The sequence below is a fragment of the Rattus norvegicus genome, chromosome 1 (assembly GCF_036323735.1).
Source record: "Rattus norvegicus strain BN/NHsdMcwi chromosome 1, GRCr8, whole genome shotgun sequence".
NCBI classification, from domain to species: domain Eukaryota; kingdom Metazoa; phylum Chordata; class Mammalia; order Rodentia; family Muridae; genus Rattus; species Rattus norvegicus.
Window position 1 is genome coordinate 248924866 of NC_086019.1, and position 72089 is coordinate 248996954.

Below are 72089 nucleotides of genomic sequence, written 5' to 3' on the forward strand. Positions count from 1 at the left end.
AGCAAACCACTGAACTGAGAATAGGTCCTCTATTGAAGGAATCAGAGAAAGAACTGGAAGAGCTTGAAGGGGCTCGAGACCCCATATGTACAACAATGCCAAGTAACCAGAGCTTCCAGGGACTAAGCCACTACCTAAAGACTATACATGGACTGACCCTGGACTCTGACCCCATAGGTAGCAATGAATATCCTAGTAAGAGCACCAGTGGAAGGGGAAGCCCTGGGTCCTGCTAAGACTGAACCCCCAGTGAACTAGTCCATGGGGGGAGGGCGGCAATGGGGGGAGGGTTGGGAGGGGAACACCCATAAGGAAGGGGAGGGGGGAGGGGGATGTTTGCCCGGAAACCGGGAAAGGGAATAACACTCGAAATGTATATAAGAAATACTCAAGTTAATAAAAAAAAAAAAAAAAAGAACTTCAAGACACTGAAGAAAGAAACTGAAGAAGACCTCAGAAGATGGAAAGATCTCCCATGCTCATGGATTGGCAGGATTAATATAGTAAAAATGGCCATTTTACCAAAAGCGATCTACAGATTCAATGCAATCCCCATCAAAATACCAATCCAATTCTTCAAAGAGTTAGACAGAACAATTTGCAAATTCATCTGGAATAACAAAAAACCCAGGATAGCTAAAACTATCCTCAACAATAAAAGGACTTCAGGGGGAATCACTATCCCTGAACTCAAGCAGTATTACAGAGCAATAGTGATAAAAACTGCATGGTATTGGTACAGAGACAGACAGATAGACCAATGGAATAGAATTGAAGACCCAGAAATGAACCCACACACCTATGGTCACTTGATTTTTGACAAACGAGCCAAAACCATCCAATGGAAAAAAGATAGCATTTTCTGCAAATGGTGCTGGTTCAACTGGAGGTCAACATGTAGAAGAATGCAGATCGATCCATGCTTATCACCCTGTACAAAGCTTAAGTCCAAGTGGATCAAGGACCTCCACATCAAACCAGACACACTCAAACTAATAGAAGAAAAACTAGGGAAACATCTGGAACACATGGGCACTGGAAAAAATTTCCTAAACAAAACACCAATGGCTTATGCTCTAAGATCAAGAATCGACAAATGGGATCTCATAAAACTGCAAAGCTTCTGTAAGGCAAAGGACACTGTGGTTAGGACAAATCGGCAACCAACAGATTGGGAAAAGATCTTTACCAATCCTACAACAGATAGAGGCCTTATATCCAAAATATACAAAGAACTCAAGAAGTTAGACCGCAGGGAGACAAATAACCCTATTAAAAAATGGGGTTCAGAGCTAAATAAAGAATTCACAGCTAAGGAATGCCGAATGGCTGAGAAACACCTAAAGAAATGTTCAACATCTTTAGTCATAAGGGAAATGCAAATCAAAACAACCCTGAGATTTCACCTCACACCAGTGCGATTGGCTAAGATCAAAAACTCAGGTGACAGCAGATGCTGGCGAGGATGTGGAGAAAGAGGAACACTCCTCCATTGCTGGTGGGATTGCAGACTGGTACAACCATTCTGGAAATCAGTCTGGAGGTTCCTCAGAAAATTGGACATTGAACTGCCTGAGGATCCAGCTATACCTCTCTTGGGCATATACCCAAAAGATGCCCCAACATATAAAAGAGACACGTGCTCCACTATGTTCATCGCAGCCTTATTTATAATAGCCAGAAAATGGAAAGAACACAGATGCCCTTCAACAGAGGAATGGATACAGAAAATGTGGTACATCTACACAATGGAATATTACTCAGCTATCAAAAACAACGAGTTTATGAAATTCGTAGGCAAATGGTTGGAACTGGAAAATATCATCCTGAGTGAGCTAACCCAGACACAGAAAGACATACATGGTATGCACTCATTGATAAGTGGCTATTAGCCCAAATGCTTGAATTACCCTAGATCCCTAGAACAAACGAAACTCAAGACGGATGATCAAAATGTGAATGCTTCACTCCTTCTTTAAATGAGGAAAAAGAATACCCTTGGCAGGGAAGGGAGAGGCAAAGATTAAAACAGAGACTGAAGGAACACCCATTCAGAGCCAGCCCCACATGTGGCCCACACATATACAGCCACCCAATTAGACAAGATGGATGAAGCAAAGAAGTGCAGACCGACAGGAGCCGGATGTAGATCGCTCCTGAGAGACACAGCCAGAATACAGCAAATACAGAGGCGAATGCCAGCAGCAAACCACTGAACTGAGAATAGGTCCTCTATTGAAGGAATCAGAGAAAGAACTGGAAGAGCTTGAAGGGGCTCGAGACCCCATATGTACAACAATGCCAAGCAACCAGAGCTTCCAGGGACTAAGCCACTACCTAAAGACTATACATGGACTGACCCTGGACTCTGACCCCATAGGTAGCAATGAATATCCTAGTAAGAGCACCAGTGGAAGGGGAAGCCCTGGGTCCTGCTAAGACTGAACCCCCAGTGAACTAGTCCATGGGGGGAGGGCGGCAATGGGGGGAGGGTTGGGAGGGGAACACCCATAAGGAAGGGGAGGGGGGAGGGGGATGTTTGCCCGGAAACCGGGAAAGGGAATAACACTCGAAATGTATATAAGAAATACTCAAGTTAATAAAAAAAAAAAAAAAGAACTTCAAGACACTGAAGAAAGAAACTGAAGAAGACCTCAGAAGATGGAAAGATCTCCCATGCTCATGGATTGGCAGGATTAATATAGTAAAAATGGCCATTTTACCAAAAGCGATCTACAGATTCAATGCAATCCCCATCAAAATACCAATCCAATTCTTCAAAGAGTTAGACAGAACAATTTGCAAATTCATCTGGAATAACAAAAAACCCAGGATAGCTAAAACTATCCTCAACAATAAAAGGACTTCAGGGGGAATCACTATCCCTGAACTCAAGCAGTATTACAGAGCAATAGTGATAAAAACTGCATGGTATTGGTACAGAGACAGACAGATAGACCAATGGAATAGAATTGAAGACCCAGAAATGAACCCACACACCTATGGTCACTTGATTTTTGACAAACGAGCCAAAACCATCCAATGGAAAAAAGATAGCATTTTCTGCAAATGGTGCTGGTTCAACTGGAGGTCAACATGTAGAAGAATGCAGATCGATCCATGCTTATCACCCTGTACAAAGCTTAAGTCCAAGTGGATCAAGGACCTCCACATCAAACCAGACACACTCAAACTAATAGAAGAAAAACTAGGGAAACATCTGGAACACATGGGCACTGGAAAAAATTTCCTAAACAAAACACCAATGGCTTATGCTCTAAGATCAAGAATCGACAAATGGGATCTCATAAAACTGCAAAGCTTCTGTAAGGCAAAGGACACTGTGGTTAGGACAAATCGGCAACCAACAGATTGGGAAAAGATCTTTACCAATCCTACAACAGATAGAGGCCTTATATCCAAAATATACAAAGAACTCAAGAAGTTAGACCGCAGGGAGACAAATAACCCTATTAAAAAATGGGGTTCAGAGCTAAATAAAGAATTCACAGCTAAGGAATGCCGAATGGCTGAGAAACACCTAAAGAAATGTTCAACATCTTTAGTCATAAGGGAAATGCAAATCAAAACAACCCTGAGATTTCACCTCACACCAGTGCGATTGGCTAAGATCAAAAACTCAGGTGACAACAGATGCTGGCGAGGATGTGGAGAAAGAGGAACACTCCTCCATTGTTGGTGGGATTGCAGACTGGTACAACCATTCTGGAAATCAGTCTGGAGGTTCCTCAGAAAATTGGACATTGAACTGCCTGAGGATCCAGCTATACCTCTCTTGGGCATATACCCAAAAGATGCCCCAACATATAAAAGAGACACGTGCTCCACTATGTTCATCGCAGCCTTATTTATAATAGCCAGAAAATGGAAAGAACACAGATGCCCTTCAACAGAGGAATGGATACAGAAAATGTGGTACATCTACACAATGGAATATTACTCAGCTATCAAAAACAACGAGTTTATGAAATTCGTAGGCAAATGGTTGGAACTGGAAAATATCATCCTGAGTGAGCTAACCCAGACACAGAAAGACATACATGGTATGCACTCATTGATAAGTGGCTATTAGCCCAAATGCTTGAATTACCCTAGATCCCTAGAACAAACGAAACTCAAGACGGATGATCAAAATGTGAATGCTTCACTCCTTCTTTAAATGAGGAAAAAGAATACCCTTGGCAGGGAAGGGAGAGGCAAAGATTAAAACAGAGACTGAAGGAACACCCATTCAGAGCCAGCCCCACATGTGGCCCACACATATACAGCCACCCAATTAGACAAGATGGATGAAGCAAAGAAGTGCAGACCGACAGGAGCCGGATGTAGATCGCTCCTGAGAGACACAGCCAGAATACAGCAAATACAGAGGCGAATGCCAGCAGCAAACCACTGAACTGAGAATAGGTCCTCTATTGAAGGAATCAGAGAAAGAACTGGAAGAGCTTGAAGGGGCTCGAGACCCCATATGTACAACAATGCCAAGCAACCAGAGCTTCCAGGGACTAAGCCACTACCTAAAGACTATACATGGACTGACCCTGGACTCTGACCCCATAGGTAGCAATGAATATCCTAGTAAGAGCACCAGTGGAAGGGGAAGCCCTGGGTCCTGCTAAGACTGAACCCCCAGTGAACTAGTCCATGGGGGGAGGGCGGCAATGGGGGGAGGGTTGGGAGGGGAACACCCATAAGGAAGGGGAGGGGGGAGGGGGATGTTTGCCCGGAAACCGGGAAAGGGAATAACACTCGAAATGTATATAAGAAATACTCAAGTTAATAAAAAAAAAAAAAAAGAACTTCAAGACACTGAAGAAAGAAACTGAAGAAGACCTCAGAAGATGGAAAGATCTCCCATGCTCATGGATTGGCAGGATTAATATAGTAAAAATGGCCATTTTACCAAAAGCGATCTACAGATTCAATGCAATCCCCATCAAAATACCAATCCAATTCTTCAAAGAGTTAGACAGAACAATTTGCAAATTCATCTGGAATAACAAAAAACCCAGGATAGCTAAAACTATCCTCAACAATAAAAGGACTTCAGGGGGAATCACTATCCCTGAACTCAAGCAGTATTACAGAGCAATAGTGATAAAAACTGCATGGTATTGGTACAGAGACAGACAGATAGACCAATGGAATAGAATTGAAGACCCAGAAATGAACCCACACACCTATGGTCACTTGATTTTTGACAAACGAGCCAAAACCATCCAATGGAAAAAAGATAGCATTTTCTGCAAATGGTGCTGGTTCAACTGGAGGTCAACATGTAGAAGAATGCAGATCGATCCATGCTTATCACCCTGTACAAAGCTTAAGTCCAAGTGGATCAAGGACCTCCACATCAAACCAGACACACTCAAACTAATAGAAGAAAAACTAGGGAAACATCTGGAACACATGGGCACTGGAAAAAATTTCCTAAACAAAACACCAATGGCTTATGCTCTAAGATCAAGAATCGACAAATGGGATCTCATAAAACTGCAAAGCTTCTGTAAGGCAAAGGACACTGTGGTTAGGACAAATCGGCAACCAACAGATTGGGAAAAGATCTTTACCAATCCTACAACAGATAGAGGCCTTATATCCAAAATATACAAAGAACTCAAGAAGTTAGACCGCAGGGAGACAAATAACCCTATTAAAAAATGGGGTTCAGAGCTAAATAAAGAATTCACAGCTAAGGAATGCCGAATGGCTGAGAAACACCTAAAGAAATGTTCAACATCTTTAGTCATAAGGGAAATGCAAATCAAAACAACCCTGAGATTTCACCTCACACCAGTGCGATTGGCTAAGATCAAAAACTCAGGTGACAACAGATGCTGGCGAGGATGTGGAGAAAGAGGAACACTCCTCCATTGTTGGTGGGATTGCAGACTGGTACAACCATTCTGGAAATCAGTCTGGAGGTTCCTCAGAAAATTGGACATTGAACTGCCTGAGGATCCAGCTATACCTCTCTTGGGCATATACCCAAAAGATGCCCCAACATATAAAAAAGACACGTGCTCCACTATGTTCATCACAGCCTTATTTATAATAGCCAGAAGCTGGAAAGAACCCAGATGCCCGTCAACAGAGGAATGGATACAGAAAATGTGGTATATCTACACAATGGAATATTACTCAGCTATCAAAAACAACGGCTTTATGAAATTCGTAGGCAAATGGTTGGAACTGGAAAATATCATCCTGAGTGAGCTAACCCAAACACAGAAAGACATACATGGTACGCACTCACTGATAAGTGGCTATTAGCCCAAATGCTTGAATTACCCTAGATGCCTAGAACAAATGAAACTCAAGATGGATGATCAAAATGTGAATGCTTCACTCCTGCTCTAAAAGGGGAACAAGAATACCCTTGGCAGGGAAGGGAGAGGCAAAGATTAAAACAGAGACTGAAGGAACTCCCATTCAGAGCCTGCCCCACATGTGGCCCATACATATACAGCCACCCAATTAGACAAGATGGATGAAGCAAAGAAGTGCAGACCGAAAGGAGCCGGATGTAGATCTCTCCTGAGAGACACAGCCAGAATACAGCAAATACAGAGGCGAATGCCAGCAGCAAACCACTGAACTGAGAATAGGACCCCCGTTGAAGGAATCAGAGAAAGAACTGGAAGAGCTTGAAGGGGCTCGAGACCCCATATGTACAACAATGCCAAGCAACCAGAGCTTCCAGGGACTAAGCCACTACCTAAAGACTATGCATGGACTGACCCTGGACTCTGACCTCATAGGTAGCAATGAATATCCTAGTAAGAGCACTAGTGGAAGGGGAAGCCCTGGGTCCTGCTAAGACTGAACCCCCAGTGAACTAAACTGTTGGGGGGAGGGCGGCAATGGGGGGAGGGTTGGGAGGGGAACACCCATAAGGAAGGGGAGGGGGGAGGGGGATGTTTGCCCAGAAACCAAAGAATCATTATTAGTATTAAATAAATTAAAAAAATCATCTTACTGTATATGTGTATCAAAGCAGTGTTCATATACCTTTACACAGATGAACTGCAGACCTCACATACATCAATGAAACTATTCTTTGCAACAGATAGATACCATTTTAATGAACACTACAATAAATCAAAGGAAAGAATTATAGACTTCAATCTCAATGAAGACTCATGCAATTCCTATACCTAAAGTGCAGTGATCATTGCTGAGGAAGGGACAGAAAGCTTGTAAGGGCCAAAAGAGCAGGGAGTTTTCTGTGAGATCATGCCTACCAGAAATATCAGAAGACACAATAACTTCTAAGACGTTGTAAGTAAAATGCAAGGATGTTAAACTACTACTAAATGATGGGTTGAAAGTTAAGAATATGTGTTGCTTCTTTGAGAGGACATGGGTTCTATTCCCTGTGTGACAGCTCACAATTGTCTATAACTCCAGTTCCAGGGGACCCAATAGTAATAGGCATATATCCAGACAAAACACTTATATACATACTCATTTAAGGGAGAGGGCAATAAAGGGGATGTATAGGAGGAATAGCTGTATGTGGTAGGGGGAGGGGAGGGAATGGAGGCCTGTGGACAGAAATCGGGAAGGGGAATAACCTTTGAAATGTAAGTAAAGAAATATATAATAAAAAATTTAAAAAATAAAAAAAAAGATAATACCATCATGCTTAGAACAAACCAACTCTTTTGCTCAGTTTCACTGTGGTTATTTAATAAAGCTAATCAATTAATTATGTTGAAATAAATGATTATAGAGATCAGAACTTGTAGATAGGTAGATAGATAGATAGATAGATAGATAGATAGATAGATAGATAGACAGATAGATGATAGAAAGCAGTCTAAATATTTGCTTCCCTCAGTTAATATTTTGAAATTCTATTCTCCATGGTAACAATGTTAGGAATTGATTGTTACAATTGCTCTAATGCCACAACCATCATGAATACTGTATTGCCCCAGGAAAGGACACATTTAAGTTCTCCATCTATGAACCAAGAAACATGATCCCACCAAACACCAAACCTATAGACACCATTATGTTGAATTTTCAGCCTCCACAACTATGAGAAATAAACTTATCTAGTTAATAGACCACACATGCAAATACAGATTATTGAAATCACATAAGAGCAATGTTACACAATAGCTTATATGTTTCATTTTTGGAGAATTTGAAATGTGCATGTGAGTGTGTGTGTGTGTGTGTGTGTGTGTGTGTGTGTGAGAGAGAGAGAGAGAGAGAGAGAGAGAGAGAGAGAGAGAGAGAGAGAGAAAATACATCATACAGTTGATGTATCTTAAGCATTCCAAGGGACTTTTGCCTTGGGTTCTGAAGGGAATGATTCTAAGATTGCACATTTATTAAAAATGGTGACTATCTTGAAGATGCTTTACAGAATAAGGCAGATGATACTCCAAGACATGTATTCATTAAAATACAATTTTATAGACATCAAAGAACATGTTATAGAATCTCTGAGTGCCTCTATAAAGAAATGACAGAGTATACACTAGCAGGTTGACAACACAGCTAAAAGCTCTAGAACAAAAGGAACCAAGATTCCACCTCACACCAATCAGAATTACTAAGATCAAAAACTCAGGTGATAACTTTGGTCCTCCCTTTTCCAGAGACTGTTGCATCTTCTCGTGGAGTGCCAGCTTCGTCCCATAGACAAGATGGTGAAGGTCAGTGTGAATGGATTTGGCCGTATTGGGTGACTGGTGACCAGGGCTGCCTTCTCTCCATCTGGCAAAGTGGAGATTGTTGCCATCAATGACCCCTTCATTGACCTCAACTACATGGTCTACACATTCCAGTATGACTCTACTCATGGCAAGTTCAACGGCACAGTCAAGACTGAGAATGGGAAGCTTGTCGTCAATGGGAAGCCCATCACCATCTTCCAGGAACAAGATCCTGCTAACATCAAATGGGGAGATTGTTGGTGTTGAGTATGTCATGGAGTCTACTGGCATCTTTACCACCATGAAGAAGGCTGAGGCTCACTTGAAGGGTGGGGCCAAGAGGGTAATCATCTCCACCCCTTTGGCCAATGTTCCCATGTTTGTGATGGGTTTGAACAATGAGAAATATGACAACTCACTCAAGATTGTCAGCAATGCATCCCACACCACCAACTGCTTAGCTCCCCTGGCCAAGGTCATCCATGACAACTTTGGCATCATGGAAGAGCTCATGACCACAGTCCATGCCATCACTGCTACTCAAAAGACTGTGGATGGCCCCTCTAGAAAGTTGTGACGTGATAGCCATGGGGCAGCTCAGAACATCATCCCTGCATCCACTGGTGCTGCCAAGGCTGTGGGCAAGGTCATCTCAGAGCTGAATGGGAAGCTCACTGGCATGGCCTTTTGTGTTCCTACCCTCAATGTATCCATTGTGGATCTGACATGTCGCCTGGAGAAACCTGCCAAGTGTGATGACATCAAGAAGGCGGTGAAGCAGGTATCTGAGGGCCCACTAAAGGGCATCCTGGGCTACAATGAGGATCAGGTCTTCCTGCAACTTCAACAGCAACTCCCACTCTTCCACCTTTGATGCTGGGGCTGGCATTACTCCCAATGACAACTTTGTAAAGCTCATTTCCTGGTATGACAATGAATATGGCTATAGCAACAGAGTGGTGAACCTCATGGCCTACATGGCCTCCAAGGAGTAAGAAACCCTAGACCACCCACCCCAGCCCAGCAAGGATCTGAGAGCAAGAGAGAGGCCCTCTGTTGCTGAGGAGTCCCCATCCCAACTCAGCCCCCAATACTGAGCATCTCCCTGACAATTCCATCCCAGACCCCCATAATAACAGGAGGGACCTAGAGAGCCCTCCCTACTCTCTTGAATACCATCAATAAAGTTTGCTGCATCCACAAAAAAAAAACCTCAGATGACAACAGATACTGGCGAGGATGTGGAGAGAGAGGAATACTCCACTACTGATGATGGGACTGCAAGCTGGTACAACCACTCTGGAAATCAGTCTGGAGGTTCCTCAAAAAGATGGACATTGTACTACCTGAGGACCCAGCTATACCTTGGGCACATACCCAACATATAACATATGATGCTCCAACATAAAACAAAGACACATGCTCCACTATGTTCATAGCAGCCTTATTTATAATAGCCAGAAGCTAGAAAGAACACAGATGCCCTTCAACAGAGGAATGGATATAGAAAAGGTGGTACATCTACACAATGGAGTACTACTCAGCTATCAAAAACAATGACTTCATGAAATTCATAGGCAAGTGGATGAAACTAGAAAATATCATCTTGAGTGAGGTAACCCAATCACAGAAAAACACACATGGTATGCACTCACTGATAAGTGGATATTAGCCCAAAAGCTCAAATTACCTAAGATACAATCCACAGACCACGTGAAGCTCAACAAGAAGGACAACCAAAGTGCAGATGCTTCAGTCCTTCTTAAAGGGGGAAAAATATTCATAGGAGGAGATATGGAGACAAAGTGTGGAGCAGAGACTGAAGGAATGGCCATTCAGAGCCTGCCCTACCTGGAGAACCAACCAATATATACATACATACATACATACATACATACATACACACACATGCACATATGCATGTGTGTAAATGTATATATTTGCATATGTATGTGTATATGTAAATGTATATTGTATTTGCATATGCATGTGTGTATGTAAATGTGTATGTGTATGTATATATATGCCAAACCTAGACAATATTGATGAAGCCAAGAAGTGCATGCTGACAGGAGCCTGATACAGCTGTCTCCTGAGAGGCTCAGCGGGAGAATGACAAATACAGAGGTGAATGATAGCAGCAAAAGATTGAACTGAGAACGGGGTCCCCATTGAGGAGTTAGAGAAAGGATTGAAGGAGGCATCCTGCCTCAAGCATACTAACAGCTTCTCTTGCGTTCTGACTGAAGATGTTTGGCTATCTTTACTATCTGAAGGGAAAGAAAGAGCAGCAACTCTGCACATGTGAACAGCATGGGCAGGCAAACCGACTACTGGGGGAACCAACCAAGCAAGGGGGCAGGAATTTATCTTCTTCCCATAGCTCATTCACTCAACTGGAAAACCATCAGGATATAAGAAAAACCATAGAATGGTAGAAGTAGAGACGACAAGGAAAGATGAAACTCCTCCTTTATTAGGAGAAGCACATCCTTTTTCTGGAACTAAAAGACTGAAATTGGGAGTATACTGCTTTGTGCAAAGGCATCCCTCATTCTCATGCCTACAGTGCCACCTGCTGGCTGCAAAATGTTTTCTCTCCCTCTCCCTCTCCCTCTCCCTCTCCCTCTCCCTCTCCCTCTCTCTCTCCCTCTCCCTCTCCCTCTCCCTCTCCCTCTCCGTCCTTCCCTCCCTCCCTCTCTCTCTGTTATTTTATTTATTTACTTACATTTCAAATGTTATCCCCCTCCCACTTTTCCCTCCACAAATCCCCACTCTTTCCCCCTCCCCATGCCTCTATGAGGGTGCTCCCCCACTCGCCCACTCACTCCTGCCTCAGCAACCTAGTATTCCCCCTACCCTAGGTCATCAAGCCCCACAAGACCAAGGGCCTCCCCTCCCACTGATTACCAATAAGGTCCATCCTCTGCTACATATGCAGCTGGAGTCAAGGGCCACCCCACCACCACCACCACCACGTGTACTCTTTGGTTGTTGGTTTAGTACCTGGGAGCTTTGGGGGATCTGGTTGGTTGATATTATTCTTGCTATGGGGTTGCAATCCCCTTCGGTTCCTTCAGTCCTTCCCCTAACTCCTCCATTGTCCCTGTGCTCAGTCCAATGATTGGCTGCTTGCCCGTGCTTCTGTATCAGTGTGGTTCTGTCAGAGCTTTTCAGGAGACAGCTATACCAAGCTGCTGTCATCAAGAGCTTCTTGGCATCAGCAGTAGTGTCTGGGGTTGGTGTCTGCAGATGGGATGGGTCCCTAGGTGAGGCAGTCTCTGGATGGCCTTTCCTTCAGTCTCTGCTCAAGTCTTTGTCCCTGCTTTTTCTCTTGACAGGAGCAATTCTGGATTAATATTTCTGGTCTGGATGGGTTTCCCCATCCCTCAAACAGGGGCTGTGCCTAGCCACTGGATATATGCTCTACAAGTTCTACCTCCCCTTTGTTGGATATTTTTGGCTAATGTCCTCCCTCTTGGGCTCTGGGAACCTCTTGGGTCCCTGGCATCTAGAACTTTCTAGTGGCTACCCCCAGTTCTCCTTCCCCACTGCTACACACTTCCTTTCAAATTCCTAACCCTCTGTACTTGCTGTGCCCCATCTCCTCCCATATCTTTTCCCTCCCCATTCTCTCTCCCTGCCAGATCCCTGACTCGTCCTACTTTCCAAGATATTTTCTTCCCTCTTCTGAGTAGGACTGTAGCATCCACACTTTGGAGTGGTCTTCTTTCTTGGATTTCACATAGTCTGTGAGTGCTATCGTGGGTATTGCAAGCTTTGTTATGGCTAATATCTACTTATCAGTGAGTGCATAACGTGTGTTCTTTTGTGACTGGGTCAAGAAGTTATTTTCTAGTTCCATCCATTTGCCTATGAATTTCATGAAGTCATTGTTTTTGATAGCTGAGTAGTACCCCATTGTGTAGATGTACCACCTTTTCTGTATCCATTCCTCTGTTGAAGGACACCTGTGTTCTTTCCATCTCTGGCTATTATAAATAAGGTTTCTATGGACATAGTGGGGCATGTTAACTTCTTATATGTTGGAGCATCTTTTGGGTATACAGTGAAGAGTGGTAATAGAAGAGAAAGTGGGAAAGAACCTCGAACACACAAACACATTGGCACAGGGGAAAATTTCCTGAACAGAACACCGACAACTCATCCTCTAAGAGCCACAATTGACAATCGGGACCTCATAAAATTCCAAACCTTCTGTAAGGCAAAAGACACTGTCAGTAGGACAAAACAGAAACCAACACATTAGGAAAAGATACTAACACTACCTCAGATAGAGGGCTAATATGTAATATAACAGAAACTCAAGAAGATAGACTCCAGAGAACCAAATAGCCCTATTAAAAAATGGGGTACAGAACTAAACAACAATTCTCAATAGAGGAATATCAAATGGCTGAGAAGCATCATAGTCATCAGGAAAATGCAAATCAAATGACCCTGTGAAAACACAAATCACACAGTCAGAATGGCTAAGGTAAAAAACTCAGGCAACAACAGATGCTGGAGAGAATGTGGAGAAAGAGGAACACTCCTCCATTGTTGGTGGAATTGCAAACTGTTACAACCACTCTGGAAATCAGTCTGGAGGTTCCTCAGAAAATTGGACATTCCACTACCTGAGGACCCATCTATAACTCTTCTGGACATATACTCAAAAGATACTCCAACATACAACAAAGACACATGCTCAACTATGTGTAGCAGCCTTATTTATAATAGCCAGAAGCTGGAAAAACACAGATGCCCTTCAATAGAGGACTAGATACAGAAAATGTACATCTACACAATGGAGTAATATTCAGCTATCAAAAACAATGACTTCATGAAATTCATAGGCAAATGGATGGAACTAGAAAATATCATCCTGAATAAGGCAACCCAATCACAGAAAAACACACATGATATGCACTCACTGATAAGTGGATATTAGCTCAAAAACTTGAATGCAATCCACAGACCACAGGAGGCTCAAGAAGAAGGGTGACCAAAATTTGGATGCTTCAGTCCTTCTTAAAGGGGGAAACAAAAATATCCATAGGAGCGGATAGGGAGCCAAAGTTTAGAGCAGAGACTGAAGGAGCGGCCATTCAGAATCTGCCCCACATGTGGCCACCAAATATATATACAGCCACCAAAACTAGGTAAGATTGATGAACCTAAGAAGTGCAGGCTGACAGGAACCAAATATAGACCTCTCCTGAGAGACACAGCCAGAACATGTCAAATGCAGAGGCAAACACTAGCAGCAAAACACTGAACTGAGAATGGGACCCCCCCTTAGGGGGAATTAGAGAAAGGATTGGAAGAACTAAAGGGGCTTGCAACTCCATAAGAACAACAATGCCAACCAACCAGAGCTTCCAGGGACTAAACCATACCCAAAGACTATACATGCACTGACCCTGGGCTCCAACTGCATATGTAGGAGAGGATAGCCTTGTAGGCACCAGTGGAAGGAGAAGCCCTTGGTCCTGTCAAGGTTGGACCCCCAGTGCAGGTGAATGTGGGGGGGGTGGTAAGGGGAGTTGGGGGCAACATCCTTATGGGGGAGAGGGAGGGGAGGGGGGCTTATGGACAGAAAGCTGGGAAAGGGAATAACATTTGAAATGTAAATAAAGAAATATATCCAATTAAAAAAAGAAAGAAAAGACCCTCCTGAGTGTGGTAATCCAGACCCAGAAAGACAAGTGTGATATTCCTGTATTTAAATAAGTGCATCTTAGCTATAAAGGAAAGGATAATCACACGATAATTCACAGACCCAAAGAAGCTAAGTAATAGTGAGGGCTCAAGGGGGAGAGCTAGACAACTGTGACAGGGAACTAGAATAAACACTGCAGCTTCCTTCAGGGGAAGTGGGGTTTAGAACAGAAGGGACCAATCGGGTGATAGGAGAAGAGAGTGACAGAGTAACAGGAGAGACAATTGGAATCAGTAGACATTTCTGGGTTGAGCAAGAAACCTAAGACAATAGAAATTCCCAGGAATCTTTGAGGGTCACCCTAGGTGGGTCTTGGGGAATCACTCTGAAGAGGGAGAAGGATTGTAGGAACCAGAGGAGTCAAGGACAACACAAGAAAACCCACAGAATCAACCGGTCTGTGCCCATGAGGGTTCACAGAGGCTGAACCACCAACCAGGGAGTGCAAGGGACTGACAAAGGCCCTCCACATGTTACAGTTGTGCAGCTTGGTCTTCTTGTGGGACTTCTAACAGTGAGACCAGGAGCTGTCTCTTACTCTGTTGCCTGCCTTCAGGATCCTTCGCTCCTACTTGATTGCCTCATCTAGCCTTAATGAAAGAGGAGGTGCCTCATCTTGCTGCAAAGAGATATTCCAATGGCTTGTTAATATCTATCATGGCCAGCACTTTTCTGAAGAGAAACAGAGGAGTGGATGGAAAGGTGGGGAGAAGAGAGGTAAGGGAGGAAGTGGCTTGTCTTTACTGAGGTAGGCTTTTTGTCTTGACTGAGCATCAGAGTGGAGCTGACTCTGAAGACATGGGTGCAGGTGAGCAGGAGGAGAACTGACCCTGCCTCCTGCCAATGCCTGCATTGGATGACTTAATCAGAGCAGTGCTGAAGAGCTCACCCTGTATGGAAAACGGGGAGCAGGCAGGCTGACAAGCTCAGCTGCCATCCGGGTCCATGTCCAGGTCCAGGGCTTTAGTTGGCTCACCCGAAAGTCATCTGTTAACCATTGGAACACATGAAAGGGCTGGTCTCACTGAACCAAAACTGCAGGATCTCCATGACACAGAATAACAACATGATAACCAGGAGATGCCCAGTATTGATGGTGTCACAGAAACCAAACCAAGGACACGTTATAATGAACATTTGAAAGTGATGAGATGTTTTCTCTGCTTTGTTTTACTTGCTGTTGGGTTTTGTTGTTGTTGCTGCCGCTGCTGTTCCTGTGTTCTTTATTTGGTCTAGGGAGGTTATAAGGGCAGTGGATGGATACTAGGGGACAGGGAGAAGAGTGGAACTGGGGTGCCATGATGTGAAACTTACAGAAAATCAATACAGTTTTTTTAGAGGGAAGTTATGGAGTATCCAAGCTGTAAGATATTGTGAGTTGTGGTTATGTGGTTTTGCTTTAAATCTATGATTTGTTACTATACAATTAGCACTTCCAAATCATAATTAACTTTAATCTCACATGCAGGGGATTCTTGAAAACTGGGAAATTCAAGTTTTATCAAATGTTACTTCCCTTGGTAGGCATGATTTTCCCCTGTTATCTCCCTGTGTGCACACACATCTGCCTAGTGTGTTTACATACATTACCACGCATATCATTTATGAAGAAGTCCACAAAAGAAATGTAACAAGTTGTGGAGGAAGGAGAAAATGTATACATGACACACTGTCGAGAGATTATTTTCCTAGATAGTGACATAGGAATGAGTCACCAGTGATCTGGTTACATGGTGGGTTACTTTTCTTAAAAACCACAGTGTTAAGTTCTGATCGTTAACTTTTACTAAAACAAGACACGAGATTGGTAATACACTTTCCACTAGAAATGCCCTCAAATGAAATTGTGGCTAGTGATCTGACATACACTACAAAAAAACTTTATTAGTGCTAAAACAGTGAAGTTTTTTCACATATGAAAAATTGGAACTGGTTCACAAAGAATTGAAAAAAATGTAGGACAGTTCAGAGGTAGCATCCCTGCCATTCAGGAAGGACTGCCAGTTACAGGTACACAGGACAGGAGGACCTGTTTGCTCACAAGTAGAAGCAGGGTCTCAGTCATCTGTGTGAAAGACTATGCCGCTTCAGACTGGAATGAAACAGAGCTCAAAGGGTGGGGGCACAGACAATAAACCAGGTTGAACTGGGGTTGTGTCGATGTCCTCTGGATTGACAAGAGGTTTTAAAGTAAAATGCTGTAAAATGCTGGTCAGGATTAAGAACATCTCCATGCGGGCTAAACCTTCTCCAATACAGGCTCTTCTTCCTAAAAGGGACATGCAACTGGTAAGCCATTGATTCCTCATAATTCTGATTCTGCCTTAACACACATAGAAAATATGTTATGAGTGAGTAATTAACATAAACTAATTACCTAACAACTGATTGTATTTCTTCACTGTTCTGATTTCTTCCCTTCCTTTCCTCAGGAAAATGCCTTTTCTTTTCTTCTTTTAACCATTTTTTGTTTGTATTTTACATTTTTATTTTCATAAACTGTGTGTGTGTGTGTGTGTGTGTGTGTGTGTGTGTGTGTGTGTGTGTGTGTGTGTGTGTGTGTAAATTCGTGATAACAGTCCCGGTTGTCCTGGAACTCTCTTTGGAGACGAAGTTGGCCTTGAACTCAAAGAGATCCACTTTGCCTCTGCCACTGCCTCTGCCACTGCCTCTGCCTCTGCCTCTGCCCCTGCCCCTGCCCCTGCCCCTGCCCCTGCCCCTGCCCCTGCCCCTGCCCCTGCCCCTGCCCCTGCCTCTGCCTCTCTGCCTCTGCCTCTGCCTCTGCCTCTGCCTCTGCCTCTGACTCTGCCTCTGACTCTGACTCTGACTCTGACTCTGACTCTGACTCTGACTCTGACTCTGACTCTGACTCTGACTCTGACTCTGACTCTGACTCTGCCTCCTCAAGAGCTAAGATTAAAGGCATATGCCACCATGCATGGTTGATTATTCTTGTGTGTGTGTGTGTGTGTGTGTGTGTGTGTGTGTGTGTATACAAAAAGAAATCTTATTAAGTGCATTTATTTTTGCTCATGTGTATTTTTATATTTTGCTGCTAATTATTTCTTTTCATACATGAAAATACATGTAAGTAAATTTCAGTTTCACTTACTATTGCACTCATACCTCCTAGGTTCCTCCACACCATCTTCAAACTAAGTTTTTATCTCACTTTTATGTCTACATGGTTCTTTGTCTTGTTTTGGCTCTATGACCAGCTGAGTTTAACCAGGAACACTGCCGTAGTCATGAGTGTGAGGCATGGGCATGAGCACACCAGCACACACTCATGCACACTTACACACACACACACACACACACACACACACACACACACACACGTATAGAAATTTATATGATACAAAAGTGTCCTTTTCTCCTATCCCCCAGGTCTTGGTAGCTTATTTCTACTGATCTGCTTTCTAAGGGATAACTCAAGTCATAAATCTGCTAAAAGAAAAATAATCTAAAACTGGACATGGGCAGGTGTAAAAACAAATGCTACAAAGTGTTCTGCAAATGATTATTGGAATCTAACTTCCTCTTGCTCTTTCAACTTCCCAAGACCTAAGCCATCTCTATTTTCCCATTGCAAAGGAGATGGACAGAAACAAGCTTCCTGTGACACATTCTAGTCACTTCTCTGAGTAGATGAACAGCCACTGTTCTCTACCTCTTGTCTGTATCCCTTCAGATTCAGCTTAGATGTCATGTGGTCTGTGTAAACTTCTTAAACAAAATTAACACAGTGTTTGTTTGCCATAGTTGCTTCTTATGCAAAACAATGTCTATGAAATTTAAATTATTAGTTAGTATAAAAAAATTCAATATGAGTTCTAAGGACGAAGCCTTAGTTCTTTTACTAATGCCCACAGAGTTAGGACAAAGCAGGCCTTTAGCACATGAGAAGTCAACAGGAACCTCACAAGGTAGATAATCCAAATTACAGTAAGGAAGACAGGAGTTAGACAGCAGGGTGGCTTTCTACCCTTTGAGAGCTTCCCTGAGCATTTCAGTGTGGAATTATGACTACAAGCATTGCCAAACACACATTTCTTACAAAACTTGAAGCAAATCTACTATTTCTGTCCACTTTAGGATAGGACCTTCGACCTCCACTCTTCCTCATCCACACCCTATCAGCATTGGTTACTCTCCCATTCTGCATTTGACTTTTATGCATCCTATATCCAAGAAGTAGCTTTCATGGACTCCATTAGCCTAAGAGTTAGCTCCTTCCGGGTCTGAATAAACTCATCAGGTTGGACATTGGGTGATTATTTCTTCCTCTGGTTTAACACTGCCAGGTCCCAGCTCTGGCTGCCGCCTATATTTCTCTACAATACATAGGTTACAGAGGAAGAGTCTAAGGAGGAGAGGGCCCAGCCCTACTAAGTTATTGATCCACTACAGCTTTTTGTGTGAGTCTTGAGGACTTTTCCATACTCTGTCACTTCCTCTGTTCCCATGAGGACAGTCACTTCCTTAAACTCCTTAATCACACATTAGAGTGCAACAATCTTTTCTGAGACCATTTCAAATTGAAAGGTAATTAAATGGTACCTTCTGCAAGCAATTTCTCTTACGGTCTGATCACTCAACCTGTTGTCCTTCAAAAACACCAGAGTTGCAACTACTCTATCTGGCTCCCCAAAAGGACTTGAGTGAGGCACACTTTCACAGAATAATCTTTTCCTTTATCACCTTTGTTTCCTTCACACACTGTACCACTGAATCTGAGCCTGAGTTGTTACATGTAAGGTGTTTATTCCTTGGGTTTACAGTGACTGGCTCCTTTGGGTGGAAAGGAAGTCCTAATTAGAATAGGATTTCTTCTAGTAGGAACTATCAAGAAGTTCATCCCTGAGTCACAAAGCAGAATCAGTGGGTGGAACCTCTAATCCAATAAGAAGCAGCCATCACTTGGGCAGTACTGCCTCTGGCCTCGTGAAGACGGCTATTCATGCCACCCATGGGATTCTTCATGCACAGCCCTGCTCACCTCACCTGGGCCCTAACACATAGGAACACAAAGCTTGCTTGCCTGCTGAGAAAGCCATGAAGTAGTCACTCTTCTTGAAGTTGCCTTTTTCATCGAGAAAGTGGCCAGGGTCGAACTTCTCTGGGTTGGGAAATTCTTTGTCATCGTGCAGGGCAGAAGTCAGACATGCCATTACGCTTGTGCCCTGAAAGAAAGAGAGCAAAAGTCATTTATGAAGGGGGACATGGAATCTTAAAACAATTCAGACATCTCTCCTTTGATCTCTTAGCTCTGGGACGAGCAGATTGAGATAGAAAACCGAAGTCATTTGTTTCATGTCAAGAGAGCACATCAATACCAGCCCTAACAGTTCTAAATCTTATAATGCTCACTAAAGGTCTCTCCGTCCATTGACTTCACAGCCATCCTCACTAGTCTGTGGTCTGATGCCAGCAGGTTGCAGAATTAAAGTGCTCTTTGGAGTGCATGAATCTTGATACTTATTCAGCTTGTCATCTCACGGGGCAATACAACTGAAAATCCATCTCAACTCAGTGGAAGAGGGGGTGAAAAGATTGTCGGAGCCAGCAGGGTGAAGAACATCAAGGAAATAAGGCCTTCTAAACACAAGGGGACTTAGGCTGGGGAGATGGCTCAGTGGTTAAGGGCACTGGCTGCTTTTCCAGAGGTCCTGAGTTCAATTCCCAGCACCCACATGGTGACTTACAACCATCAGTGATGGGATCTGATGGCCTTTTCTGGTGTGTCTGAAAACAGCTACAGTGTACTCATATGAATAAATCTTCTTTTAAAAAAAAAAACACAAGAGGACTTTCATGCCGTATGAATTCAAATCACAGAGACTATAGCAGCATGCCCACGACCTTCACAGGTCTAAGTCAGATATGTTCATAGTGCCCAGAGGAAAAGTCAACACAAGCCCCAACCCTAACCCAGAAGCTATCTCAAGTTAGCAAGCACTAGTTAAAAAAAAAGTGTTTTCCAACAGGATCTCACTAGGAAAATAAATGCCACTTAGGGCAAATCTGCTGCCAAGCAGAAGATAGCCAACAGAAAAAAGAATTCTCAGTGGTAACTGGGAGGGTTTCTCTTGGTTTGGTTTGTTGTGGGGTGGTTTTTGGGTTTTGTTGTTGGTAGTTGATTAGTTTGATTGTTTGTTTGTTGTTTGTTGTCTTTTAATGCATTCTCTGGGCATTTTTTTACTATTAGGTCTTTAGTTTATATATTATACTTTCTGGTTTTGTGTTTTATGGTATTTCTGTGTGCAATTTGTGCATCTCCCCATCTGGGTGTCTTTCATGTGCTTTTGCTTTGGCACTTTTTCTCCCGTTTCTTTTGGTCTACTCTTGTTTGTTTTTGTTGTTACTGGGTTCTTTTTTGTTTTGTCTTGTTTTTGTTTTTAGTTGCTTGTTTATTATCTAATCGGAAAAATAAAAGGTATAAACTTGTGTAGTTATGGAGGTGGGGAGATCTGGGAGGAGTTGGAGGAAGGGAAACTGGTCCAAATATATTTTCAATATCTATTTCCATATAAGAGAAGAAAATTAAATTAATTTCATTGACTTTGGAATGAAATGTGAGTCATTTTCAAAGCCTCCTTGGCATTTTCTTCAATATCTATTAGGTGAGCCGCTGGAAAGAAGCTCCCAGAGCCACCATGAAAAGGGAGAAACGAGAGTCACGGGGACTGAAAAATTCTTGGCCAATGTGAAAGGGAAATATGCTTGTCTAGATTTAGAGTAGTCATACAAAACTTCTAACTATAGCTGTGACGAATATATTTGAGCACTCAAAGGAATCGTTGCAAAGAATGTACAGGAGATGAGGCATTTTCTAAGTCACAGAGGATGCCATTAATATAGCCTAATACTACAGAATATCAAGGTATTCATAAATGGAAACAACAAAGACATAAATTCTAGAATTTAAAAAAATCTGATTGAAATGTTACTACACAAAATTGAAAGCATTAAAAGACTAAGCATAAAGACATGAACTTAGAGACCTGTAAACCGGAGTCAGCTGAGACATTCTACCTGATGATCTCAAGTTCAAATACACACACACACACACACACACACACACACACACACACACACACGTGTGTGGAGTAAAACTTGAGCAAAACTACAAATATTCTGGAACATGGAAGGTCCTTGAAAAAAGAAAACAGTACAAAGTGGGTTTTCCGTTATTGTGGTATTATCCAGAGGGCAGGTTCCAGGGGGAAAGATTGAATGACTCTATCTTGACTATAAAGCTTTATTCTCCCTGCTTAGAAAACAAGTGACAAGCTTCCCATTTAAGGCTCACACAGAAGCTGAAAGGGAGAAGGGTACATCCCAGAAGCAGAATGACCAGAGTAGGAGAGCCCTAAACTTTCTGGGTGTGATCACCAACATCTCTAGAGACATCATGCACTAGGCATGTTTGGGTCAAACATTAAAATGTCTAATGAATTATTCAAAACATTCCCTCATACCCCTAACCAATACAATCTCAGACAGAAATGTTATGTCTTTATCTCCAGCAAACTTGGAACCCAACTAATGTTAATCAATGTTCAATAATATTAATAATGTAGAGGCTAGGGAGATGGCTCCGTGGAGAAAGTGCTTCCTAAGCAAGTATGAGGACTAGGCATGAGTTTGTGGGGCCAAAATTAGCTGTGTGACGTTTTAAATTTGTGAGTTAATTGAAATAAAGTGATTTTTTATTGATAAAATACTAAGTGTTGGTTAAAACTAGGTAGGAAATAGCAGCACAAGCCTATAATCTCCACTGCTTAGGAGGCTGGAGCTGGAATACTATTTTGAAGTCCAAATTAAAATCTAGTCTCCAAATAAATTATGTAGACTGATATGTATATAAAAACAATACCAATGTATAAGGTATAATACCAACTTACTGAACTTCATAAGTGAGTTCCCCCAAAGCAAGGAAGAGGAAAGATAGTTAGATTGTACTTCTCCCAAGTAAATCAAACAGAAAATATTGGGGGAGATGGAAATACAGAATTGTGGTTAATTGAAAATAGTAAAACTAAGCAAAAGCAAGGATGTGGACAGCAGATTGAATTATCAAATATCAGGGAACTGACAAGTTCATGAGAATGCAACCATACTAGAAAACCATATCAACAAAAGTCAGGCAAAGTAGCATAGAGTGAGAGGGCTGGGATCCTGGGATATAGTTCTGGAACCCTTCTAGAAGGACAAGCTATCTGTAATCACATTACTTAATTATTAACAGGCAAACTGACCAATGAGGAGCACCAAGGAAATGCATCTCACCTTGGGAATGTGGTATCCTCTGAACTCCACATCCTGCGTTGTCTTACGAGGCAAGGGAATGGGAACAAAATCAATGTATCTCTGGATCTCATGCAGCACAGCATCCGTATAGGGCATGTGGTTCCTGTCCTGCATGCAGGGTCTCCGGTGTCTACCAATCACGCGAGTAATTTCTTCCTGAATTTTAGCTTATAGGGTAGAAATCATGGTTTTTATAAAGTGAAAAAGAATTATCCTTTCTATGATTTTTGATCATTTTCTAGTTGGGATAGGAAGTAGAGAGCTAAATTAGTCCATTTTGCAAGAGGAGAAAACCTAATATAGAGATAAGATTCTGTAAATGAGATACTTGTGGATCCACCACAGAATTCCTAAAGACTATAAACACGTTCAGCAAAGTAGTAGAATAGAAAGTTAACGTATGAAAGCAATGCCTTTTCCATATATCAATAACAAACATGAGAAACAAATAGCAAAAAAGCACATTGAGAATAGTGTCACACATACATACACACACAGACACACACACATACACATACACACACATACACACACACACATATACACATACACATACACATACACACACACACACACACGTACACACACACAATAAGACATGCAGTGCAGTGGGGGGAAAAGGACAGTCTATTCATTAAATAGTATTGAAAGGACTGGCTATCCATTTGCATGAGAACAAAATTATATCCATGTCTTTCAGTATACGTAAAAGTCAACCCAAAGTAGATCAAAGCCTTTAATTGAAGCCTGAAATTCTGATGCTTCTAGGGAAAATATCAAGAATGCCCTTCAAGACGTAGATGTAGGCACAAACTTTCTGAACAAAATTTTTACTACAGGGCACTGGCCTCAAGAGTCAACAGACAGAACCAAATAAAATCAAAGGATTCTGCACAGCAAAAACAAACAAGCAAACAAACGAAAAACCCAACCACACAAAAACCTAACAGAATCCCCAGAATGGGATATTCTTTGCCAACTATCTTTCAGACAGGGGACTATGGTTCAGAAATGACAAAGAACTGTAAAAACTAAACACACACACACACACACACACACACACACACACACACACACACACAAAGAAAATCTACCAATCCACAGTTGACAGATGAAATGAATATAAATTTCTCATAAGAAGAAACAAAGCTGGATAAGTAGTATTTGCTTAGGTGTTCAACACCCCTAGTCATCAGGAAAATGCAAATTAACACTTCTTAATGAGTGCTAATAAGATGCTGTCTCACCCAGAATACACTGCTGATGGGAGAGTAAATTAGTACAGCCATCATGAATATTATTATGGAGGTTCCTCAATGGTTTCAAACGTGATCTATCACATGACCCTTCAATATTACTCCTGGACATGCATCCAAGAACCCCGTATGCTATGACAGACACACTTACACATCCTTGTTTATTGAAAGCAAAGAAGTGGAACCAGCCTAGATGTTCATCAACAGATGAACGAGTGACTAAAAGGTAGGACACATAAAGAATGGAAGGATTTTCAGCAGTGAAAAAAAAGTTATGACATAAAGTTGATCAATAAAAAACCACCACCCAAAGATTACACAGGGACAGACCCACGGCTCCAGCTGCGTATGTAACAGAGGATGGCCTTGTTGGGCACCAATGGGAGGAGAAGCCCTTGGTTCTACTAAGGCTGGACCACCACCCCCCCGCCCCGCCACCAGTGCAGGGGAATGTCAGGGAGGTGGGAAGTGGGGGTGGTTGGGGAGGGGAATACCCTTATAGAAGAAGGGGAGAGGGGTGGGATAGGGGGCTTATGGCCCGGAAATCAGGGAAGGGAATAACATTTGAAATGGAAATAAAAAAATATCCAATAAAAGAAAAGAAAATGATGTGAAACCGTAAGTACTATTAATTTTATTAGTGAAAATTTTTGTCTCCTGGGAACCTAAATGACTTATTCCATGTTATTAAAACGTTTTATTTAATAGTTGAAAAAATGATCAATAAAAGTAATAGATAAGAAAAAATAATATTGAGGTGAACCAAACTCGGAAAGGAAAAAACTTCATGTTCTCCCTCCTAGGTGGATCCTAACCTGCTACATATATGTAGATAAATATGAACAATTTTAAGTGTGGAGACCAAGGAAGGGTAGAATTCGATAATAAAGAAAGACAGAATATAGGTAAAAAGAACACATGGGCATAAAGGAGGGGAAAGGCTTCGGTAAGGCTATGGGAGTTGGGCTGGTTGTAGGGGAAAGTGTACAAAGGACTTAATGGGACACAACTCATTCATGAAATAAACGCACCAATTGATGAGGTCATCATGAAATTAAAAGGTCTCTTTAGAGCAAAGAACGCTGTAAATAAAGTGAAGAGGTAGCCTGTGGCAGAACCTTCCCCTAATGAATAAAGATTTCAGATGACCAATCACTGGGCGAGGAGTAGGCGGGACTTCTGGGTCGGAGAGGGGAGGAGAGGAGGCAGGAAAAGGTGACTTGCTTTTTGGTCAGGGAGAACTTGGAGGAAAGCTGTAGCAAACAAGAGGCCCTAGGCTTAGAATAACTTACAAATTAGGATACTAGCTGCTGCTGCACCCAGCGATTGTGTTACCTGCTGGTTCTTAACTAAGATTGTGTGGTGTTTTCCTTCACACAGCAACTCAGCTGGGTTCCAGAGAGAAAGCATGGGTTTGCGAGAAGTACACCCCAGCTAGCCTAGCCGTGTGAATTTGGATAAGTGGGGCCCGGTCTGGTAGAGACCCGGCTTGCGAACATAGTCAGGTGGGGAAATTTCAGAACAACAGGTCAGAGAGTCTGCGGAGATGAGAACAGGCCAGACCAGCCGGCCTGCCCAACGGTGGTAGCATGGTAACTTTTTTAGTATTTAGCCCAACAGTAGCCACCTCCACCCAACAGGACAGGAGAAAATCATTTTCAGCTACACACCTAATGCAAGACTGATATCTAGAATTTACAATGAACACAAAACTCTAAATAAAAACAAATAATCCAGTCTAAACGTGGGTTACAGTTCTGAACAGAGGTCTTTAAAATGAAGCGTAAGTGGCCGGTAAAGTTTTGTTGAGTTTTTTAAGTATTCAACATCATGAACCGTCCTGGAAACACAAATCAAAACTACTTTGAGAATGCATCTCACTCCATCGAGAATGGCTATAATCAAGAAATCTAATATCAAATGCAGTTGAGGGTACGATCAAAAACTAACCACTATTTGCTGTTGGTGAGAGTGCAAACTGGCCCAAGCATTGTGGAAATCAGTATAGATTTCTCAAAAGAACAAGAAATAGGATTACTAATGATGAAAGCATACCACTCTTTCGTATTTTCCCAAAACACTATCATACTACAGAGGTACTGGCTCATACATATTCATTGCTGCCCTATTTGCAATAGCTAATGAGTATAGAAATTTCTCGAAAAGGCTGGAAATAAAATTAATAACCCAAATATAAAAACCCGAGTAGAAAGATTATGTTTACCATGTTCTACGTTAGATCTTTACTTTGAAGCAAATGAAAACACATACACTCCCATTTGAGAGTGAATGAGAATATGCCATTCTATGTAAATGAATCTCCATGAGCAGCAGGTGTAATGACTTAGGAAACACGGGAGTTGTCCTTAAAGACACTTTAGGGTCCTTTCCCTAAAGACTCTATTTCTTACTGCAGAGAAACTTCCTCACACAAGTCCATTGCTGTTCTACTCACAAAGGCTAGGATATGTAATCAGTCAATATGTTGGTGAATGGATAATCACAATGCTATACATGGTGGTACGTCATTCAACTGTGGACAAAAACGAGATTATAAAATTGCAGGTAAGACTACAGAATGAGAATACATATTGAATGAGGCAATCCAGGCCCAAAAGAGACAAATGCCGCATACTCTTTCATAACTTGATTTTGATTAGCTTTCAATCAATCTTAATAGGACAACATTCATGTCTGGTACTGCAAGGCAGGGCAAAGGGTTAAGAATGTCACAGGCACTCAAGGGGAAACTGTTGATTTGCAAAATTAATATGATGTTCCCATCCAATTGTCTTCTAAAGATTTATGTTTATATCTGTAGATTGATGTTTCTCCAGATTTCAGTCAGAGAATCTTCCTACAGCTGGTAGAGGTTATTGTAGAAACTAGACAGTGAGGATAAAATAAGTGATTTTTAAATGCTCAGCCGTGAATGATACATCTACATCAGCCCCTCTAAAACTATTGATTTATTGAGGGAAGAAAACCAGACTTGAAAGTACCAAAGGGACCTGTAGGATGATGTCTTTACGAAAGTGAAGGCAGGTACAAGATAGAACGAGGCCTGTCATTGGACAAGAAGGAAGGATGGGTGGGAGAAAAGTTTTAGAGAGGAGGAGGAGGAGACTGGAGCGAAAGAGAGAGCAGCAGAGAGAACATGGAGGCAGATGTTAAGATTCCTCTCTGCACATTTACAGGTTGCTATTGACGTTCTTAAAGGGTGGATTGCACAGGGCTTTGTATGTCTAGAGGAGCAAATTATATCTTACCAATTGGGTCAGAGGTTATTGTGCTGTGTGTTCTTTCATGTGACGATTTAGTTGAATTCAATAAAGTATGTGGTGGCTGGAGACATTGGGCTGCCACAGATTTGGGATGTACATGTCTGACATAGTAACAACCTGCCTTGGGAACTAGATGGGTGGAGAGATTGCTGCCAAGCTCAGAGAGTAGCCATCAGCAGTGTGATATGGGATGAAGTAAAGTGGGTGAGACAGTTTGCTGACTGAGATGAAGATATCTAACAGATGTCTCGGGGCGTGACAGACTCAGATCTAGTGCAGGATAGAAGACAACATTTTTCCATAATTTTACAGCAACAGGGACCAGTTGGTAAGAGGAAGGGAATTATTGGGAGGGAGAGAGAGGAATGGAGGAATAATCAAAATAGTTATACATGTAGGGAAATGTTGTAATGAAGCACATCATTGCCTATAATTAATACGTGCTAACAAAAGTTTAATAAATACTTCTGAAAAAACAAGCATTTATTAACATGTAGGGGAAGTGTGAGAAGGATGATAGTTCTATTCAGACCATAACACAAGCTCTGTTTTTCTTCCCAACACAAATCAATGACTCCACATCATTACCAGGGAGAGTAATGGCCACTGCCCTTCTATTCCCTGCTTTACCTTAGCTATTACATTTGTTCTTTTCTGAGGTATAGTTTGAATTGAATTCATCCAATGGTGGGTAAGTGCATTATTATTCATGCAATTGTTGCTAGTCTATTCAAGGAAAGAGTGGAGAAATTTCTAGCGCTACCCACTTCTACTGGACACCCCTTGCCCATCTGATCATACCTGTGACCTCTGGGTACTTCAGCAAGAGCAAAAGCCCATATTTTATGGTGGAACTCGTTGTCTCTGTTCCTGCTCCAAAAAGATCACCTATGGTGACTATCAGGTTGTCCATGGTAAATTCAGACTTTTCATTGTGTTTTTCCTAATAATTTTGGAGGAGAGAAATTAGTTTTGTTTGTTTGTATGTTTGGTTGGTTTAAAGGTAACAAAAAATAGTACAATACGATGCTGCAAGCATTTTGTAGAAAAGCTAGACATTAGAGTGTTCTAGCTTAGGATTCCTTCACATGGTTATAACACAATCAATGGGACAAAATTCCAAGGTTTTCCTTGTGACTCACTCTCACCCACTAAGGAAATTAATTCCTCTGTCATGCTTTTCAAGGTAATGTGTATTGAGGCACTTAGAAACACCATCAGTTCTAGCGCCTGTTAACTCTTCATTATGCTTAAAGTCTCCAGGACTACACACATACAAACTCTATCACTATTTTTATCTCTTCATTCCACACATCTACCACCATAATTCAAATTGATGTCTCTTTTTCAAAGTTAGTTCACTTGATGACCACAATTACCATCCTCTAGCTTATCCTCCGGTTGATCTAAACTGGAGTTTCCTCAAAGCCTAGTTCAACTGCAAAGAGTTCCCTGAGTATCTTTAAAAAAGAATCCTGTATCCCCTAAGTCATTCCACCTGCTCTTCATGGAGATTCATTTACATAGAATTACATGTTATCATCATCTTGAATGGATGTGTATGTGTTTTCATTTGCCTCAAAGAAAAGAACTAACCTAGAGCATAGTCAACATAAATTTTCTAATTCTAAATAAACTGAGAATCTGAATGATCCCCAAATATAATTTGCCTAAGAAATTGTTTCCACAAGTAATGAATATGTCACCAGAAGGAACATTAGTTGGGACATCCCACTTTCACCAAGACAACATGAGCTGAGTCAGAACACCCACAGTGTGAAGTAGCAAGTCAAGGCACTTGTACCTTTTCCATTTTAATCAGGAAATAGTCAATAAAGTCCTGAGGGTTACTGAGGTTCAGAGATGCTCGATGCCTGTTTATTTCCATCAAGATGAACTTTTTCTGTTCAGTCACATCTTTTAAGAATTTGTTATGGATTCCCGGGAGATAGTATAGAACAGGATAGGCACTGCACAACTAGAAGAGAAACAAATGCATTCATACAATCAGCAAACCTTCCGGGCCATAGCTAGCTGTCCAATACTTCATAAAGGCGAGTTTCACATGCCTCCCTGTGCTCTTAGATGCCCGGCATTTGGAGAAACAGGCACAACATGGATCAAATTATCAGATCTACCATGTGCACACAGCCTGTACAGCAACTCCGAACCACATTTAATTCCTGACAACAGATTTTCCAGAGGAGTGTACGGGCTAATGCTACTGTCCCATCTGCCCTGTTGAGAACACTGAGATGCGGAATGACTAGTCAGAAATTCTGAGGCAACAAACTAGTGATAGCGGGGATAGACACAGTCTATATATATCCCGGTCTACCTGCTGCAGACTTCACCAGTCACCTGAAGAAATGGAAACACTAGTAGACATGCTAAAGTCGAAGTAGAAATCTCATCAGATTCCACCCCTATAGGAGTAAAGACCCCAGAGAGAGGGAGAATAAAACTTCTCTAGGGATGTCTCCTAATCAGTTATATAATATCAAGTTATCAGCCCTGAAGTACATAAATGCAACAACACTTAACAAACCAGGCAGGTTTTACTAATAGATAGATATGTATCTTTGTATATATGTAACAAAATTTAAAAGGAAAAAAACCCTTGGATTTTAATGAGAGCAAGGGGGACCAAGTACATGGGAGGAACTGGGTGGGAAAAAAAAGGAAAGGAAAAATGATGTGATTATAATCGCAAATATATGTGTAACATCCACCTCCATGTTCTCTCTGCTGTATATATTTCATTACAACACACACACACACACACACACACACACACACACACACACACACTTTAAAACACACCAAGTGCCTAGCTATTTAAAATCTGTATTTTTTTTAATTTGGGAAAAGTATGGAGTAGGGACATTCTATATTCAACTGCCATCTTATTATGAAATATTACTTAAACCGTTTTAATGAAATAAAGCAAGCCAGAGCTGCTCTGAATAATGTGCTTCGCATGGCTGGGATTCATCTCCTTGCCCCACAAATAAAGCAGCTAAACTATTTGTCCCCCATTGCCCTTGTTTCGTGGAACATATTTTGCCATTATAGTCTATAGAAACAAGGTTGGCTGTGGTTCTACAGTATAGGTTAGAAACATCTTCTGGCCAGGCACCATAGTAAGAAATGCGTTCTGTAGCCTAAATATATGTTCCCCAAATATTGAGCAAAATCAAAAAAGTGTTACTGTTTTTGCTGTTGCTGCTGTTGCTGTTGCTGCTGTTTTTGCTGTTGCTGTTTTTGTTTTCTTGTTGTTTTCCAAAAGAAATGCTTTGATAAAAATGAAACCCTCTCAATGCTAGCAGCAAACCACCGAACTGAGAACAGGACCCTCTTGGGGGAAATTAGAGGAAGGATAGAAAGAGGTGAAGGAGCTTTCAACCCCATAAAAACAACAATGTCAACCAACCAGAGCTTCCAGGGACTAAACCACTACTGAAAGACTATACATGAAATGACCCACGGCTCCAACTGCATATGTAGCAGAGAATAACCTTGTTAGGGCACAAGCAGAAGAAGCCCTTGGTTCTGCCAAGGTTGGACCCCCCAGTGCAGGGGAATGTTGGGGAGGGCAATAAGGGGAATGTATAGGGGGAATACCCATGGGGGGAGGAGGAGGGGAGGGAATGGGGGCTTATGGACAGAAAACCAGGAAAGGGAATAACCTTTGAAATGTAAGTAAAGAAATATATAATAAAAATTTTTAAAAAATGAAACCCTCTGATACTACAATTTTTTCTATTCATATCATATTTCATATCTTTTCCCCTTAAGTTTTAAATGAGGCAGATAATTCATAAATTGGTTAGGAATCATAAAAACACAAAAATGAACAATAATAAATAACCTAGAAATTTTGTGAACAAGAGGCAACCTAAAGCCACCTAAACCATCTTAATATACTTTTGGTTGGCTTTTTCTTCACAGTTTTCTTGTTTTGTTCTGTCTGTCTGCCTGCCTGGTTTTGAAATGTTTATGTCAGGGTAACCTTACATGGCCTGAATTTTATTATGCGGCCCAGGCTGTATCACTACACCCAGCAATTTAGTGGCCTCTAAACAAACAGTAAGCTAATATTGGGTCTCAAGAGATGATGGTTCAGAAGTTAAGAACAAGGGCTGCTGTTGCAGAGGCTCCAAGTTCAGTCCTAAGCACTTGGGTCACGTAGCCCACAACCACCTATAACTCAAGTTCCAAGAGATCTAAAACCTTCTCCTGGAAGGTGAGAGGACAGACCAGGGTACATGATATTTCACATATAAATAGAGCTGAACCTCACCTGGGCCCAAGGAGATGCTAAAATTTCAATTTTTGTATGGAAATTCTCTATGAATTTTTGGAATTTCTCATCACTGTAGTCAAAACGGTGCTGGAAAATGACACTGGAGATCACATTGCAGGGAACACAGGCCAGAAGGAAGCTGGGGTCACAGGGGGACCCTAGAAGAAATGAAATTAGAAGTTAATAGACAATCCTCATACGGGCTTTAAGTTTTCAGATTGAAACAGTTAGGAGTGTGAGGCACCTAGTGAAGACACATACCCTGTGACCTCTGCAGACATGAGAGACACTATTCTGGGCTCCCCAAATAAACTATCGTATGTGCTCCATCTACTCTACAGTCTCCAATTGTTCTCTTATTTTTACCACACTCCGAAAGTCCTCATTCTGAAGAGGACAAAACATGAAGATAGATAATTTAAAAATATTTATAAATGTGTGCAACTTAAACCTAGGTGCTGATAGTTTTTCACCGAGCCTACACAAACCTTCGTTCTTTAAATCGCCTTATTTTCTTTTAAGAACTTTTACGTCTCATTACATTTAAAACAGCCAGTGTGTGTTAAATGCTTTAAACTTGTGAAGGAGACAATCACATTCTCAGTTTACAGTCCTCTACTTTCACCATGCCCTGGGCAGTTCCATGACAATGAGGGCTCCTCAGTTTCCCAGGGAAGCTTGGCCTGCAGAAAATAAGGCAGGCTGATACACAGGACTGGGGTTAGGGGGACAGGGGAGGGAAAGTGGATAGGGTGGGAAGAGAGGGGAACATGATCTGGTATTTGGTGGGGGGAAAGGACTGAAGCCCTGAGGACCAGTAGAAAGAATGGAAACAGGCGACCTCGAGAGGATATACCAGAATCCTGGGAAGTGAAAGACCCAGGACTCAAAGGGAAGATAGTAGATGAAATGCCCTATAGTGGGGAGAGGAAACTTATTGAACCCACCTCCAGCACAAAGACAGGATATCAAGTGAGGGATGGGGTTGCTATCCCACAGTCAAAGCTCTGTCCCATAATTCTTCCTGTCTGAAAGAAATTCAGGGATGGAAATGGAGAAAAGCCTGAGGAAAAGAAGGTCCAGCCATAGACCCAAAGTGGGATCCAGCTCAAGGGGAGCCTCAAAGACCTGATACCATTACTGAGGCTATGGGGCATTCACAAAAAGGGACCTACCATGACTGCCCTCCAAAAGACACAACAAGCAGATGCATCTGAGTCAGATGCAGATATGTGCACCCAACCAACGAACAGAAGCCGCTGACCCCTCTGGATGAATTAGGGAAAAGCTGGAGGAAGGTAAAGAGGAGGACAACCCTGTAGGAGGTCCAGCAGTCTCAATTAACCTGGACCCCTGGGATCTCTTAGACACTGGATCACCAACCAGGCAGCAACCAGGCACCACCAGCTGAGCTGAGACCCCCAACACATATACAGCAGAGGACTCTCAGATATGGGTTCAATCAGAGAAGATGCACCAACCCTCAAGAGGCTGGAGGCCCCAGGAAGTTTAGAGGTCTGGTGGGGTGGGTGGGGTGGGGACATCCTTGTGGAGACTGGGGAAGAGGTATGGGATGTGGAGCAATCAGAGAGTGGACCGGGAGGGCAAGAAAATCTGGAGTGTGAAAATAATTAAATAAATAGATAAATAAATAAATAAATAAATAAATAAATAAATAAATGGCAGGTTGACACATAGTGGAATGGAGAGCATATAGACTGAGATCTGTTGTGGAAATAAAAAGGGAAAACTACAAAAGTCAGAGCCTTCTGATGTTGGAGGAAGTGGAAAAATAATTTCTAATTGTCTTCTAAATACAAATCTCAATACAAATAAATAATACAATTATTTATTTAGAATTAATTTCTAATTATATCATGCATGCTAATCCTTAAATTTAACAGAAGAAGAAATATCCTTTTATTTCACCTTTTTTTCAACAGAGGGAGGGGATTACAGAAACCCACAACTGGTCAAACTACAAAGAATAAGTGTGGTGAGGTACCCAACCCTAACTGATACTCCTGCAGTGCACTCTTTACAGCTAAGACTCAGGGGAAAACACAGAAAAGGAAGGAGACAGTAAGAGCAGGAGGACAGGACACCTGCTGCTGTAGAGTATCCCCTAGTCTTGACAGGGGAAATGCACATGTGGACTCTCAACAATGGAGTTGCCTGAAGAAAAGCAGCACAATGACCCAGTTGACATGGTAACCAAGACATGGAAAATTCCACATATACCTATCTCTAGGTGAGTTTAAATTTCCATATTGACTAAAAGGTTTGTCTAGGCTGAGGAGTCAACCCAGTCCACAAGCAATCAATGGCTGCCGAGAAAGAGAGAATTATTCTTCCAAGGATAAACTCGCACAGAGGTTTCTCAATCACAGTAGTCATCTCTGGACCTCTACGTGTACATACAATCAGTGCTACATAGATTCAATAGGTTGTGTATACATGTGTACATATATGTGTGTATACATGTAACAATAGCAGCAATGAGAAAGAAGAATCATCAACTGTGGAAGGGGTGGAAGTGATATAGGCTAGGACTTGTATCAAATTCCCAAAAACCTATTTTTTGGGTCTGATACACTTCCAACTTTCATAACACAAATTCTCAAGTGTTGTTTTTCACATAGTCCAGCATGAAATAAAAGCAGCAGTAATCGGGGCTGGGGAAAATCATCAGACACAGGAAACATGCAACGCATTTAGCAAAGCACACAAAATAATTCAAATGGGCTTTCCTTACATGGTGGTAATAGAGAGTGTAAATATACTCAGATGTTTGAAAGTATACATGGTAGTTTAGGGAACACACTAAAGAATGTAGTGCACCCAGTACCAGTTCTTACAGTCTTCCTTTACTGATTCCCTTGCACCCACATCTGGCATGTGGACTAAACGACCCAGTATATGTTCCTTTAGCACTGGTAGGAAGGTCAACCCATACTACTGTGGCCAGTACAGGACTCCTCATCCTAGACATACCTCTTAATCAATATGGAAATTCAGAGCACCATTTCCACCATTTACAGACCAACTACAGCATCACTCTGACCTCCAAAAAGTATCATGAAGCCATCCTTGTGCTGTCAAGTGTGCAGCATCTGCACAGGACCTCTGACTTCTGTCAATCATCACACTATAACCTCAAAAGGACACAAACAGCTGGGTATAAAAATAAAAGTTACAGAGACTATGGGTCTATGCAACCTGTTAAGAAACTTCCAGTGTTTTGAGCTATGCAATGAAGAAATGGTATTGCTAAGAGTGTGAAGTCCAATGGAGAGGTTGAATGAAGGTAAGTGTAAGCGAATGTGGGCCAGGAGATGGTGGAAAGTCATAATCAAGTATAAATTTCCCTGTTCTTTCACACCATTTTCAGACAAGACTTGTATTGTATTTCATTATATTATATTATTATACTATTACATTGTTGTAATATTATACATACAAAATCACTTCCCATATGTACATTGCTTTACTAACTCAAATTTCAAAATATTATTCATTTTTTTAATTATGGTGGAGAAGAAGACTTATTATAGATAATAGAGCAGAGCCAGAGTCAGAGACTCTGGGAGTGTCTAGAGTGAACATGACCCTGGGCCAAGTCATGTGAGGGGAGGGGGGAAGAGAGAGGACAGAGCCAGGAAAGTAGAGAGTAGACCAAAAAAAGGGGGAGGGGGCAAGTAACCAAAATGGTGTGATTATATAGAGAAAAGCAGCTAGGGAGAAGTCAGCCCAGCCCCTGGGCTGGAGAAGTTTATGGTAGGGGAGCAGGGTATGTCAGGCACACCCTGTGGCAGGTAGGAACTGAAGGATACTTGGAGAACCTGTTGGCCAGGTCTGTTTTGATACATCAAGTAGGCTCATCAGATAACCGTTTGTCCCAGAGTTTGAGACCTAACATCCAAGCTTTTCTGTTGAAAATGAGTGAAAAGAATCAATGTAATATATTCTATGACTATTTACTGTTGACATTGGGGCTTTGTTGTTGGGGACCCAAGAAAACTGGAATGCTGACCAAAGCCTGGGAAGAAAAAAAAAGGACTGAAGTATGGGCTTTTCACTTTCTGTCCAGGTTGGGCTGGACTGGGGCTAAGGAATCGTAGGCTGCTTTGGGACAGTTTGTGAAGCTGGACTACCTGGGGCTAGCTAGCTATATGCAAGTGTTCTAGGACTCAAAATCCCTAGAGCTGGTCAATTGCTGGAGCAGTCTGTGGTTGATTTGAAATCTGCTGGGACAGATAGATTAGGGACAGGAGGTATATCTGAAACTTTCAGGCCTAAGGTCCTGGTAGTTGTGGGTAGGAAAATCCCAAGATCAAAGATCCCACTTTCAGGAATAGGCAGGTGGAGAAACTTAGGGGTACCTATCTGAAGTTCATTTGGCCTGCTAGAGGTGAATCCAAGTTGACTCCCTGAAGCTTATCAGAATCTTTTAAGTATACAAAAGGAGATAAAAAATTTAGATATGTTTGTAAATTCACATATTTACTTTTATCCCTGGCTAGCTTCCAAATGAGTGAGACTGAGTCTAGTCATTTAGCTTCAGCCCAGTTACTGGGAAATTAGCCCTAATCTATTTTTCTAACACTAGACTGGTTGCTTCCCAAGTACTTGCTGTTTGAGTCTCACCCGGGTTATTTCTACCCCATCAGTCTGTCCTTGGAGTGGAGTGAAGCATTTCACTCAGGCACGTGTTCCTGGTCCATCACATCTAATAGAGACCTCCTGTTCTGCCTTCTTTCTCCTCCTTTTTCTCCTTTTCTCCCTTTCTTCTTCTTCTTCCTCTCCTTCTCCTCATGGTCCCTCTCTGCAACCCCCAGCCTGGTTGTAGAAGCTCTGCTTACTTCTATTCTCCTCAGTAACTAGCCGTAGCCACTTTTCTATAGCCAATAGCTTTAAATCGAGGAACAAGGTTTATACAACAAAGACCGGTGTACCTGAGAATTCACTTGTCTTGGAGCAACCAGAACTTGGGGTTCATAAATTAGCATGTGTATATACAGCACCAGACCAACCCCCAACATATGTCGGCATTGCCACAGTTTAAGGTCTGTACTGAAATTCACGTTTCAGAAAAGGCAGTAGACTCATGCCTTTGAGTCATAGTAAAAGCTTGGGGACCCAAAATTGACTCTGGGTTAAAGGCATTAGCACTCTTTCCAGAGGACTGGATATATAGATTGATCAGAGATGTTTTTAGCACAATCAAGAGAGGACCTAGCTATACCTTTCTTGGGCATATACCCAAAAGATGCCCCAACATATAACAAAGACACATGCTCCACTATGTTCATAGCAGCCTTATCTATAATAGCCAGAAGCTGGAAAGAACCCAGATGCCCTTCAACAGAGGAATGGATACAGAAAACGTGGTACATCTACACAATGGAATATTACTCAGCTATCAAAAACAATGACTTTATGAAATTCATAGGCAAATGGATGGAACTGGAAAACATCATCCTGAGTGAGGTAACCCAATCACAGAAAAACACACATGGTATGTACTCATTGATAAGTGGCTATTAGCCCAAATGCTTGAATTACCCTAGATCCACAGAACACATGAAACTCAAGAAGGATGACCAAAATGCAAGGGGTTGGGGATTTAGCTCAGCGGTAGAGCACTTGCCTAGCAAGCGCAAGGCCCTGGGTTCGATCCCCAGCTCTGAAAAAAAAGAAAGAAAGAAAAGAAAAATGCAAATGCTTCCTTCTTTAAAAAGGGAACAAGAGTACCCTTTGGAGAGAATAGGGAGGCAAAGTTTAGAACAGAGGCTGAAGGAACACTCATTCAGAGCCTGCCCCACATGTGGCCCATACATATACAGCCACCCAATTAGATAAGATGGATGAAGCAAAGAAGTACAAGCTGACAGGAACCGGATGTAGATCTCTCCTGAGAGACACAGCCAGAATACAGCAAATACATAGGCAAATGCCAGCAGCAAACCACTGAACTGAGATTGGGACCCTCGTTGAAGGAATCAGGACTGAAAGAGCTGAAGGGGCTTGAGACCCTATATGAACAACAATGCCAACCAACCAGAGCTTCCAGGGACTAAGCCACTACCCAAAGACTATACATGGACTGACCCTGGGCTCCAACTGCATAGGTAGCAATGAATAGCGTAGTAAGGGCACCAGTGGAAGGGGAAGCCCTTGGTCCTGCCAAGGCTGGACCCCCATTCAACGGGATTGTTGCGGGGAGGGTGGTAATGGGGAGAGGATGGGGAGGGGAACAACCATATAGAAGAGGAGGGGGAGGGGTTAGAGGGATGTTGGCCTGGAAACCGGGAAAGGGAATAACATTTGAAATGGAAATAAGAAATGCCCAAGTTAATAAAGATGGGGGGGGGGGGGGGAAAGACATTAAAAAAAAAAGCACTTTTATGTTTCTTCGTAGAGGACAACCAAAGAAAATTTAAAATCTTGAACTTGTCACTGATAATAGTATCTGGAGCTTTACTAGCTTTTATCAGAGCTTCATTGATTGAAGTTGGAATTTTGAACTTTAGAAGTTTTAGTTAACAATAACGTAGGGAGAAAGAAATTTGAATTCTTCTAACTTTCTAACTTGTGGGTCCTCAGTCTTTACATACCTTAAATTACTTTCTTAGACTTTACAATCTACATTTGTATACCTTAGAACACTGAGTTCTCCATGCTTATCTAGAGGCCCTTCCCAGACATTCCTTTCTACAAAAGGTATTTAATCTCTGGCCCACCCCGAGGAGGGGATATGCACCCATTTTCCACAATGAACAATCAATAAACAGTTTGGGACCAAAGCCTGTCTCTCTCATCAAGAACTGCCATGCGGAACATGGAAAAGGCGTTCATCCACAGAGTAGTCTCCCGAAGAAGGTCCCTCTGCACTCCTGGACAATCACCCTTAAGTTAAGGACAATTGTTGATGAGCAAAGCCAGAGTCCCATCACCCACCGCCACCCCCTCCTATCCCCCACGTTCCCACCTCCCTTAGACTTCCAGTGGTGTCTGGATGTCCAGGAGTCAGGGAACCCCAGCTTCGGCCTCAACCTATGTTGTTTTGCACTAGGGCAGAGGCCCCCGCCTTAAGCTGTGTTTTCCCACCCCCTGAGCAGTGTCTCCCCACTTTTCATAAGCATCTGATGATAGTATAGGGTAAATGCAATCTAGAATATCCATTTTTGCCTGCCCCAAGTGGCGTTCCCACACCCCAGCCGCAAGACAGATCTCAAGACCACCTTTACTGGCATGACTGAGGACCAAGTAGGGCAAGAGGAGCTTCCTGGAACACCGGTGCGACTTTTGTAGTACCGGCAGACAAAGCAGGCAGCTCCGGGTTACACTTATCCAGCAGAGAGAGATGAGAAAGCAGGCCAAGAGGACACAGTATTTTTAGTACAGACACCCAGAAAGGTGTAGCAGAGCTAGAGAGACACTTAGGGCACAGCCAAAGTGGAGGAATGGTTAGAACATGTAGAGGGAGAAAGTAGCTCAGAACAGAGACTCTAGAATTTGGGGTCAGAGTTCATGGAGGGCAGGAACCAGCAGAAACAATCTGTACATGCCTTAGGATAGTCAGATCAGCAGCTTGGTTCCGAGAGGCTGAGTTCCTTGAAAGGGAACTCATGTATGCCAATCCCAGGTTCCAGTACCAGATGAATGAAACAAGGAATAGAAAATGAAGGACATGACTGCTCCTAGGTATGGTGGAGGAGATGGTTTGTTATAGTTGTAAGAGAGCATGGCCAGAATCGAATCAAAGATATCTGGGAGATTCAGGAATGGACATGACCCTCGGCTGAACCATGTGAGGAGAGGAGGAAAGGGAGAAGGGAGAGACAGGAGAATAAAGGGTAGGTTAAGAAAAGAAGAAGAAGACCGGGAAACCAAATGGCTGTATTATATAAGGAAGGGCAGCTGGGAGAAAGGCAGCCCAGCCCAGATGCTGAAACATTCAGGGTAGGGGATGGGAAATGCCAGCTCTACCCAGTAGCAGGTAGAGATTGAGGGGTGTCCAGAGAATCCGGCACCGAGTCTGCTGTGGTATGCTAAATAGTTAGCCACAAAATATTATTCTAATACACTGGCAGAGAACTCAAAGATCTGCAATGACTTTCAGACACTGTAAACTTTATATTACTAACATCAAAGACTGAGATAAATCGCAGTTAATGTTCTAGAATCCAACAAAAGTTAAACACATGAGAGTAACCAAGAAAAGATATTTGAAAATGAACTAAAAGCATAATAAACACAATGCATGGAGTTTATTCCTTTCCAGGTCTGTGCATAGTTTGGTACACTACATTATCATCCAAACAACTCTTACTGACACACTCACTTCATTTCTTCAAATTATCCTCGGAGCAACCAGACTACACAAATACTCTCTGTAATAATTGCATTCTGCGACTGGATGTAGATCTGTCCTGAGAGACAAAGCCAGAATACGGCAAATACATAGGCGAACGCCATCATTAAACCACTGAACTGAGATCGGGACCCCCTTGAAGGAATCAGAGAAAGGACTGAAAGAGCTTGAAGGAGCTTGAGACCCCATCCATATGAACAACAATGCCAACCAACCAGAGCTTCCAGGGACTAAGCCACTACCCCAAAACTATACATGGACTGACCCTGGGCTCCAACTGCATAGGTAGCAATGAATAGCCTAGTAAGAGCACCAGTGGAAGGGGAAGCCCTGGGTCCTGCCAAGGCTGGACCCCCAGTGAACAGGATTGTTGGGGGGAGGGCGGTAATGGGGGGAGGATGGGGAGAGGAACAGCCATATAGAAGGGGAGGGGGAGGGGCTAGGAGGATGTTGGCCTGGAAACCGGGAAAGGGAATAACATTTGAAATGGAAATAAGAAATACCCAATTTAATAAAGATGGTGAAAAAATTTTAAAAAACTGCATTCTGCACAATACCAAAAATAAATGGTATAGAACATTGGTTTAAAACATAATAATTCTCCACAGAAAATAAAATAATATATTAATGATAGTTTTATAAAACATTTAAATCGTGAGGTCCTATGGACACACACACACACACACACACACACACACACACACACACATATTGACCCTTATTGACCCTGACTTTATCCCCTCCTGCCTGCTCTCCAGCCCACTCTTTCTCCTCCACCATATCCCACACCTGCATGTGCACACACACTCACTGAGCTCTGTACTGGGGCAGCTCCATCCTTTCAAACTTCCCCGTGTAAACAGTCGTACACTGACACTTTACACAGTTTGGCCACCCTGTAACATTTCTCAAAAGGCTATCAGAAAACTTTCTTACTTTTCAAAGTTGATGCAACCAAGATGTACGTCTTCCTTCCGGTGTGGATAGTTTGTCAGTTAGATGTGGGCCTGTTGCTAGACACAGCCTACCGAGGAAACAAACACGCTACGTCCATGTCTAACTTAAAAACACATTTCCTGTTGCCTATACCTTTGTTTCCTTCCATGATTACATGAAAAGAAGAACCATGGATAATACTAAAAGTTAATTGCACAAAAGTTGGTCAGTGAGGGTGCTGGAAAAACTGACATCATAACCATCTCATTTCTTACTGTTGTCATGGGAGCAGAGAAACCTTCAATTATACTCTGGCTCCATGTTTATAAAGAGCCTATTTGTAATAAAAGTTCATCTTCCATATCTGTTAATCATAGAAATAGATATACCATTGGTTTTTCTCAGTGCTTCCAGCAGATAAACAACTTCCTCCTGAATTCGGTTTTCAATAGTTCTCTTTCCCATCCCCATAGACCTTAAGACCATGAGGGAGAAACGCCGTGTTTGTTTCCATATTTCTCCATTGCTGAAGACAATGCCTGTTGGAACAAAAAGAAATCTGTTATCATGAATTCTAGTTGAGAGTACTCATCTCAGGAAATAACACTGGCTCCTGTGCAGGTGTAGACGACTTGTCAACCCCACCTTACCTGATACCCCTCTTAATGCAACCTAGTATTTCACCACTCGGGCTCTAGATTTCACATACTGAAGAGCTGGTTCCCACCAGTAACTTCTCAAAGCCTCAGTATAACTCTGTGAATCTTCAGTCTCCTCCATTTTGCTTACAAGGAGGATGTCAGCAAAGTGTTTCCTCTATGATCATATAGATTATAAATTGTAAGGAGGCAAAGTCAGGGCTAGCTTTTCTGCTTGTGAATTTTAGAACTATCAAGTGAGAATTCTCCAGAAAAAAATGAATACTGGATTATGATCAGGTGGTTGCTTAGTATGTTCAAGGCCTTGAGTGAAGACAAGGAATGGGTAAGATCTCACAACACTGTGTTCCTCAGATAAGGGGTATGTAAAGTAATTGACAAGTCCCTCTTTGTAGATTAAAATTTACTCTCTACTTTTTAAATTCTTGCATGTACTGTGAGATATTTGTATCTAAAAAGTTCAACAAAAATTCTCAAAATTAGAAACTGGAACAATGGGGTTGAGGATTTAGCTCAGTGGTAGAGCGCTTGCCTAGCAAGTGCAAGTACCTGGGTTCAGTCCTCAGCTCCAGAAAAAAATGTGATACTAAAGGAAGATAAACCCATAAAAAAAATAAACTTGTCAAGAAAATTTTAGAGAATGATACAGAGCAGCAAAAGATTCCTTGTCACTTTTTCCAGAACTCAGTTCTCCATCAGAAGACTGGAGAGCTTTATACCATCTCTAAAAACCAATAACTGATAGACAGTTAATTTCTCCATTTAGCACAGTTTCAACCTGTGGCTTGTCTGCTTATGAGTTAGAAAGGAGCTACCCGATCAGTGTAAAGGAGGATATTGAATATTCCTCCTTTCTAAGGTTATTGACATGTGTAATAATACACCCTCCTAATCTTGGGCAGCATGCCAGATGGCCTAATCAGCCATGCAACCTTGAAAGACAAGCACTGCCGTGCAGTGCTATGTGAGGCTGTGGTGATTTATAGGTTAATTATTGTAACTATGCTTTCAACTTAGTCTAGTTTTAGCCTAGATGGGTTTGCTGGGATATAATCTCATTGTGACTTGAGAAACATCTGCACTAAAGTTTCAAAAACATTTCCAAGCGGTTGAATTAGTTTCCTGGATAAAACAACCTCTCCACTCTCAACATTTCTCAGTTTCTTATAGTTCTTTGTGTCAAGAGGGGATAGAGGAGCCAAATTCACTAATGGATGCTGTGTCTGTGTACACATATCACACCAAAGGCCACTAAAATCTACTAATACACGTTAGTCAAGATTTATGCAAACATAAAGAAAATGAAGTCACATTTACATGAAAGTGTAAATTATTATTTCAAGTAAAAGAATCCAGACTTTTAAAAACAAATACCACATTTTTTTCTGTTATAGAGAACCTAGAGATATATGTTTATGTGCTTGTATTTGTGTATGATGTGTGTGTGAGCAAGTCTGTATGCATGTGTTTCACATGCACACACACATGTGAAAGAAGAGAGCCCATAAGAGAGGCAGAAGACATCTAAGAGGGGGAGGTGAAAAGAGGAGGTAATGTGTGCATGCAGAGATGGGGCTCCTGGGAAGAGGAAGGGAATCGGTAATAGGAATAGGAATGGGAGAGAGTAGTCGAATGGTGACTAAAGCCAAGGTTGCAAAAAAAAAAAATGATATAAGAAAGTGTGTCTCATGTGCTACCTTTAAATTGTTCTGAATTTTTACAAAGTCACTTCTGGCTTCTCGGTTTTCTTCCCTATTTAGCTTCATTGCCACTTGTACAGTCCTGGATACGTCCAAACAAAGAGCCATACCTAACCCTTGGCTGACTTTACTGAGCATTGACGAATGCATTTTATCAGAAAACTCTTCTCCCCGGTCAATCAGAGCTTCTTTCAATACTTCATATCCATACAGCACCACAGTGGGCTTCATGCCCAGATACATGGTGAACACAGGCCCGTACTCTTTTGCTAGCTGAAAACAGAGCAGAGTGATCAGAGAGGGTGATATTTTCATTCGTACTGCACAGATATTTTAATATTTGCCAACTCACTAACATTACATGCAGTAGTTTCATAATATATGACATTTAAATGGCCGTTATCACTGTGCTCTTGCCAACATTGCTGTTACTACTGTTCTCCAGTGCAACACAGCCTGTGATAATATTTACTCAAATTTTTTACCTTTTCTGATAAACCTACATTTGCATCAGATTTCTACTCCTGCCTACTCTTACAATGGACACTGTGCTTCTCTTCCTGAGTTTATGGTATTTCTCTCAGTCACCACGCTGTACACTAGTAGTCATCTCCCGCCATCCCTTCTCTATGCCATCCATACACTGACAGTTGTGAGTTCTAACAGCATTGAGAACAAAGCAAGTTGGACATGCCTGCTATCCAGGCTATCCCTTCTACAGGGTTTTATATATTGTAATCTCTCTTATAATCAGCCACATGCATAGTATCTGATACCAAGCAGCCATCCACTGCTGTTTAATGCAAAAACAGTCAACTCCCATTGCTGAATATATAATATATATTATATTACATAATATATAATGATATGTTAGAGAAATACAAAGTAAAGCTCAGAAAGATTTTAAGATTTGCCTCAGGCCATGAGTTAATTCAGAGCTCCCAGCCCAGGAAGAAGAACCTATGGAGGCAGTGAGTTCCCTGGTGACTGACTGTCTCAGAGAAAAGATGGATTTCTGGTCACCCCTTCATGTTTCAGCCACCATGTGAATGAATGATAGAGAAGTCATTGACTCATTATCCGGAAAATTTAATGAGAACTCTAAGAATTATTGAAACCTTGCTTATGTCCTTGACTCCAAATCGTTATAGAAAAAATGTAGACTTGAGACGGTATAAATTAATATGTTTTGTAACTGAACACAGCCCCTCCTGCATTACAGTTCATCAGAGAATAACTGATGGACTGAAAGGGACCTGGGACAGATTGTGAACATGGATTCTGCTGCCCCTGACTGTCACAAAACACTTCCTGGATCCTGTCTCCTCCAACCTCTATGCAGAGCACAGACTTGGACTTGCATTAAAATTTTTGTTTTCATTCTTGGGCTGGAAATATAGTTCTGTATATAAAGGACTCAGTGTTCTTCCATAAAACGGAGCACTGTCATGCACACATGCAATCCTAGTGTTCCCACCACAGGAAGGAAGACAGACTAGAGAATCCCCAGAAGCTCGAGTCCAGCTAGGCTGAGATACACAATAACTGACAAAGAACACTGTCTCAAATAAGGTGACAAGCAGGACACCTCTGACTGCCACGGGATGATTGTAGTACATATGTGTCCACACTCAAACACACGTATCCACACACATATGCATGCATGTACATGTTATGCACACACACACACACCTTCATTCTCAAGCTGGACCTCCAGGTGCCTGAGTAACTAAAACAGAATAAATACATCTCTGACCTCAGGTGGTAACCTGTCTTCTTGACCTTAAAGTGTGATTCTGTTGGACTCTGAGTGCAGGCTAGAAAAGCATTCAAGTGTTTATCCTAAGAAGCTAATTCTCCTGCCTGAATATTGAAACCATCAGCGTAAGATCCTGTCTCAGAGCCTTTATAGTTACCCCGGAAGCCTTCAACAACGATGTTAAAACAACCAGGAACAGGCAAGCTCACTCTGTGGAGAAAATACCCTCTAAACAAGGGCAGTCATCTCCCGGGAACTAAGGCACCAATCCAGAATCCCAAGAGATTATCCCTGAGCAGTTTAACAACTTCCTGAACACAAAAAGAAATCCGCTTCCTCTGTACCAAATAGGCATTGTCCCCTATCCTGAAGAACTAGAAGCTTCCTCTACACTGATCAATAAGACCATGCTGTGCAAACACCTCAAGCTTTGTCTTTGTTTTTCACCTGTATAAAACCTCAAGACTGCCAACCTAAAGGAAGCCGCTGGATCTATCTCTTTATCTATCTATCTATCTATCTATCTATCTATCTATCTATCATCTATCTATCTATCTATCTAAGTGGCCACTGTGATATTAAAATATCTTTCCTTGCCTTACTGTAAACCTGTATTCCTACACTTAAAAGAAAACTTCTTGCTTGGCTCCTGGTAACATCTGATGCAGTCTGGAACCGCATATTATTTATTCTAAGGATGTATAATTCACTCATTAAAAAACCACTAATGGGGGGATGGTGTTTAGAGATGGTTTAGTGGTTAAGAACACTGACAATTCTTCCAGAGGTCCTGAGTTCAATCCCCAGCCACCACGTGGTGGCTCACAACCATCTGTAATGGAATCTGGTGCCCTCTTCTGGTGTGTCTGAAGACAGTGACAGTGTACTCACATACATAAAATAAATAATTTTCTTTAAGAAAAAGGAAGAAGAAAAGAAAGAGAGAGAGAGAGAAGTAAAGAAAGAAAGAAAGAAAGAAAAGAAAGAAAGAAAGAAAGAAAAGAAAGAAAGAAAGAAAAGAAAGAAGGAAGGAAAGAGAAAGAAAGAAAGAAAGAAAGAAAGAAAGAAAGAAAGAAAGAAAGAAAGGCACTGAAAGGAAACGAATCACACTTACCATGCACATAGATTTGCTGATATTTTTAACACCCACTTGCAAAATATTGCCAAAAATTGGTAGAGGAGTGGGACCAGGTGGGAGCTTCCTTCTGACATGGTGCTGATTCCATAGAAAAAGAAAAACCAAACAAGAAAGCCAAATCCCCAGAAAAATGAAGAGAGCCATTGGCTCACTGGGAACAAACACACTGGAAAGCTTGGGCTCCAAGGGTCTATAAATGCAACTTCAGAAAGTACACAGTGTTTGGACTTTGAGTATGACCTCATTATCTTTAGTACACTTTGATCTGTTTAAACAAAACTGCCCGTTCCTAACACTTCTTTTTCTAAAATTAGCAATTGTAAAAATGTGTGTCGTTTCAACATAACTCTCCTTTCTTTAAAAGGCACTGTGGATGCCTATGGTTTTTTTTCTTCTTTCTTTTTATTCTTTCACCTCTTATACACTACAACCTGACCACAGTCTCCCTTCTTTCCATTTCTCCCAATCCTCCTCACAACCTCACCTCTCCGCTTGCCCCGCTGTTCTTCCATTTCTCTTCAGAAAATGGCAGATCTCCCAGGGATTCAACCAGACATGACATAATAAGATGTGGCAGGACTAGACACAAACCCTCATATAAAGGCTGGATGGGGCAACTAAGAGGAAAGGGTCCCAAAAGCAAGCAAAAGAATCCCTGTTCAGTCTCCGTGAGCCCTTATGACCCCTGCCTAGTTGATTCTGTGTCCTTGACCCCTCTGACTCTACAAACCTTCCTCCCTGTCTTCTTCAGAGTCCCCCTGAGCTCTGCCTAATGTTTGTCTTTGCATCTGGACCCCATTCTCAGTCCAGGGGTTGGCTGTGAGCATCTGCCCCAGTATTTGTCAGGCTCTGACAAAGCCTCTCAGGAGACAGTTATATCAGGCACCTGTCCGCATGCACTTCTTGGCATCAGAAATACTGTCTGGGTTTGGTGACTGTATATTGGATGGATTCCCCAGGTGGGACAATTTCTGGAGAGCCTTTCTTTCAGCTCTGCTCCATACTTTGTCTCCATATTTCCTCCTGTGAGTATTTTGTTCCCACTTCTAAGAAGGACTGAAGCATCTGTACTTCGGTCTTCCTTCTTCTTGAGCTTCATGTGGTCTGTAAATTGTGTCTTGAGTACCCAGCTTTTAGGCTAATATCCACCTATCAGTGAGTGCATACCACGTGTGTTCTTTTGTGATTGGGTTACCTCACTCAGAATATTTTCTAGTTCCATCCATTGGCCTAAGAATTTCATGAAGTCATTGTTTTTAATGGATGAAGCTTACTCCATTGTGTAGATGCACTATATTTTCTGTATCCATTCCTCTGTTGAAAAACATCTAGGTTTTTCCAGCTTCTGGCTCTTATAAATAAGACTGCTATGAACATAGTGGAGCATGTGACTGTGTTATATGTTGGAGCATCTTTTGGATGGAGTGGTATAGCTGGGTCCTCAGATAGTACTATATCCAACTTTCTGGGGAACCTCCAGACTGATTTCCAGAGTACTTGTACCAGTTTGCAATCCCACCAACAATGAAGGAGTGTTCCTCTTTCTCCACATCCTCACCAGTATCTGCTGTCACCTGAGGTTTTTATCTTAACCATTCTGACTGGCATGATGTGGAATCTCAGGGTTGTTTGGATTTGCATTTCCCTGACAACGAAGGATGTTGAACATTTCTTTAGGTCCTTTGAATCTATTTGATATTCCTCAGTTGAGAATTCTTTGTTTAGTTCCCTACCCCATTTTTAATAGGGTTATTTGATTCTCCACAGTCTAACTTCTTGACTTTTTTGTATATAATAGATATTAGCCCTCTATCTCATGTAAGATTGGGAAAGATCTTTTCCCAATCTGTTGGTTGCTGTTTTGTCCTATTGACAGTGTCCCTTGCCATACATAAGAAGCTTTGCAATTTTATGAAGTCCCATCTGTCAATTGTTGATCTTAGAGCATAAGGCATTGGTGTTCTGTTCAGGAAATTTTCCCCAGTGCCCATGTGTTCTTCCACTCTCTCTTCTATTAGTTTCGGTGTATCTGGTTTTATGTGGAAGTCTTTGATCCACTAGGACTTGAGCTTTGTACAGGGTGATAATAATGGGTCTATTTGCATTCTTCTCCATGGTGACCTCCAGTTGAACCAGCACCATTTGTTGAAAATGCTCTTTTTTCCACTGGGTGGTTTTACTTCCTTTGCCAAGGATCAAATGAACATAGGTGTGTGGGTTCATTTCTGGGTCTTCAATTCTATTCCACTGGTCTATCTGCCTATCTCTGCACCAATACCATACAGTTTTATCAGTATTGCTCTGTAATACTGCTTGAGGTCAGGGATGGTGAGTGCCCCAGAAGTTCATTTGTGGTTGAGAATAGTTTTTCTTATCCTGGGTTTTTTCCTATTCTAAATGAATTTGAAAATTGCCTTTTCTAACTCTATTAAGAATTGATTTGGAATTTTGATGGGGATTGCATTGAATCTGTATATTGCTTTCCATGGGAGATCTTTCCGTCTTCTGGGATCTTTGGTTTCTTTATTCAGAGACTTGAAGTTTTTGTCATACAGATCTTTCACTTCCTTGGTTAGAGTCACACCAAGGTATTTTATATTGTTTGTGACTATTGTGGAGGGTGTCATTTCCCTAATTTCTTTCTCAGCCTGTTTATCCTTTGAGTAGAGGAAGGTTACTGATTTGTTTGAGTTAATTTTATATCCAGTCACTTTGCTGAAGTTGTTTATCAGCTGTAGGATTCCTCTGGTGGAATTTTTGAGGTTACTTAAGTATACTATCGTATCATCTACAATAGTGATATTTTGACTTCATCCCTTCCAATTTGTATCCCTTTGGCCTCTTTTTGTTCTCTAATTGCTCTGGCTAGACTTCAAGAACTATATTGAATAGGTAGGGAGAGAGTGGGCAGCCTTGTCCAGTCCCTGATTTTAGTGGGATTGCTTCAAGTTTCTCTCCATTTAGTTTGATTTTGGCTACTGGTTTGCTGTACATTGCTTTCACTATGTTTAGGTATGGGCCTTGAATTTCTGATTTTTCCAAGACTTTTACCATGAAGGGATGTTGAATTTTGTCAAATATTTTCTCAGCATCTAATGAGATGATCATGTGGGTTTTTTTCCATTTGAGTTTGTTTATATAGTGAATTATATTGATGAAAATTTCTATATATTGAACCATCCCTGCATCCCTGGTATGAAGCCTACTTGATTATGATAGATGATCATCTTGATGTGTTCTTGAATACAGTTTGTGAGAATTTTAATGAGTATTTTTGCATAGATATTCATAAGGGAGATTGATCTGAAGTTCTCTGTTGTTAAAGGGTCTTTGTGTGGTTTAAACCCACACAGAGTTATCATTGAGTAGAACATTGTTCAGCTTCCATGTGTATGTGGGCTTTTTGTTGTTTTTGCTGTTATTGAAGACCTGCTGTAGTCCATGGTGATCTAATAGGATCCACGGGATTATTTCAATCTTCTTATATCTGTTGAGGCCTGTTTTGTGATTGATTATATGGTCAATTTTGGAGAAGGTACCATGAGGTGCTGAGAAGGTATATTCTTTTGTTTTAGGATGAAATGTCCTATAGATATCTGTTAAATTTGTTTGGTTCATAGCTTCTGTTAATTTCACTATGTATCTGTTTAGTTTCTGTTTCCATGATCTGTGCATTGCTGAGAATGGGCTGTTGAAGTCTCCCACTATTATTGTGTGAGTGGGTTCCCTTGCATTTGGAGCATAGATGTTCAGAATCCAATTTCTTTATGGAAGCACTTAGTGCTATGAACTCTTAGCACTGTTTTCATTGCATCCCATAAGTTTGGGTATTTTGTGCATTCATTTTCATTGAATTCTGGGAAGTCTTTAATTTCTTTATTTCTGCCTTGACCCTGTAGTCATTCAGGGTTGTTCTGTTTCTGTGTTTTTAGGCTTTCTGATGTCTGTGCTGTTGTTGAAATCCAGCTATAATCAGAAGTGGTCTGATATGATACAGGGGGTTATTCTAACTTTCTTGTATCTGTTGAGACTTGTTTTGTGATGTGGTCTGGCCCCCTATTGATGTCCATGAGCTATGCTAATGCTGAGAACAATGTTGATTTCCTTCCCCTGTGCTGCTGATGAGTGTTGTGATGGTGACTGTGGTCCATGCAGCAGAGGAAGCCAGAGTGATGTCTGTGGTCTTTACTGCCACAGGAGAGCATGTTGTCAATGCCGCATGCTGATACCAGGAACTGTGTGTGTGGATGTCTGTGCTCCAGGATGTTGCCAGGAACCTAGAAGTTTTCTGAGACATTTCCTCCTCCTACCAATAGCTCCCAAAAAGTAGCAGCCTAGATAAAAAGCTATGGAAGAGAACTCTTAAATATTGTGATAAGGATAAAGTATAGCTCTCCAGAACTAATGGCTTCTGGCAAGGGTACAGATGGAGAAGGGTTCTGGTTTCTTTATGGGGAGGCCACCAGGAGTTTGACCATGTCCCAATGAGTACATGGGCAACACAAATTGAACTTAATTACTTTTCTTCTTCTTTTTTTCAGTTTTGAGGGGGCATCCCAAGGGTACAGGGGCAGACCTAAGAAGACTGGGAAGTGAGGGTGCTCAGGGTTCATGACATAAAATTCCCAAATAATCAATAAAAATATTATAATAAAAACCACAAACAATAACAGACAGGGCAATATGTCTCCTCCAGAGCCCAGCTAACCTACCACAGCAGGTCTTGAATATTCCAGCATAGTTGATGCACAAGGAAATGACTCTAAAACCAACTAAGTGAAGATAGTAGAGGTCCTTCAAGAGGAAATGGATAAATCTCTTAAAGAAATCCAAGAAAGCACAAACTAACAATCGGAGGAGATGAATAAATCTCTTAGAAAAATTGAGGAAAGGTGTAGGTGGGGGTGAAGATACCCAGAGGCCCAGCAATAAGTAATATGAGCAAATAAGTAGTGGAGAGATGGCAGAGAAGGAAAGGCAGAGCTGTGTGTGTGGACAGTGAAGAGAAACAGTGCTGGAGAGGCAAGGGTAGTGATGAACAGTCTGATAGAGGTAGCCTGTGCTGCCACTGAGGCCATAGAGAGATCCTGGCTCTTGCTACCACCCAGAATATGTCTATTTCCTTGGGCCTGCAGCAGCAGTGGGTCTCTACAAATGTCTGTGGCTCCATGTTACCATCAAAGGCCAGGTGGACATCCCTGGTCTGGGCTGTGGCCTAGGACCATGTTGATGTCAGTGGACTGTTCAGAGCTGGCCCTGCCCATCACTGGCTGCAGCACTTATAAAACCAGGCTCCACACCTTCACCCCCACATCACCACCACCACCACCACACTGGGCAGAACAGTAGAGCTGGCCCTGGTGAAGGGGATATGAGCAAGGTGGCCTGAGGGCATGAACACAGGATAGCTGGACCCACCCTTCATCTGTTGTATGGTGATATGGGTAAGACAGAGATGCCCTCCCTGCACCCCCTTGCATTCTACTCCCTCTGGCAGGTGGGAGAACTGGCCCCAGGGTCACATGAGCAGGAGAGCTGGCCCTGCTCCTCACCATCTGCAGCACTCAGGAGAGTAGGCCCTGCGCCTTACCTGGGTAATACAATACAGCTGACCCTGAGTTAGATGCCCCCGAAGGCATGAATTCAGGAGTTCTGACGCCATCCTTCATCTACCATGTACTGTCATGGGCAAGCGAAGAGATTCCCTCCCCAATCTTGTCCCTTGCTACCTAGGGTAAGTAGGAGAGCTGGCCCTGAGGTAACGAGTCTAGGAGAGCTGGCCTGCTCCTTGCCAGCTACAGCATTGGGTGAGCAAATTGGGCAGTGCTGGAGAGCTAATACTGGTGGTAAAGCATGCTGGAGAGTTGGTTGTCTGCCCAAGTCAGCAACTACCCAAGCTCAGATCCAAAAACTACATATTACCCCACCCCAACAGCTACTCCATGAACTGCTAGAACACATGAAGGGGCCGGAAGTCCTGCAGATCCAAAGAAGCAGGATCTCCACAACTGAGGGCAACAACAGGATAGCCAAGCGCCCTGGTGAGGATCTAGTGTTGATGATATAGCATAAGCCAGAGGCCTCGAACCAGACCAATGAGCATCCCAGTGAACATCTGCAAGGAAAGATGTATGGATAGAGGGTATACTATGTGACACTATGACACATTACAACTTCCATGACAAGATTTTTTTTCTTTTTTGTGTTTTTTGATGTTGATGTTTTGTTTTCTTTGTTTTTTTTTTTAAAGAGGGTAAGTTGTAAAGGCAGATATGAAGAGACGGGAATTTGAGTCAGATTGTGGCACATGATGTGAAAATTGCAAAGAATCAATAATTTTTAATTAATTTCAAAAGATAACGCAACCTGAGGGAATTCTGGAAATGAAAAACATAGTAATTTGAGCAAGAATTACAGAGCAAACTTCACCAACAGAATACAAAAGTTGGAAGAAAGAATCTCAGGCATTGAAGATACAGTATAAGAAACGTAAAATCTAAAAACATCATGACACAAAACACTTAGAAAATCTGGGACACTATGAAAAGAACAAACCTAAGAAGAGTAGAATAGAGGAAGAGGATGAATCCCAGTTCAAAGATGCAGAAATGTTTTCAACAAAATCTTAGGAGAAATGTTTTCTAATCTAAAGGAGATGCCTATAAAGTTACAAGAAGTGGGGGCTGGAGAGATAGCTCAGCCGTTAAGAGCACTGACTGCTCTTCCAGAGGTCCTGAGTTCAATTCCCAACAACCACATGGTGGCTCATAACCATCTGCAATGAGATCTGGCGCCCTCTTCTGTCCTGTAGGTATATGTGCAGGCAGAACACTGTGTAGATAATAAAGCTTTTTTTAAAAAAAGATACAAGAAGCACAAATAATACTAAATAGGTTAAATCAGAAAAAGAAGCCCTCTCAGCACATAATAATAAAAACACTAAACATACAGAACTAAGGAAGAATAATAAAAGCTGCAAGCGAAAAAGTGAAAAAGAGAAAGTAACATATAAAGGCCCTGCACTTACTTCTCAATAGAGACTCGTATTAGAATTACACCTGAGAGTTTTAGCACAGAATTCTAGCAGCCTTCCAAAGAAGAGTGAATGCCAATATTCTTCAATTTATTCTACAAAATAGAAACAGAAGGAATGGCACCCAATTGATATTTTTGAGGTCACAGTCATACTGATACCCAAAACACACAAAGATTCAACAACGAAAGAGAATTACAGACCAATTTCCCTCATGAACACAGTTGTAAAACTGCCCGATAAAATGTCACAAACCAAATCCAATAACACACCAGGAAATCATCCACCATGATCAGGTAGGCTTCATCCCAGAGATGCAGGGATAGTTCAACATACAAAAACCAATAAACGTCATGTACTATTTAAAGAACACTGAAAGATAAAGGCCATTTGATCATCTCATTAGATACCAAAATGCCTTTGATAAAATCCAATACTATTTCATTATAAAAGTCCTGGGGAGATCAGGCATACAGGGGAACATATTGCAACATAATAAAGACAACTTACAGCAGGGATTACTGGTAGGAAAATGATGTGTTTGCCAAAATAACTCACACACCGGTGTGGAAGGGAGAGATCTGTTGTTATCCCAGGCTGACTCCAAAAAACCTCCAGAGTGGCAGAGCTCTGGAACATGGCTTCATCTTATATAGCCTATTGTGTGTTGTTCCTATGAGCTTTTTATTTTCCTTAGAGACAATAGACTAACTCTGCACCTTCTCCAGATGCCAGCCCTAGAACGTCCACTTTCTTTTCCCATCCTCTTGCATAATGCACAAAACCCAAGATGTGCAGAAACTGACCAGAGACAACTTCACGTGTAAATAAAATTGGATGTTACCTGGATGGATCTAGGAGGTGCTTATAATCTTGTGAGAGAGATTGCATATAGGGCTACATCCTGCCTCTCTACCAGGGGTGGGGGGGGGGTGTAACCAAGGGCCGCTGGCATGCCACAGAGAGGAAGCAGAGCAAAGTCTGAAATGGGGAGTCCACAGGAGTTCCCAGTTTCCTCTCTGGGTACCCAGGCACCGCTGGTATACTGCCAGCAGGGGGAGTCAGGAACCTGGAGGGGAGTCCAATGGCTGTTTCCCCTCTCTAGAAATGAGTGCAGAGAGTTCTGGAGAGGCTGGAGGAAAGAAAGCCGTCCTTAGGAGTTTTAGATGTGGCTCTTTAAGGCAAAAAAGCCTTTGCCATGGCAGTCATTAACAAAGCAGTTCTCAGAGACGATCCTTGCTTGTTCACAGTTGCTTTATTTGATGGTGGTTGTGAATGCACACACTTTATTTGGGGTCAACCAGGGATTATATACCTTTTGGGGGAAGGAATACCCAGAAAGGGAACTTCATTGGCTGAAGTCTCAAGGTTACCTAGACATCTCGATAGCATGGAAAATAACTCCAGCTACTTGACTGAGTGCCCATGGTCCTCTCAGTGGGATGTCCTGGTTATGTGTTCCAGAGCCAGGTACAGAGATGGGTAGGCTCCACTCCTGGCATTCTCAAATCTCTGAGATTCCCAGGGTTTGAGTTTGTTCAACTTCACCAGTTCTTATGCCTGTCCCACATGCAATACCATCACATTGAGGGGAACATAGGCCAGAAGGAAACCGGGGTCACATGGAGACCCTAAAACAAAGGAAATTGGAAGTTAATATACAATCTTCATACAGACCTTAACTCTAGAAATTAAAACAGTTGGGAGTGAAAGGTACCTAGTCAGGCATCAGCACTACGTGCCCTCCATGGGCCTGAAAGATATTTTATCGTGGGTTTCCTAAACAAACTACCTAATATGCTCCATCTTATCGTTAATTGTTTACTTATTAACTTTCCACATGCTCTTTTTTCTCTATGTTCATAAAATACATAAATTCATAAAATAAAAACATGTGCGTACAGGACATTTCCTTACTGCACTAACATCTATCTTAACCTAACTTTTTTTTAACAATAGTGAGACTACAATTTTACCAGATTAGGTATAACACTGGAAGCTTTGCACAGTGGGAGAGTTTGCCTTTATAGGCTCAACCCAACTGTGTTTCAAGCAGTCACCATTACAACAAACTGCCAGATACCACACTAACTCATCCCAGAGTCAACTTCGGGATGCTTCCTCCACCTCCATAAAGTCACAAGAAGTGGTCACCAGCCACAGGGAAGAGTCAAGGGACAGGCACAGAACCAGCAGGCAAGGTGACCGAAGGGTCAGGCTAAAGCGGCTTGCATAATATCCTCGGCCCTTCAACCCCACGAAGGGTCGATCTTGCAGGTAGATGTCTGGCCTCACTCACTGTTGAGACAACAGAGTCCAAGTTGTAACTGACCATTCTGCCACCTGTAGCTCAGCCAGGGTTTGTGTCCTTAGCCATTGTGTAGAAGCGTGCAACGAGCTATCATATGAAAAGTGTAAAGTTCTTTCAATAGCCTTGGTATTACATCAGTAAGCTGCCTTTTTTTTTTTCTTTACTAACTTGAGTATTTCTTATTTACATTTTGATTGTTATTCCCTTTCCCGGTTTTCAGGTCAACATCCCCCTAACCCTGTCCCCATAAAGAACCTCTTCGCTTCTCAAACCGAGGGATCGCATGGTATGAACTGGAGATCACCTTGGTCAGCTGTCCGCAGAGATAGACATCGCAGCACAGAGTTGCTGCAACTTCCTGGTGGAGTCATCCAGAGTTCATTGCCATTTCCCAGTACCTGTCTTGTTGTAACATGAACCAGAATGGGAGCAGAGGTCACTGATACAGCCTTTGCCTAACAAGCCCCGGGTTTGACCCCAGCATTGCAAAACAAGTAAACAGACTACTGAAAACTATTCATTCCAGACCCATGACTCCTCTAAGAATGACAAAATTGTGCGATTTCAAACCCATCCCCTTCCTTGATGAGCAATGGTTTATTTATATATGCATTCATTTGTGAGCTGTGATTCTTGTGGATTTTGAAGAATATTTCTTTATTTGGAGATGAGCTTTTGCAGGGCATCTTGTGATGCAAGGGGAAATGAGATGTTTCAAACTTTCTTATTAACCATCATAGTTCTTATCTTACTACCCAAGGCAACTGAGGAGATGCCATGCCAATCACCAAGCATGCTTGTGACAACTATATTCAGAGGTCAGGAAAATATGCACTGGTCCCTATATTCACTCACTCTAACAGAGAGGCCATATTGGTGTTTCATATATATGAGTATCAAGACATCTCAACCCATATCTGACCAACACTCTCCAGAAATACCTTCCTGTCTCCCCATGACTTAACTATACTGTTAACTGAGAAAATGGCCAAGATTCTGTGTTGGCTAGTTTTATTCTTGACAACTTGACACAAACTAGTTAGTTTTATTCTTGTCACCTTGACACAAGCTAGTGTTCTATGAGAAGAGGGAAACAAGAGATTACACCTCCATAAAATTAGCCTGTTTTAGTTTTTAATGTACTTTCTTAATTTTATCTTTTGACCATTAGTTCATGTTATTAATTAATTATTGATTGGTGTAGAAGGCCCCAACGGTAGGGGAAGTGCCACTCCTGACTCAGTCCTGGGTGCTATAAGAAAGCGGGTTGAACAAGGTTGGTTGGCATTGTTGTTCATACGGGGTCTCGAGCCCCCTCAAGCTCTTCCAGTCCTTTCTCTGATTCCACCAACAGGGGTTCCAATCTCAGTTCAGTGATTTGCTGCTGGAATCCGCCTATGTATTTGCTGTATTCTGGCTGTGTCTCTCAGGAGCAATCTACATCCAGTTCCTGTCAGCCTGCACTTCTTTGCTTCATCCATCTTGTCTAGTTGGGTGGCTGTATATGTATGTGGGGCAGGCTCTGAATGGGTGTTCCTTCTGCCTCTGTTTTAATCTTTGCCTCCCTATTCCCTGCCAAGGGTATTCTTGATCCCCTTTTAAAGAAGGAGTGAAGCATTCGCATTTTTATCATCCGTCTTGAGTTTCATGTGTTCTGTGCATCTAGGGCAATTCAAGCATTTGGGCTAATAGCCACTTATCAATGATTGCATACCATGTGTGTTTTTCTGTGATTGGGTTACCTCACTCAGGATTATATTTTCCAGTTCCATCCATTTGCCTATGAATTTCATAAAGTCATTGTTTTTGATAGCTGAGTAATATTCCATTGTGTAGATGTACCACATTTTCTGTATCCATTCCTCTGTTGAAGGGCATCTGGGTTCTTTCCAGCTCCTGGCTATCATAAATAAGGCTGCGATTAACATAGTGGAGCACGTGTCTCTTTTATATGTTGAGGCTCTTTTGGGTATATGCCCAAGAGAGGTATAGCTGGGTCCTCAGGTAGTTCAATGTCCAATTTTCTGAGGGATCTCCAGACTGATTTGCAGAATGGTTGTACCAGTCTGCAATCCCACCAACAATGGAATAGTGTTCCTCTTTCTCCACATCCTCACCAGCATTAGCTGTCACCTCAGTTTTTGATCTTAGCCATTCTCACTGGTGTGAGGTGAAATCTCAAGGTTGTTTTGATTTGCATTTCCCTTATGACTAAAGATGTTGAACATTTCTTTAGGTGTCTCTCAGCCATTTGACATTCTTCAGCTGTGAATTCCTTGTTTAGCTCTGAACCCCATTTTTTGATAGAGTTATTTGACTCCCTGCAGTATAACTTCTTGAGTTCTTTGTATATTTTGGATATAAGCCCTCTATCAGTTGTAGGATTGATAAAGATCTTTTCCCAATCTGTTGGTTGCCGTTTTGTCCTAACAACGGTGTCCTTTGCCTTACAGAAGCTTTGCAGTTTTATGAGAGCCCATTTGTCGATTCTTGATCTTAGAGCATAAGCCATTGGTGTTTTGTTCAGGAAACTTTCTCCAGTGCCCATGTGTTCCAGATGCTTCCCTAGTTTTTCTTCTATTAGTTTGAGTGTGTCTGGTTTGATGTGGAGGTACTTGATCTACTTGGACTTAAGCTTTGTACAGGGTGATAAGAATGGATCGATCTGCACTCTTCTACATGTTGACCTCCAGTTGAACCAGCACCATTTGCTGAAAATGCTATCTTTTTTCCATTGGATGGTTTTGGCTCCTTTGTCAAAAATCAAGTGACCATAGGTGTGTAGGTTCATTTCTGGGTCTTCAATTCTATTCCATTGGTCTATCTGTCTGTCTCTGTACCAATACCATGCAGTTTTTATCACTATTGCTCTGTAATACTGCTTGAGTTCAGGGATAGTAATTCCCCTGGAAGTCCTTTTATTGTTGAGGATAGTTTTAGCTATCCTGGTTTTTTTGTCATTCCAGATTAATTTGCAAACTGTTCTGTTTAACTCTGTGAAGAATTGGGTTGGAATTTTGAGGGGGATTTCATTGAATCTGTAGATCATTTTGGTAAAATGGCCATTTTTACTATATTAATCCTGCCAATCCATGAGCATGGGAGATCTTTCCATCTTCCATTGAGATCCTCTTCAATTTCTTTCCTCAGAGGCTTGAAGTTCTTATCACACAGATCTTTCACTTGCTTTGTTAAAGTCACACTGAGGTATTTTATATCATTTGGGATTACTATGAAGGGTGTCGTTTCCCTAGTTTCTATTTCGGCTTGTTTCTCTTTTGTGTAGAGGAAGGCTACTGATTTCTTTGAGTTAATTTTATACCCAACCACTTTATTGAAGGTGTTTATCAGGTTTAGTAGTTCTCTGGTGGAACTTTTGGGATCAATTAATCACTATTATATCATCTGAAATAGTGATATTTTGACTTCATCCTTTCTTATCTGTATCCCTTTTATCTTCTTTTGTTGTCTGATTGCTCGGACTAAGACTTCAAGAACTATATTGAATAAGTAGGGAGAGAGTGGGCAGCCTTTTCTAGTCTCTGATTTTAGTGGGATTGCTTCAAGTTTCTCTCCATTTAGTTTAATGTTAGCTACTAGTTTGCTGTATGTAGCTTTCATATGTTTAGATATGAGCCTTGCATTCCTGTTCTTTCCAGAACTTTTATCGTGAAGGGGTGTTGAATTTTGTCAAATGCTTTCTCAGCATCCAGTACAAGGACCATGTGGTTTTTTATCTTTTAGTTTGTTTATATAGTGGGTTATGTTGATGGTTTTCCATATATTGAAGCATCCCTGCATGCCTGGGATGAAGCCTACTTGATCATGATGGATGATTGTTTTGATTTGCTCTTGGATTCGGTTTGCAAGAATTTTATTGAGTATTTTTACATTGATATTCATAAGGGAAATTGGCCTGAAGTTCGCTTTCTTTGTTGGGTCTTTGTGTGGTTTATATAAGAGTAATTGTGGCTTCATAGAAGGAATTCAGTAGCACTCCATCTGTTTCAATTTTGTGGAATAGCTTGGATATTCTATGAACGTCTGATAGAATTCTGCACTGAACCCATCTGGACTGGGCTCTTTTTGGTTGGGAGACTTTTAATGACTGCTTCTATTTCTTTAGGAGTTATGGGGTTGTTTAAATGGTTTATCTGTTCCTGATTTAACTTAGGTACCTGGTATCTGTCTAGGAAATTGTCCATTTCCTGCAGATTTTCAAGTTTTGTTGAATGTAGGCTTTTGAAGTAGGATCTGATGATTTTTTTAATTTCCTCTGGCTTGTTGTTATGTTTCCCTTTTCATTTCTGATTTTGTTAATTTGGACACACTCTCTGTGTCCTCTGGTTAGTCTGGCTAAGGGTTTATCTATCTTGTTGATTTTCTCAAAGAAACAACTTTTGTTTCTGTTGATTCTTTGTATAGTTCTTTTTGTTTCTACTTGGTTGATTTCAGCTCTGAGTTTGATTATTTCCTGCCTTCTACTCCTCCTGGGTGTATTGCTTCTTTTCGTTCTAGAGCTTTTAGGTGTGCTGTCAAGCTGCTGATATATGCTCTCTCCTGTTTCTTTCTGCAGGCACTCAGAGCTATGAGTTTTCTTCTTTGCAAAGCTTTCATTATGTCCCATAAGTTTCGGTATGTTGCACCTTCATTTTCATTAAATTCTAAAAAGTCTTTAATTTCTTTCTTTATTTCTTCCTTGACCAGGTTATCATTGAGTAGAGCATTATCCAACTTCCATGTTTATGTGGGCATTTTTTCCTTACTGTTATTAAAGACCAGCTTTAGCCCGTGGTGTTCTGATAGGATGCATGGGATTATTTCAATCTTTCTGTATCTGTTGAGGCCTGTTCTATGACCAATTATATGGTCAACTTTGGAGAAAGTACCATGAGGTGGTGAGAAGAAGGTATATCCTTTTGTTTTAGGATAGAATGTTCTATAAATATCTGTTAAGTCCATTTGGTTCATGACTTCTCTTAGTCTGTCTACGTCTCTGTTTAATTTCTGTTTCCATGACCTGTCCATTGATGAGAGTGGGGTGTTGAAATCTCCCACTATTATTGTGTGAGGTGCAATGTGTGTTTTGAGCATTAGTAAGGTTTCTTTTATGTATATAGGTGCCCTTGTATTTGGAGCATAGATATTTAGAATTGAGAGTTCATCTTGGTGGATTTTTCCTTTGATGAATATGAAGTGTCCTTCCTTATCTTTTTTGATGACTTTTTGTTGAAAATTTATTTTATTCAATATTAGAATGGCTACTCCAGCTTGCTTCTTCAGACCATTTGCTTGGAAAGTTGTTTTCCAGCCTTTTACTCTGAGGTAGTGTCTGTCTTTGTCTCTGAGATGTGTTTCCTGTAGGCATCAAAATGTTGGGTCCTCATTGAGTATCCAGTTTGCTAATCTGTGTCTTTTTATTGGGGAATTGAGTGCATCGATGTTGAGAGATATTAAGGAATAGTAATTGTTGTTTCCTGTTATATTCATGTTTGGATGTGAGATTATGTTTGTGCTTGTCTTCTCTTAATTTTGTTGCAAAATGATTAGTTTCTTCCTTTGTCTAGGGTGTTGCTTGACTCCTTGTGTTGGGCTTTACCATTTATTATCCTATGTAGAACAGGATTTGTAGAAAGATATTGTATAAATTTGGTTTTGTCATGGAATATCTTGGTTTCTCCATCTATGTTAATTGAGAGCTTTGCTGGATACAGTAACCTGGGCTGGCATTTTTGTTCTCTTAGGGTCTGTATGACATCTGTCCAGGATCTTCTGGCTTTCATAGTCTCTGGTGAGAAGTCTGGTGTAATTCTGATAGGTCTGCCTTTATATGTTACTTGACTTTCTCCATTACTGCTTTTAATATTCTTTGTTTTGTGCATTTGGTGTTTTGACTATTATGTGACAGGAGGAATTTCTTTTCTGATCCAGTCTATGTGGAGTTTTGTAGGCTTCTTGTATGTTTATGGGCATCTCTTTCTTTAGGTTAGGGAAGTTTTCTTCTATGATTTTGTTGAAGATATTTACTGGTCCTTTGAGTTGAGAGTCTTCACTCTCTTCTACACTTATTATCCTTAGGTTTGCTCTTCTCATTATGTCCTGGATTTCCTGTATGTTTTGTGCCAGTATCTTTTTCTGTTTTACATTATCTTTGACAGTTGTGTCGATGATTTCTATGGAATCTTCTGCTCCTGAGATTCTCTCTTCTATCTCTTGCATTCTGTTGGTAATGATTGTATCTACGGCTCCTTGTCTCTTCCTTTGGTTTTCTATATCCAGGGTTGTCTCCCTTTGTGCTTTCTTTATTGATTCTATTTCCATTTTTAATTCCTTCACCTCTTTGATTGTGTTTTTCCTGGACTTCTTTCAGGGATTTTTGCATGTCCTCTCTATAGGCTTCTGCTTCTTTATTTGTGTTTTCCTGCATTTCTCTAAGGGAGTTCTTTATGTCTTGAAGTCCTCCATCATCATGATCAAATGTGATTTTAAAACTATATCTTGTTTTCTGGTGTGTTTGGATATTCAGTGTTTGCTCTGGTGGGAGAATTGGGCTCCAATGATGCCATATAGTCTTGGTTTCTGTTGCTTGGGTTCCTGTACTTGCCTCTCGCCATCAGGTTGTCTCTGGTATTACCTTGTTCTGCTATTTCTGACAGTGGCTTGACTGTCCTATAGGCCTGTGTGTCAGGAGTGTTGTAGACCTGTTTTCCTGTTCTCTTTCAGCCAATTATGGGAACAGAGTGTTCTGCTTTCAGACATGTAGTCTTTCCTGTCTACTGGTCTTCAGGTGTTCCTGAGGGCATGTGTACTGAGTCCACCAGGATGGTCACTTGGAGCAGAAAAGTTGGCCTTACCTCTGGTCTCAGGCCTTAAGCCACTTCTCAGATCCAGGTTTCGGCTCTCCATGAAGGCAGCAACCAGAAGGTCCTGCCCTGCCTTTGCTCGGGACCCTGTGCACAGGGGGCCCAGATGGCGCTAGGCGTTTTCCTCTAGCATCAGAAGTGTGAGCAGAAAGTAGTCTCGTCTGGCTTCCCAGGCGTATCTGCCCGTCTGAAGGGCTAGCTCTTCCTCCCATGGGATTTGGATGCAGGGAGCTGTTTGACTGGGTCCCTTCAGATCCAGGCAGTGTCTGGACTGCAGTAATGAGTGCCCCTATCTTCCTGTTTCCAGAGGCCCTATAAGGTTTCCTATTGGGCCAGGGATATGCGCAGGGGTTGGCAGTACTGGCAGTCTCTCCTGCCCTGCAGTCTCAGGAGTACCCACCTGTCTGGGCAGTGAGTTCTCTTTCCCAAGGGGTTTGGGAACAGGGAGCTGTGGGCCAGGATCAGCGAGTTCAGGCCCCAGAAAGAAACTGGAAGTGCCTGGCCCCAGAGGAATTTTGCCTTTGTGAGTCCTGAGTCCACCAAGCAGGTCACTTGGAGCAGAAAAGTTGGTCTTACCTCTGGCCTTAGGCCTTGAGTCACTTCTCAGATCCGGGTTTCAGCTCTCCCTGGGGGCTTCAACCAGAGGGGCCTGCCCCGCCTTCCAGGACATGACCTTTTATGGGAAAGGAAGTTTAACTGGGCTACCAGCATGACCTCTTCAGTTGAGGCAAAGGGAGTTTTTCAGGCACACATGTCTATGAGTAGTACTGAGACATGCAGGCCTGAGACAGTGGGGAGCCATCCTACTCCTGCCAATCTCAGGACGAGATTTCTGGAGTTTGGGCATGCCTTGATCCTTCTCTTGCTCCAGGTCTGCTCCTCCTCGTCCCACAGTTCCCCTGGTATCACAGTAGTTTGTATAGTAATGGACCCCAAAGACTCTTGTTGTTGTGTTTGGTCCATAGGAAGTGGCACTACTAAGAACTGTGGCCTTTTAGAGAAGGTGTGGCCTTGTTGAAGGAAGTGTATCACTGCGGGAGCAGACTTTGAGGTCTCAGAATCTCAAGCTAGTTCACTTCCTGTTGCCTGCCAATCTGGATGTAGAACTCTCAGCTCCTTCTACCTGCACATTTCCAGGCTTCAGCTATGATAATGGACTGAACCTCTGAAACTGTAAACCGGCCCCAATCAACTATTTTCCTTTATAAGAGTTGTTGTGGTCATGGTGTCTCTTCATAGCAATAGAAACCTTAAGAAAAACTATGACGTGGAATAGAAGTGAAATAAAGTCATCCTCCCTAAGCTGCTTTTGGGCCCTAGTGTTTGATGGTAGGAAGAAAACCCTAAGACGGATCTCTTTGGAGAAAGAGAGGGGACTCATTACTATAAATACTTGCCTCGGACTGAGGAGATGTCTCAGCAGTTAAAAGCACATGGTTGTTCTTGCAGAGGACCTGGATTCAGTTCCCAGAATCCACGTGGCAGCTCACAACCATCTGCAACTCCAGTTCTAGATTTGATGCCCTCTTCTAACCCCTGCAGCCACTGCAGGTACTTTAATGCACTGATAGGCAGGCAAAACACACACACACACACACACACACACACACACACACACACACACATCAAACAAAACCACTTGCCCTGATAACGTAGCATAGTAGAAAACAAAATCAAAAGCAAAAACCAGGCTGCTCTTTAGTCTTGAGTTTCAGTTCTAATAACTGAGTGAACAAATAGCAGGTTTTGTTGGGGAGACTTCTCATTTCCCTAATGGCTCACACCTGCTTTCATTGTCTACTCTTCTTGTGCAGTAAATACCCTTGTTGGGTTCATCCATTTGCTGTTATCTTTGCCTGTCTTTTTGGCCATCTCTAGCATCTCACCAGCATAAGTACCTCCAACAGTCACACTAACCTTACCTTTCCTTCTGACAACTGCACCATCCTTCCTCTGGTACCTAAAGCATACCTAGCTCGTTATTGTTTAAAGCATCAATATCGCCCATGCCATTAGCGAGCCCGTCTTGTATTTGCAGCTTAAACCATCAACCCAGGCTGCAGAGGAGGGTCAAAAATCTGAACAGTTTATGCATCCTTCTGACCAAGAAGTAGTAAGCCACCTTCCTCATAGATCAAGGAACTAAGATGCCTTGTCAATCACCAAGTATGCTGAGGCCAATTATATTCAGAAGTCAGGAAAATGAGCAAAACAAAACCAATTTTAAAGACATGTGCCCTGACACTGCAGCATAGTGTGCCACTTTGGTGACACATCTTTCAAGCCCTTCCACAGAAGAGTCATTGGCGAGTTTTCCAGCCTTTCCCAACACATCCATGCTAGCACGCCTAGTCTGCCAAATGTGCAATGCCTGCTTCTGCTTCAGCCATATCAAATCTGGCATCCTGTCTCAAGCGTTCTGCGGCGCTTCTCTTTCTTGACAGTAAGAGACATGCTACCTCCACGTTTGCACCATCTCCTGCAGCACAAACTTATTGTTTTGTTCTCTTTAACACAGCTGCTTCAGATCTAGATCCAGATCCCCCTGGTTACCAGTGTATGTTGTTTGATCCTATAATGATTTTGGGAGCTAGGCTATTTCCCCGATCAAGTCCAATGTGTCCTTGTATGGGTTATATTAATTTGTCCTTATATATTATTGTCCTAATAGTCAGGGGAGGGCAACCCCAAAGAGACATGTGTCCTCCTCAACGAGAGGCCTCAAGGCTGCCCTAAATCAAGAGGTAACAATAGCTCTAAAATGGAGTGTTCCTGTTGAACAGATTCGAATGACTCGGGGTAATGGGAATTCAAGACCTTCTGGAACCCAACCAACATTATCCCACACTGAGCCCTGGCTTAGGCATGACAGGACTGTCAAGGTTGAAATTTTAACCACCCTCCTTCTAGTCATTAGTTCAAGTGACATGCTTCCCATGTTTGTACATGGACCAAATTTGTTCTTGTTCAGTATTTCTTACACTAACCTCCCAGAACTGCAATGCTTAAACCACATTGCCTTATACAAACTTTAACACAGGTAGAGTTTAAAGTAAAAAAACTACTTAACTGGGAGGTGGGAACCTATACACCTGTGATAGAATCAGTCTAAATACTATTAGAGTAAACACCAAATTAGCCCCCCTTTTGGCATGTAATCCTTAGGATTCTTTGACCTAAACATAACTAAAGATGGCCTTCTTCATCTTCTACCCAGAAGGCTTTCTGGCTTTATGACTGACCTTTTAATTGATGTATAACCTTTACTAGGGTTTTCTCTAAATCCACTGGAAGTGAGAGCCCATTTGTAAGATCAGCCTCTGAGTAAGAGTAGCTGTCAGGGGTGGCCATGGACAACAGGGAGCTATGGATGTGACTCAGTGAAGCATGGTAAATTTACTTGAGATCCTGTGATGTGTTTATTCTTATGTGATTGCTAAGGTTTAACTGCCTTGTTCTCGGGTATGAACTCTTTAGAAGCCAGGGTTGCAATGTCAAAGGGTTGAACACACAGGCATGAAGCCAAAGTAGATATATGTCAAACATCTGATTGGCACACTGCAGAGGAAACCTGGAAAACCAATAATCACATACTAACCATGTCTGAACTCTCTGCCACTGGTGGTCTCACTCGTGAGACATCACAAATTCCACCATCTGGAAAAGGATTACTGAGGCATCTTGTACGGCCAACCACGAAGCTACCCAACTATTATTTGAGAAGTGCGGTGATTTGAATTAGAATGGCCCTCATAGACTCATTTGTTTGACTATTTGTCCCAAAGTTGGCAGAACTGTTTTGGGAAAGACTAGGAGATATGGTCTTGTTGGAGGAAGTGTGTCACTGAGAACAGGCTTTGAAGTGACTCACACCATCTACAGTGTGTCTGTCTTTGTGTCTCGTGTGTGTAGACTAAGATGTAAGCTCTTAGTTGTTCCTTCTCTCCACTCTCATGGACTCTAACCCCCTGACACTGTAAGCTAAGTTAAACGCTTTCTTCTGTAAGTTGCCTTGGTCATGGCGTTTTTCTCACAGTAATAGAAAACTTACTAAAACAGGAAGTTTTATTCCTTCAAACTCCAAGAAAATTTCACTAAAACAGAGCCAAACAAGATATAATAATATGGTGGTCTGAATGACAGTGGACCCCATAGGCACTGACACTTGGTCCCCAGTTGATGGTACTGGGCTCGCTGGAGAAAGTATGTCTTTGTAGGCAGGCTTTGAGAGTTTAATGACTCCATGCCATGTCTAGTTTACTCTTGGCTTGTAGTTAAGGATGTGTGCTTTCAGCTTTCTGCTCCAGTGGCCGCACCACTTGCTGTCACGCCACCCTGCCAAGACTGTGAGCCCAAATGAACTCCTAGTTCTTCTATAAGTTGCCTTCATCATGTTTTACCACCACAACAGAAAAAGAGCTAAGTGATGCTTAGAGCAAGTCGCAAAGATGTAAAGGGACACAGCTTGGTCATAGTTGTTTTCTCATGCCTGGAAAAAGGCTGTAATTCTCACAACTAAAAAACCAAACCTAACAGAGAGAAGTTCATGAGACAGGACACAGAGCACAGGCAGAGTGAACTAAGGGGCGGCACACTGCTTTAAAGTCTAAATTTATTAAGTAAAACAAAGTAACATCAGAGATAAAACATTTGGCTTAATTCCAATGTGACCAATGTCCATTTTCAGCAGGGAAGACTCCAAGGGAAGAAGGTGCATTGTGGTGTGGGTGAGGGGACAGGGACAAAACCACCTCCCGGTAATGTAAAAGCAGGTGTCACACTGCCAGTCAGGGTCAGTCAGTACAGGAGAAACTCAATGTTTACTGAGCAGGACTAACACTAAGCACAGGACTGTCAGGGAGGAGAGAACCAGAACATTCTGACAACCAGGTGCAGCAGGCAGGCTGGAGGGCAGCAGACAGGGCAGGTCCTCTCGATCACTTGGGGAACACTGTGACCACATCATAGCCCTCAGGTGGTGTGACCCTCTCCCGGGCATGCTTTTCACAATAAATCTGATCCCCTACAAAGAAATGGCCCTTCTGTTTCAGGTTGATGCCACAGTCGGTGCACACATAACATTCAGGGTGGCGATGATGGTCCCTCAGCTTCACAAACACACCACTGCAGGAGAGAGGAAGAATGGGTCTCCATTAGTGACACTAGGGTCCTATACTCTCTTTTCTGAGGTGAGGCCTGGGGCTTCTCGGAGGCCCTACTGCAGGCCTCTGGTTGTAAATAGGAAGGCTCATCATTCCAAAAGCCTCTACCAAGTCAACATAAATGTTCTGAGTCTTCTGATTGATCTGTTGACTTTACCTCCAAGCTACACAACACCCAGCAACTCCCACACCTTCACGGTTTGTCTAACCTCTAACACCAGGGAAGTCAATACTCACACAATGCCGGTTCCACATTTGTCACAGATGGGCAGCTTCTGAGCATTTCCAACAGATGCAGCCACTTTGGTGACTGGAGCTTTAACACTTCTAAATCCTGATGGCTTGTTGGGGTCCCCTAAAGGGAGAAAGACACCCAGGTTAGCCAGGGAGTAAGAATGAAGTAAAGATTCCTGAGCTCTCTCAGAACCACCTGTGTATCTGTCTGTTCAAGCCAAGATATGGTCATTGGGATCAGACAGACAGCAACCAAGTTGCTTGGCATTTTGTAATCTTTCAATTTCCATATTTTTAAAAGATAGGAAATCATTTCCCTCTTTATTGTTACGAAGCAATTTAAAAAAAAGAAATACAGAAAGTACCTACAATGCCTGACTTGTGATCAGCGTTCATGACATTAAACTCACACACATTTGCAAACACTAACATGGGCCCAGAACATCACCAGGTCTAAGGCTGGGAAATCCTGCCCTTGGCCAATGGACATGAGCAAATGTGAGTTCTAAATAGGCATGCCCTAAATTACAGGGTGGGGTTGGTCACATCCTCATAGAGCTTTTGCCCCATGCCCTGAGTACGGCAAGTCTTAGAGGGAGCCCAGCATCTGGGAATGAGAAGAGTTGGGGTGCCTCATCACGCTAAGTCAGCCCCTCGACAGCATGAGTCACCAGATGCTAAGGCTATGTGGGGAGCAAGAGTGAGGTACTGTGCTGACTTGGGAAGAAGAACAGGAGTGATCTTTCTTTGTTTTGCTAAGAGTATTTTTAAAGTACCCTGTACTTTCTTCTAGTCCTTTCTGTGATATGATCTCTCAGGTTTCTCCCATTAATGCTTGATCCACTCTTAGTAGGACCAGATATCCATCTAGCAACCCATGAGACAGGGCGAGATTCAGAGGCCATCTGTAAATGGACTTGAGGAAGGCTCAGCCAAGCCCTTACCTTGACAGGCCCATACCCCAAAGCCTAGGGGACCTTTTTCCTTTCTATTGGAAGAAGGTCACTGTCCCAGTTTCTGTTATTACGGTTTTTTAATATTAATTTGATTATTTATTAAAATGTTACATTAAAATTTTTTATGCTTAATTTTTTTTTGATGGTCCGGTGTTCAAACACGATGGCTCCCTCACTTTCTGGCTGAAGGTGCTTGGCTGCCTGTCCTGTCTGAGGGTGTGCCACCTCTGCTTATGTGGACAGTGTGGGTTGGCAAACGGACTACTGGGGCACCAACTCAACAAGGGGCAGGAAGCTATCCTCTTCTTATAGCTCATTCACTCAACTGGAAAGAAGAGAAACCATAAAATCGTAGAAGGAGAGAAGGGAGGGAGAGATGAAGTTAGGAGAAGCCACATCCTTTTCTGAAACCAAAAGGCTGAAATTGGGAGCGCTAGAAGCTGTGACCTAAGGCAGCCCTATCCTCAAGCCTACACTGCCACCTGCTGGCTGTGGGGGTTTTTTTGTTTGTTTGTTGTTTTTTTTGTTGTTTGTTTTTTGTTTGGTTGGTTTTTTTGTTTTTTTTTTTCTCACTTAAAAAGCCAAGCTTGGAAATTGGAATTCTCTTTCCTTTCTACTGATCTCCAAACAACTAGAAATATTCCCACGTCTCTCTTTTTCCAGGAAACCCTTTCTCCAAATTTTCTTTGTCTGCTTCTGAGGAGGAAGGGAAATCAACTAATTAACACACAGCTGTTTTTCTATGCATTTCACTGATGACAGTACTCTATAACCTGACTCCAGGTCATCAGAGGATCCTGGAACCCTGACAGCAGCCATCATGAACCTAGGAGTTTGCTCACTACATCTCCAAGTTCTTCATCTGAGGGAGCCTCCAGCCAGCACTGTTTTTCCCACGTGTGATGTCTCCATACATACCTCCACTCTTTCAAGACATCCTTCTACTGACAGATGGATGGACAACTAAAGGTGATATATAGAGACAATGGGATATGATTACAGCTTTAAAGGGACAGAAAGGGCCAACGTGATGGTTCAGAGGGTAAGCCTGAAAGCAATCCCCAGGCCTCATGTGGTGGAAAGGGAGAACCAAATTCCAGAAGTTGTCTTCTGACTTCCATATGCCCACTGCAACACATGAGCACCCCAGAAACACACACACACACACACACACACACACACACACACACAGAGAGAGAGAGAGAGAATATATAAATGGACCAATAAATAAATGTGATTTAAAATTTTAAGGAAAGGAATGCTGAGGTGTGCTGCAACATCCATGGAGTACTGAGTTTATAAGCCCATCACAAAAAGGGATGGGCTGTTTCTTTGCTCTGTATGTTCAGTGTTTTAATTAGTATGTGGCAGGGGAGGTGACTTGCTTTTCTTTTCTGCGTATTTCACAGTTAAAACAATATGAAGTCTTCCTTTTTCCTACAAATGTTATGATTTGTCCAGAGTAAGACACAACATGAGAAAAGCCAAGGATGACCTGAATTTGTAAGGACAACCTGCTCTGATGGAAATTTCTGGGGGCTTATCACCAACACTGTTCAATCAAGCCTAGCTGACAACGCACTTCACAGACGAACTTTCCCCATAATCCTTCGGGCAACCACGCTCAGGGTGGTGCCCTTGAGGTTTGCATATAGACAGGAGAGCTCATAGAGACTAGCAGCTTCGCTCAAGGTCTCGTGGCAGGTTGCAGGTAGACCCTAGATACCAGTGTTTCTACCCACAGACTTCACTCAGAACCACAGGCATCTGCCAATCCCAATTGCCCTTTCTTAACCCTAGCTAGTGACCTGGGCGTTGACATTTCAACCTCAAAGGAAAACAGGCTTTTGGGCTCTCTCAGAGGGAATTTGTTTAATCAAATAATAAGACCAGATTACACAATTAGGTACAGCCAGGTGACCAGGTAAATCCAGGTCAACAAAAAATAAGTAGTGTGTATAAATGCAATGGTAGTGGTGAGCTTTCAGGAAGGAGATAAATCTGACAGAGGATTCTCCACTTAAACTTGACCCCTTCCTTCCTCCATGCTGCCTGGCAGTATGCATCATGTCAGTTAGAATTACCTTGAACATGGAAGCTATGGGTTTGGGTTACTGGAGCAGATGAAAGGAGGTCTTTATACCACAAGGGGTTCACAGCCTCATGCTCACGTCCTCATCTGTGAGCTCTGATGAGTTTTGTGGCATAGTCTGTGTCCGACTTTGGACTCAGCTAAGCTGACGTTGCCCACCTTAACTGAAGTTTCCCTTCCTTACTCAAGGTAAAGTCACCTGGACCTTGTCATGTGTTCTGACAGAGTTGCGGTCCCTATGAGTTGGATCTCTTGTTGATTATCAGCCAGGCCTAATGGTGGAGAATTTAAACAAAGTCTAGCTAGCTCTAGATCATTTAACTACTAGTAGAACAACAATGCTCAGCATAAAAGAAGCACACTGTTTATATTTTCTTGTGGGTGTAAATTGCTCCTCTCAACAGAATCCATACCACAGAGGAGGCTCAGACAGAGTGTATCCAGGGAAGTTCATTCCCTAGGTACCTTTCACTGAAACACCCATTAATGTACACTGTGGGGAGAGAAAGCTTACACCGCAGAAGGTCAGTTAGGTGCCTGAGTCTTAGGGAAGGGGGCAGAGCATTGAGGAGTAGCCATCATAGAGACCAGATAAGTATAAAAAATCAGGCAGAATTCCCCAAACAGGACTAGGGGCTGCTGATGGACGGTACCTGGGATCTGACAAATCCCAAGGCTTGCTAGACAAAGCAAGTATGAGAGGAGAAACCTTTCCGCCTGTTACCAATCTCAGAGCATTCCTCAGCTACTGAATAAAGACCTAGCCAGTACTGTCTCCAAGGGGAGCTGTCTTCTGAGACCAGCAGACGCATCAGAAGTCATGCGTGGACAAGCGAAGCTCACCTGGAACCTTCTGGTGAAGTGCCAGCATCACAACAGCTGAGGAGTACTTACTGTGGTCATAGCAACGGTTGTTTTACACACTTTGTGATGTCTGAAGAGCCTAGAGCACAGTTCTGGAACTAGCCTAGAGTTGAGGTAGCTACCCTAGGGCCTCCACATTGCTGAAAGGTCATCTGCCCTAAGGCAAGAACAAACTCAGGGGACCCACTGGAAAGGAAGTTTCCCAGCTTCAGTGACTTACAGATCCATTTTCCTTTCTGTGTCCTCCACGTGTTCTTCCTTCCCTGTCACCTTGGGAGCAGGGTGTGTAATTAGAACAGCTCTCACAAGGTCACACTGACTACACCCTCAGCTCCCTAACATATGCATGGCTGGAAACAGCTGGCCAGACACAGAACTCTTTAAATACCTCCTACATGCCACAAGGATTGCTATCTAAAATATTC

At 42.2% G+C, this 72089-nt stretch overlaps 2 protein-coding genes across 3 annotated transcripts in view; both read right to left on the reverse strand.

Annotated features, from left to right (window-relative positions):
• Positions 1-16277: 16277 nt before the first annotated feature.
• Positions 16278-55902, reverse strand: Cyp2c22 (cytochrome P450, family 2, subfamily c, polypeptide 22). 2 transcript variants are annotated; one of them, NM_138512.2, is made up of 10 exons: positions 55892-55902; positions 46126-46296; positions 43363-43525; positions 41283-41432; positions 31578-31738; positions 29079-29252; positions 28076-28217; positions 22714-22901; positions 19463-19604; positions 16278-16687 (listed from the first exon to the last, which is right to left on the reverse strand). In NM_138512.2, the coding sequence occupies exons 2-10, from the start codon at positions 46291-46293 to the stop codon at positions 16506-16508; spliced, it is 1470 nt and encodes a 489-aa protein (NP_612521.2). In that variant the 5' UTR covers positions 46294-46296; positions 55892-55902; the 3' UTR covers positions 16278-16505. The 2 variants fall into 2 exon arrangements, with proteins under 2 accessions (NP_612521.2, XP_038946459.1); XM_039090531.1 differs by lacking the exon at positions 55892-55902 and having other exon boundaries at positions 46126-46337.
• Positions 55903-66952: 11050 nt separating this feature from the next.
• Positions 66953-72089, reverse strand: part of Pdlim1 (PDZ and LIM domain 1) — a 48592-nt gene continuing 43455 nt past the window's right edge. The window contains 2 exon segments of the mRNA NM_017365.2: positions 66953-67480; positions 67756-67873. Of these exon segments, the coding sequence (NP_059061.1) occupies positions 67294-67480; positions 67756-67873 (305 nt within the window). The 3' untranslated portion in view covers positions 66953-67293.

Bases quoted from the DNA above. Each gene is read 5' to 3' on its own strand.
- Cyp2c22 (NM_138512.2), bottom strand. From the start codon at position 46,293: ATGGCTCTCTTCATTTTTCTGGGGATTTGGCTTTCTTGTTTGGTTTTT. The intron at 29,253-31,577 runs GTGAGGTTCAGC...TTTCTCTTCTAG, and splicing joins TAGCATCTCCTTGGGCCCAG to TTGTGCAGTGCCTATCCTGT. The intron at 16,688-19,462 runs GCAAGCAAGCTT...TGTCCCTTTTAG, and splicing joins CTTCATGGCTTTCTCAGCAG to GAAGAAGAGCCTGTATTGGA.